This window comes from Camelus bactrianus, chromosome 17, assembly GCF_048773025.1.
Source record: "Camelus bactrianus isolate YW-2024 breed Bactrian camel chromosome 17, ASM4877302v1, whole genome shotgun sequence".
Classification (NCBI taxonomy): domain Eukaryota; kingdom Metazoa; phylum Chordata; class Mammalia; order Artiodactyla; family Camelidae; genus Camelus; species Camelus bactrianus.
Window position 1 is genome coordinate 10,636,457 of NC_133555.1, and position 72,089 is coordinate 10,708,545.

A 72,089-nucleotide genomic window follows, 5' to 3' on the forward strand; every position below is an offset into this window, starting at 1 on the left:
GGTTTGTTGAGATGGAAGGAATTACAGTACATTCGAATGCGGACAAGGGTAATTCAGTAGGGAGGGAAATTTTAATTATGCATGAAAGAGAGGAAACATTTGCTAGGGCAATATCCTAAAGTAGTCAAGAGGGGATGGGACCTAGTGAACAATGGGGAGGGGCCTGAATTTAGGTAGGAGCAAAGATAGTTACTCCAGGAAGCAAACAGGAGTAACAGCAGGGATGGAAGAGTGTATGGACCCAGATACAGATGGGTGTGTAGATGTGGAGGTGAGAACATATGAAATTTCTCTCAAGTTGTGTCTATTTCCTCCGCGAAATAGGGAGCAAGGTCATTAGCTGAGAGTGAGAGAGTAGAAGGAGTTGAGGGGTTGGAGATAGAAGGCATGAAGTAATTCTCTTAGGAGAGAGGGAGAAGGAATGATTGGGAAATGCTGCAGGATTCCTCTGTACCACTGAGGTCCTTTTGAGGTTAGTGGCCGTAAGCTTAAAGGCAGAGCATTTCCAGTGGTTGTAGGTTTTTCCCCCCAGCCATGTTCACTACACAAGTGTAAATTCAAGGTTGTACAGAGTTGGAGTTAGCTAGAGTAGGGTTTGGTTAGAGGGTATGAACACAAGAAGAAGGCGTAGGGGAGAGACGATTTTATGTACATCAAGGAAAGTAACGGTATACCAGGAATACAAGCTGAGTAAGAAGGAAGTGAGGACACATGAAGGCGTAAGGGACAGGAAACTGGCATTAGGACTAAAGCGTTGCTCACCATATTTGGGTACAAAGAATGAACGAAGTAAGCTGGGATGATAGGAGGTGGTGGGTGGAGAATGGAATGTTCGAAAAGAGAGTATGGAGGGTTGTTGGGACTGACAAAGTTCAGAGTGTGGCAGTAGGGGTGAGTGGCTGAGGTCACATGGGGGACAAGCTGATTGGAAGAGAGGAAGGACATTAAGGGATTAAGATGTCAGCCAGTTGGAAGGGTTGTCTACAGCAAAATTAAAGTCATCAGAAATTGTGACAAGAGTAGTATTGGAGATAGTGACAGTGAGTTGGGGCCCAAAATCTCCAAGGATAACTGGGAGTCACCTGAGGGTACGTAGCAGCCTGTAACAAGGAGGAGTCGTGAGTGTTATTGCCAGAGAGTGGGGTGTTTTAAGGAGGAGGGGAGGAGAATGCTCATTAGTAGAATGAATTACAGGATGCTTCAGAACCCTGGTCTTGCCCTAAATGCCGGTACCTTCACCTAACTCCCATAAATAGGGGGTCCTTCTAGGCAAGGGGAAAGGGCTGGGCTCTGCTCCCCACAAGAGAGAGTTGGCATTGCCCGTGAGTTTTGTCAGTTGAGAACAACTGTATATTCCTGGGTCTCAAGGCTGAAGATCAGATACTTGATTGTAGGAGATGCTGGAGGGAACACACCCACTGGTGGAAGGTTTCAGCTCCAGAATCAGAGAATGCTCTATTCAAATGCCCTTTTCCACGCTTACTAACTGGGTGCCCTTGGGCAAGTCGCTCAGCCTGTTTTTGGCCACCGTGTCCTCAACTCTGTGGTTGATGTCTGAGGTCACAGTAGTGTCTACTTCATCAGATCATGGTGAGGACGAAAGGCTAATCTAAGTCAAGGGCCTTGAGTGTACTATGTATTTGATAAGTTTTACTATTGTTAATATTCAGATTGTGATGTTTATCTTTACTTAGCAAGATTTACTTTGTGAAATACAAAGATTCCTTAAACTGGGATTTGGTTCATTCCTTTCAAGAACTGTACTTGTGATTCAGGTAGGTGCCACCAGGGGGAGTGAGGGCCTTTAGATTTCCCAGATAGACTTCCTCCCAAGGCTGGCCCAGCTGGTTAAGTGTCGCTGCTCAAAATTTGAGAGGAAAATTTACCTGTGACCTTGAGCAAACCGTTTAATCTGCATCTTCATTTCTGTATCTGTAAATTGAGATAACAGCACTTCTTTTACCTAATTCAGGATTAAACGAAGAGTCAAATGACAAGTGTGAATTATAAGCCATATTATGTATGTAAATTTAGTAAGAGTTTTGTATTATTAGTATTACTAACACTAGCCTTATAGTCATTTCTTAATGATTTTCCCCCTCAAACATCTGTCTAAACTTATATTTTTATAATTTGGGTTCATGAAATTTTGTCATTCTCCTCATATGTAACTTTTATATAGATAGATCTCAAACAGAAAAAAATCTCTAGGATGGCAACATTGTAACTAATAGTTCACTAGAAAGTAAGTCCAGAGGACAGAGGCTGTCTGTATTGTTCCCCATTCTTAGTGATCAGCATAACTGACACATAGTAAGTGCTCAATAATTATTGTTGAATCAATCAATTGATCCATCAATCATTGAATCTGTTAGTTAATTGGCCGCTACTTGGAGGAAGCATAGCTTTCCAACCTTCCTCATTTCTAACTGCTCTGAATCTTGAAATCCATACTCAACTCGTACCAGAATATTTGTATTTCTAGAATAAGCCATTTACTTGTGCACCTCTGTACTTTGCCTGTGTTGTTCTGTCAACTGGAATTCTACCCCTGCTTTTCCAAATGACAAAATCCTACTTTTCTTCAAGGATCAACCATAAAATAACCTCCTTTTCTGAAACCATCTCCATTGTCCTTATTAAAAGTTGTTCACTCCCTGCGTTCTGTGTCCAAGGCATTCTGCATATGCTGTTGTGTTTGTATTGACTATCATGTCATATTATAGCGGAGGGGTATAAGAGTTTTCGTTGTTACATAATGGGTTCCTTATGGGCAAAGATGAGTTTTACTTATAGTTATATTCCCAGTGGTTAGTGCAGGACCTCAAAAGTAGTACACGTCTGAGAGATGCTGGCCGTGTTTCCAAGTTGCAAGCAGGCTGTGTGCTATTTCATACGTGTTATCTTTTAAATTTTTATAGTAGTATACTAGGAGGTAATTACTGTCATTATCTTCATTTTACTAATAAGTTAAAAGACTAGAGGTGAAGTCCTTGTCCAAGGTCACAGTCAGTAAGTGGCAGAGCCTGTGTTTGACTCTGGACAGTTTGCCTCCAGTGCCTGTCCTCCTGAAAACTTTGCAATTAAAATGAGAGCTTTAAATGCAGGGCTTTTGTTTTGAGCATCTCTAGTTCATGTTTCAAGATGCCAACTTTGCAGATCATTTTGGTAACAAACAGGATTTGATGAAACTGTGCAGTGAAGAAGTCTGCTGTCTTTTCTTACATTGTAGTTACTGCTGCCTCTCAACCTTCTTGAGGCAAAATAAAGCCACTTTTTAAAATCTCTTCTTGAAAACTTAATTTTCAACTTCCAGAGGTGCTATGTTTCTAAAGAGAGAGGGGGAGAGGAGCAGAGCACGAAAGAGTAATTGGAAGAATAGGGTAATCGGAGTAATGTGCGGACGGGCCTATTTCTATAAACATAGTTCGGTACAAAGCAGATCCGAGCAGGTCTCGGAAGAGGCTTGTTGATGTTTTCTTTGCCTTTCTGTGAAATTTTCACATCCATTCTCTCCTCCTCTGAACTCCTGATATAGAAATCTCGATTACACAATTTAATATTTGCCTTTGTTTTGTCTAGATGTTTCTCAGCTGTGAGAGTTCCTAAAATTCTAAGATTTGGGGAAGTTAGAGCTAAAAGACACATTGAACACCATTTATCCAAGTCCCTCATTTTCAAATGTGGAAATTGAGGCCTGGCCAATGTGAATGACTTGCCTGAGTTTGCCCAGAAAGTGAAGGACAGGGCCAGAATTGTCAGACAGGTCCGCTTCCTCTCAGACTAGGGGTTTGGACACTAGGTTGTACTGCCTCTTACCTTCTAAGTTAGATTCGTTAAAAAAAAAAACTCATCAAATATCCATTCTTGCGTTCAGCTGCCAGACATTTACAGAATGCCTCCTATGTGTCACACATGCATTAGGAACTGAGAAACAAGGAATAAACTATGATCCGACCTCAAGCAGCTCAGATGCAGAGACCAAACATTTCCTTGAAAACACATCGTTGCAGGTGGTGAGCATTAACACAGGTGTATATACAGTGCTCCCAGGGCCTCTCTGTGTGTCCAGGTAATTCCCTGAGCAGGAGTTTCCCAGACAAGGTAGGAGGAAAAGAGCAGCCTTGCAGAGGGATGGGTTTTTGCAGTGGAGGAGGGTGGTGTGACATATGAGGTGGGGAGGGGTGAGGATGCAGTGGGACACCTGGAGGGAGGGGGGCTCTTGGGGAGTGAAGGGCAAAGAGGCTGAAGACTACAGAAGAGGGTGTAAGATGGTGTACTAGAAAGACAGACTTTATCATAGAGGGGATGGGAAATTACTTAGCAGGTTTTAAGCAGGAGACTAATAGGATCAGATAATACTCCCTCTACTCTAAAATAACTACCTAGAATCAGGCAGGTACTGGGCAGATAATAACATGAACCTAATTGACTTAGAAACAGAAACAAGATCAATGGAAAGTTTCCAATCACATGTGCACTTTCTTCTTCAGGAATTTCTGAAAAATAGTATGCTTTATTTATTAAAATTTAGCAGCATTTTTGGAAGCAACTACAATGCTTTATATTTATAGTGGTTGCTGTAAAATTTACTGTCTTTTAAATAAAGGAGTAGCTCGCTTATTGTCTCTTATTTTTATATGTTTTGATTGAGATATAATTCATATTTACCATAAAATTTACCTTTGAAAAGTATACACTTTGGGGGATTTTATTTTAGCATATTCACAAAGTTGTGCAACCATCACTACTAATTTCAGAACATTTTCTTTACCCCACAAGAAATCCTGTACCCATTAGCATTCACTCCTAGTCTCTCCTCCCTCCTCCAGCTCCTGACAACCACTAATCTACTTTCTATAGATTTTTTTTCCCAAAGGATTGGCCTATTCTGGACTTTTCATATAAATAGAATCATATAATAGGTAGTCCTTTGTGAGTGAATTCTTTCACTTAGTTTTAATGTTTTCAAGGTTTAGTCATGTACCAGCATGGATCAGTACTTCATTCCTTTTCATGGCAGAATGATACTCCATTACAAATACATGCTGCATTTTGTTTATCCATTCATCAATGGATGGACATTTGGGTTGTTTCCACTTTTTGGCTATTATGAATAATGTCATTGTGGATATTCGTGTATAAGTTCTTGTGTGAACATATGTTTTCAGTTCTTTGGTGTATATGCCTAGGAGTGGAATTGCTAGGTCATATGGTAATTCTATGTTTAGCCTTTTGAGGACTTGCCAGACTATTTTCCCCATTTTACATTCCCACCAACAGTGCCCCATTTTACATTCCCACCAACAATATACAAGGACTTTACTTTCTCCATATCCTCCCCAACACTTGTTACTGTTTATCTTCTCTTCGTAAAGAGTGGTTCTCCAATTTGGCATTAGCACCAGAATCTCACTATAATGCTGTCCTATAGGATTGCATGTGGATAAAGAAATATAGAAGAAGGCAGCATGGATTAGTGGAAGATGCTCAGAAAGAACTTCAGGGATCCATACTGAGCACTTAGTTTAATAGTGGGTACTTTAAACCCACCTTAACCTTCATTTCTCTTTGGTTTGTTTCATTATATACTGCTTATAATCTGTATTTCCTTCCATGAATGGTGTCAAATAGTAACATTATCCAATTAAAAAAAATTTTTTTACAGTCTTCTTTTGTGATTCTAGAATAAATTGAGATCCTTCACTTTTTCTGGGGTTGCTCTGTAGATACTTGTAAATTGACTTTTTGTGTTATTTGTGATACTTGGATATTAAACCTTGCAGAAGATGTTGTGAAGCTAAATTTTATCAATGACACCAATAAATTACAAGTCCCTGTCCTTATCTGGGACCTTTTTCAGTGATAATAGACAAGGCCATTTATCTCAAATTGCCAAGAACCCATAGTAAGAAAGTAACATTCCAGGATAAAAGCCACAGAGAGACATGGCAAAGTGTTCTCCTTTTGCCTCTTTTAGTAATATTCTCCATTGCTTATTTAATGATTGAATTGTTGTGGTGGAAGGAGGGTGTTTGCTGCTTTGGGAGGGAATTTGGAAATAGGCTGAAATTTGGTGATATAGTAGAGGGAGGGGGTGTTCCGCCCTTATCACGCCATTGGACGTACACCAACCCGAGGGGTAGATGCCTCCACCTGCATCTCGTTGCCTGAAGGCTTTTTCTGATCACCTTAGTACACTCATCTGCTTGCAGGCTGGATGTACTGGGGAATTACCACTCTGGGAGCAGCCCCAAACCAACAACTGATTAAGAGATGATACATGTATGAGTTTCCTCTTGCTGCTGTAACAAATTAGCACAAACTCAGTGGCTTAAAACAACACAAATTTATTGTCTTACAGTTCTGGAAGTTAGAAGTCCAACATAAGTCCCATGGGGCTATGTACTGTCAGGGTGTCAGCAGGGCTGTGTTCCTTCTGGAAGATCTAGGGAAGACTGTCTCCTCACTTTTTCCAGCTTCTAGAAGTCTTTGGCATGTGGTCCTATATTACTTTGACCTCTGCTTACATGGTTACGTTTCCTTCTCTGGCTTTGACTCTCCTGCCTCCCTCTTATAAGGACCCTTGTGATAACATTGGACCTGCCTGGATAATCCAGAATAATCTCTCTCTCTCAATATCCTTAATTTAATCATACTAGCAAAGTCCCATTTGTAAGGTAACATATTTACAGGTTCTGGGCATTAGAACAAGGGCATCTTGGGGGTCATTATACTGCCTACCTCAGCATATAAATACCCTAGCTCCTTCACTCCTTGAATGAGATAGCTCTGAGCATATGTTCTGCACAGTTCCCAGAGTCTCCCAGCAGGACTTCTCTCTGGCTATCCACACTGGTTACTTGCTCAATAATATACCCTTTCCTGGTTTCCTTCCTTTTCCTATTTCACTACCCACTATTTCTCAGAATAACCTCTCAGATTTAAATATAGATGGTCCCCAACTAATGGTAGTTCTACTTACAATTTTTCAACTTTATAATGGTGTGAAAGTTATACGCATTCAATAGAAATTGTACTTTGGATTTTTGATTTTGATCTTTCCCAGGCTAGCAAAATGAGGAACCCTCTCATGATGCCAGGCAGCATCAGTGAGCTGCAGCCCCCAGTCAGCCACATGATCACAAGGGTAAACAACCAGTGCACTTACAACCGTTCTGTACCATATTACCATCCTGTTTTTCACTTTCAGTACAGTATTCAATATATTACAGGAGGTATCCACATTTTATTACAAAATAGGCTTTGTGGTAGATGATTTTGCCCAACTGTAGGCTAATGTTAGTGTTCTGAACACGTGTAAGGTGGGCTAGGCTAAGCTATGGTGTTTGGTAGATTAGGTGTATTAACTGCACTTTCAACTTATGATATTTTCAACTTTTGATGGGTTTATCAGGATGTAACCCCACTGCAAGTCAAAGAAGATCTGTACTTGCATTCAAATCTTAGAGTCAGCTTCTTACAGCTCGGTTGCTTACTGTCTGTAAACCCTTAGAAGAGAGAATTTCTTCAGGTACTTAAAAAAATGATAGAAATAAGTCAAAAGGACATAGGAACCAGCTGGAAAGAACTTCCACTAACCAAATCTAGGACAGTAAATAATGATCATAAAACATTACCACCTATTGAATAAAGTAAGAATCCATGAGTTCACTGATAAACAACAAGCAAATAAATAAGAAGGGAAAGTTCCTCCTTACATTCAAATCCAGCTAATAAATGAAGAAGGGAGGATGGAATCATAAAATCATTATTTGGCAAACATCATAATAATAACTGATTCAAGCAAGAAAATTCAGTGAATGCTAAAATCAGGGGGTAAAAGTTTGGGAATAAGAGGAATTTACACAGTCTCAAAGTATTTCCCTACAAGATCATCAGAAAGGGTAAAAGAGTGACTTGACAATGGAGAAATCTGGTAGACATCACCTTAACCAAATGTTCTAACTGGTTAATGGGACATATTCACATGCCTTCCAATATGATGCACTGAGAGGATCTCAGCATCATTTCTATAGTGTTCCTGCCCAAAGTGCATAACTTGAATCTAATCATGAAAAAAAGTGACAGAACCAAATTGAGGGACATTTCATAAAATAACTGGCCTGTCTTCTTAAAAAAAAAATCAATGTCATGAAATACAAAGAAAGATGCAAGAACTATTCCAGAATAATGGAGACTGAAAATACATGAAAACTAGATGAAATACATGATCTTGGTTTTGTTTTTTTTTTTTTTTTTTGCTATATTAATTGTCTTGATTCTATAAATTGTACTGTGATCATGTACAAGAATATTGCATGAGTTCCCAACTTACACTGAAGGAAGGATAGAATGAAAGGTCTAGTGGAAACAGCTAGTAGCGGGGGCTTGAGCTCAGCTACTGCCACAACTCTGCAGCTGTTGACTCCTTGGTGTTTGGCTAGGGGTAGTTCTCTAGTCATTGCCTTCCTCTTTTTTTTTTAAATCGAGGTAATGAGGCTTGAACCTCTCTCTTGCCTCTCAGAAGTGCTGCAGTGATGAATGGAAATGCCATTTTCAAACTGCTGTGGGACCTTAGTGAGGGAAATAGTTAAGTAACAAAGCATCCTCATCAGAGTACAGCCAGCTCTCCCTACAGTACCAGGACCCAAGGTATGGAGTCTTCGCATGTTAGCGTGATCTACAGTGTACTGCAGACGGCCACGTGGGGGAGAGGAATAGACTGCCTTCTTTCTCTCACACCAGTTACCCTGATCTCAGTGCTTTTATTTTCTTCATAGCACTTACCATAAGCTGCAATTAATTAAGTATTTGACTTATTTCTCTCTGGTTTCCCCTCAAGAACATAAGCTCAAAGAGGGCAGGAACCAAGTCTGCTTTGTTCTTGTGTCCAGTGCCCAGCACAGTGCCTGACAAATAGTAGTGGCTCAATAAAGATGTATTTAGTGATGAATGAATGACTTATATAACCCATGACATAATCTTCCTATTCCCTTATGACCGGATTTGACCACATTTGCAAGAAGCTTAATAACTGCCCATCAGCTTTCAAATTTCAATAAACAAATAGACAATTTCCCGTGAATGTGGTTTTAAAGATACCAATCACGGATAACAAATAAATAAGTTGACATGTTGATACCAAACATGTGGGTATCTCCTGTATCAATGAGAACTTCTTAAGGAGCTTCAGCCTACAAATCTGGTAGCTGCGAAATGGATGATTCAGAATGTGGATTCTTTTTAAGTTTGAAAAGTAATCTGTTTATCTATTTTTCTGGTAAAGAAATTCTCACATTTCGTTATGTTAAGTTGCTATAAAATGTGCGTCCGTTTTGTGTCAGTTTTGAAAAGCTAAACTGCTCATACCACTGACGACAGAAAGGAGGTGAGGGGCGGTAGGGACACACATTGGGATTAACCATTTGTCCTGGATAATCTCCAACCTGTATACAGCTTCTAGAGGTGTTTGTTTTTGTTTCTATACAGTTTTAAAAGATGGAGCAATTTGTGTTTTAAACCTGTATCACAGCAGCCGCTTGTGAGGATTTGAGCCACCTGTCCCTCTAGCCTCCTTTGTCCTGGTGCCCAGGGTCTGACAACCTGGCGTGGCACCTGATGTGAGCGGGGCAGGGCGGACGGAGACTCTTATTAACTACATCAATTCCTTGATGGTGGTTGAGGCTGGGAAAGAACCTTTGTTCTTGCAAGCTGTGCTTCTGTTTTTTGCTTTCTGTATAGATTTTAGGAAGTCTTTTTTGTGTGTGTGCATATTTTGGATGCCTGGTCTGTGATCGTAAACTCCTTTGCCTTCTAAAGAATGACTTTGATTTTGTCATGCTTATTTTTCAAACCTCCTTCACCCGCTCCCTAACACTTGTGGAATAAAGTCTCCAGCCTTCACTCTGCATATACTTTTCTTGCAATCGAATTCTAGAATGGTGGTGTGGTGACAAGCACAGATTCTGTGATTAAATGTCTGCTTCTGCCTCTTGGATGACCTTGGGCCAATTGCTTAACCTTTCTAAACCTCCTGTTTCCTCATGGAGAGCACAGTGGAACCTACTGCATTGGGTTGTTTTGAAGATTAATTGAAATTATGCATAGAAGGCATTCATTCATGCTTATGCCTAGAAGTTTGTAAAGGCTCAGTAAAAGGTTGTTATTTTTACCACCTCTCTCCCCTGATCCAGAAAACTGAGCTAATTACTGTTTCAGGCACTACTGCAATTACCCCATAATTTGCATTTGCTTTCAGACTTCTTTTGCCTCATGCTTTTTCTCACTCCTTCCCCTCTTCCCCAAGTTCAAATGCCCTTCACTGTCTGATGCCCTGTCACAGTGTTGCCTCCTATCTAACCGCTTCTACAAAAGTAATGCCTCCTTTCCTACTCCCCACACTTCTAAGTGACCTCTTCTTTCCTTAAATCTCCTTGACGTGATTTTCGGAGGTGAAAGTGGCAGCTACTTGAATCGAGGATGTTCTAGACCCCACGTAGGTGTCTCTTCCTTTCCCCTGCATCTCGGAGGTAAGGCCAGTCCTCCCTAGCGTGCTGCTTGGCCGTAACTGGTAAACACAACTGCCTTGTGATCAGGTCCAGCACACAGCCGACGCTCAATAAATATTTATCCAGGGAAAGGATCTGTGTGGAGTGAAAGGAACGCTCTGTGGCTACCAGATGTATCATTCCATCAGAAGACCTGGTTTCATCTTAAGTTGAAATTCCTCAGGGAGTGTGTGTGGTGAGATTCGAAGAGCCTTTGAGCTTCAAGCCTGGGAGGATTTGGTGACATGTCAGATATATTTTATGGCTCATGGATTTAAGTTGGCTTTGGGGATTCTCCGTGTGAGGGCTGAATCTTCCCAGATTCATGGTCCTGTTCTCTCTGACAGCTATCATTTTCACTCATGGCCCAGCTTAAAAATGGTTGCATGAGTGCTTCATTATTTGAACAGATTATGATGGATTATTTCTGTCCTGCCATCTTTCTCTTTGTGAGATGATGGAGCAAAAGACGAAGCCCCTATATTTTTGAAAAAATGTTTCTTTTCAAGAATAGAATTGGCCTTAAGGTGGGCGGGGGCGTGCTGTCTCTGATTTTGTTCAGCACAGTTGATATGGGCAAGGCATTGAGGTGAAAACAGAAAGGAATTTCCCACATATATTATAGGAGCTAAAAGCAAGACATTCATAACCAGAACTCTGTACAATTGCAGATAATTCCTCCTTGACGGACTAAAGTAAATAAACCTGAGGCAATTATTTTTGATGCAAGGTAGGAGAACTGGTGGCGGGGGGGGGGGGGACTTAAATTGCCTATTTCTGAAATTCAGGAGACCTTGTTCTAGTTTCAGTCTCTCCGCTCACCAGTTGGGAGATTTGGCCAAATTGACATCTTTCCCTGGGTCTTACAATTTAAAAGACAACTTAAAGACTAGGACCTGCCTCGATTCTTTGAGGTCCAATTAGAACTTCTCTCTTCTCCCCAGGAGAAAACTCAAATTGAGAGAGGGGTTAGGAGTAATCGTAGAAATGTCTGGCACCTTTGCCTGGAGAAAATGGGGGTGTCGGGTAGGAGACTGATTCACAAATGATCCATTTAAAAGGCTCTTTTTTTCAGCAAACATCCTTTCTCTGCTCCTACCATGGTGGGTAGTACAGAGCTTTTAGGGAGGGAGGGAGCTGTCTGTCTGCACTGTGCCCCTAAGCAGTTTTCTGTCCACCCTGTCCTCCTTGTTTGGCACTTCTACAGCAGCGGCACGGCGTCTTTCCATTTCTCCCCTAGTGGCATGCCTCATCCCCACACTCTGCCCAGCCTGGCTGTTCGTAGTTATAAAACATGAAAGAGACTGAATATGAATTCCTGCTTGTCTTCAAAGTGCAAAAAGCACTGGGGTTTTTTGTTTGTTTGTTTTGTTTTTTGGGGGTTTTTTGGTGGGGAAAAAACAAAGACAAAAGGATGACTGTCCTATTTTGAATGGGGCTTCCGGAGTTTGGGAATTGGGACGGTGTACTCCACTGAACTATAAAGAATATGTACTCCTCTGCCTGGGGAGTATGTGAGGATACCAAATGCACTGACGGTTGCTATAATCCCAGACAATGTAAGCTGTTGTATGGTGTGTTTAGGAAATCCCCCAAATCCTGGGTCACCACAGGTGGCTCAGCCTAAGCAGACACCTTGCGTTGCACGATTTCCACAAACTTGGACTGAAGTTAAGGCAAAATTTCCCAGGCCTCAACACAAAAGAAAAAAAAGAAAGAAAATACAAGAAATGCAATCTGCTTCCCAAATGAACCAAATGTCAGTCTGTTCCCTGCAGCAGTCCAGAAATCTATTACCAGACAAAACAAAATCTCACTAGGAAGATGAATCTGCTTCTAGCAAAAACTTATTATTCACTCCAAAGTCGAAGTTGTGAATGAACTTGTTCATTCAACAAACCTCTATTGACTTTTGGATTGCCCAGTGTTTTTCATTGCTACAAAGCTGCTTGTCTCAATCTGTGTACCTAATGGAAAGCTAACTATAACTTACATTGTCTGTGTGGGGAGATGGATTGGAATGAAGATACCAGTGGAATGGTTATTTGACTCTCTCTGCAGAGAGAGACCAATAATTCAGAGGGTGGGTTGATGGAATGGGAAAACAGGCTCGGACAAATCTCCCACTGATAAACCACCACTAAGTATTAGGTCCATTGATACACTTCCCAAGACCAGAATTAGGAAACAGAAAGTTTCCACCAGTCTCTTCTAGCTGTCATGAATTTCTGTTCCTGAGAACTAATCAAATTAAGAAGCCAAAGGAAATTCCGTATTTATGGATTCTAGATTCAGAAGTATTTGGATTAGGTTACACCACAATGTCTTTGACCTGTTTTACTTTGGGGAACAAAGAGGGGCACAAAGTGTGCATGTGGGGGTAGACGTGTCAAAGTGTGGTTTGTTCTTTATTGCTGTTCCCAGCCTGAGGCCTAGTTTGTTACATTAAAAAAAAACAGATTTTTTTTCCTAAACAAGTGAACCAGGAATATTTGTGTTTAGCAAGCAAGAAGCAAACTGAACAGGGAAATTCTGTGCTTTAAAACCCCACATAACTGATTTCCACTTTCTGAACACGTACTTCCTATTTCCTTGATACCACAGTCACCAGAGGGAACCGGAACTAGCTGCAGGCCACAGACTGGGGTACACGTAAGCAGTCAGGGCAGTCTCTCATCTGTTGAATGCTTGGGTTGCATGCATTTCCACAGTTGAGATTCCACACTGAGGCCCCGGGGCTTGGGAGGCTTATCAAGTTGCTCCTGCAAGCTTCTCTTATCTCACTTCCCCACGGATTGTGAGGAATGGCTAAATGAAGTCAGACTGGGAGCCTCCTGGCGTGACTCAGCCTCACCTTCTCATTTTGGCACAAGAACTTGCTGTAACTTTTCCCCTACCTCAGCTTCCTACTTACTCACTGTGTATTTTTAGTAGCCCCTTTGCCCTCAGCAGAATGTCTCTAGAATCCCCAGCTCCTAGAAGAAGGCTTCTTCCATGTCGACCCTCACTCTGTGATCGGGGGATTTGCTCCCCTTGCCGAGGATGCCCGCCCCCTGAATGCTGGCTCATTGAATGCTCACCCCATCTTTTAGTTCTGACCTTAAGTAGTGAGATTTGAAGTTTGTGTTCCCCAACTACCGGGGTTCTTTCTCCTGTGCTTTCATGCCACCATGGCATCCTCTTGGTGGTAGCTCTCATACTGGGTGGTCATTTATGTGGACATTCACCTTCCTTTGCACCTGTGCCCTGGAGAGCAAGGGCACGGGAGGGTCTATTTTATGCCCCTAGTGTTTGATGCAGAAACGGTAAAACACTCCCCAAAGAAGGAATTGCTCAGTTACTGGATATCCATATGATTATACAGACTTTAACAACATGCTTTACAGAAGAATTTAATGATATGAGAAGATGCTTACTTTTTGCATGAAGAAAAAAAAGCAGTGTACAAACCCATATGTACCAGGATTCTAATTCTATATTCATAAAGATGTATATTTTAATAATTATATGTATATATGCATATATAAATATACACAAAGAGGGAAAAAAGGACTAGAAGAAAGTATGCCAAAATCTCACTTGGTAATTTTGAAACTGTGGAATTAAACACTATTTGTTCTTAATATTTTACTCTAGCTTCTTTATAGTAAACATATATTACTGTTATAATCAACAACAAAAAAATACCATTTAAAAATGAATGGCAGATGGGAACTGTCTCATAATGGCGGGGGCACACCTAAGCCAGTTAGGATAAAATCTGATGAAATCAAGCATTGTTGTGTGTGATATTCTAACAGGAGGGAAAATAATATGGGAGCATATACTTTAGTTAATATTCATAGTGGCCTTTTTATGGCTTTGTAAGCAGCTTTTGGCAAGAACGAGCTTTTTGCAGGAAAGCACTCTCTGCAGGAGGCCGCTTCTGTCTTGTCACTAACCTTAAACCAGGTGCCCCCATGCTCTGCTCATCTCTGGTCATCTCGGGCCCTAGCACACCTTTCAGATCTTTTGATCACACAATACCTTGCCTAACCTATTGATTCTTTCCACAGACCAAAGAAGTAGAAATGAAGAATGAGTAATTAATGTCCTATAATGGAAGAGAATATGTATATCTGTATATGATTGAATCACCATGCTGTACACCAGAAATTAACACAACACTGTAAATCAACTATACTTCAATTTTTAAAAAGTAATTAACAGATGACCAGATCTCTTCCCTAGCTTCCCCTTCAGAAATCTCGCGAGCAAACTGAACAAAATAGCATCCGAGGAAGGATCAAGTCACAAGCCTGTGTGCAGAGGGGGGATGGCTATGACTCTGACCCTCTATCTCAATGATTAACTGAGATTACTTCCCTTTTTCCGTTCAAAAAACTTTCATGGCTGACAGAATCTTCAGAGATGGTTTTTGGGGGGACACTGAGCCCACCATCTCCCCAGATTGCCAACATTCTGGTTAAAAGCAACCTTCCTTTCTACCAGCAGTTGCCTCTCTCACTGGTATTGATTTTCGAGCTTTGAGCAGCTGGACCTGAGTTCAGTAACAGTTTCATTGGTAGAACAGGAGGTATTTAAACCAGTTTGCTTCTTAGAAGATAGAAAGTAATATATTTTGAAATTAAGGGCTATTGAGATCACAAAGATATGTGATTAGACATAAAACTTTTCACTTAATGGTTCTTCAGGGAGTTTAATCCTCCCTTGCATCCCGTTTCCCCTGGAATGATTTACAGGAAAGTCAAGATTAGATTACACATGGCATCAGAACAAGTCATTGCCTTGGATGATGGGGTATAGCTTTAAAAAACAGATCAGAGAAGTAACTAAAATGTGAGACTAACCTTAATGGTTACAAAGGAAAGGAGTGAGACAGCATCATTCTTCCTGCCAAAGCCTGTGCATTAATCTCTCGTGTTAACACACTTTTGTGGGAAGGTCCTTGAAAGATCCTCACAAGGTCATGAAACCTATCCTTTTTCCTGCGCCCCACTCTCAAGGAAGAACTAAATCAATTAAGCAAATGAGATGGCCAGCCCAGTCCTCTGGGTGCTTCTTTAGCTACAGAACAGTTTAGTGGTCAGTCTTGGTCCTTGGAGTCTGACAGCCAGGGTTGAAATCTTGGCTTCAAGTGTTGACTTCAGATTATGACTGATGGACTGAGGCTCAGTTTCTCCATGTGAAAAATGAGGCTATACCTATTTCATAAAAATAATTACTTCATAAAGTTATTGAAGATTACATGAGATAATACAGGTAGAGTGCTCAGTACATTTGGAGCATGCCACATGCCCAAAATATGGCAAAGTATGGTATCTGCTCCTACTCCCTAACTGTCTCTCTTTTTTAAGCTGTTTTTTCTTCTGCAGCTTTGGGTATCGTGCATTTGCTTGTATAGAGTTGCTGACACAAACTTTGAATAGTTGTCCTTTACTTTTTCCTCTCTTTGGCTTACTGTTATTTCTGTGTATCGATCTTAGGTTTGCGTCCTAAATTAGGCCCCTGTACTCTGAGGTCTTACTGCTGGGCAGTGCCTCCCTTTGCTCGGTTTTTCCTTCTGTCTCAAGTGCCCAAATTGGCTTTTAGCTTGCAGACCATTTTATAACAGAAAAACAACAAGTTTTAGTCATATAGACCCTGAGTTTAAGTTCTGCCTCTTACCAGCTATGTGATGTTAGGAAAGTTGCTTGCATCTCTGAGGCTAAGTATTCATTTTCCTCCTCTCTAATAAAACAATGGTACCTGCCCCACACCCACCTCCTGGGGCGGGGCTGGGGGGGTTGGGATTAAAAGGATTAAATGTAACTCATCTATGTGAAGCTCCTAGCAGAGAGCTATATACACAGAAAACATTTCTCCCTCCTTATTCCTTCATAAATCACCACTGTAAATTTGTTTTTCTTGCTTCCAGGACCACCCTATGTTGTTTATACCAGTGAGACACGCTAAGGTGCAGGCTGATGCATTAAAATACAACTTAGTTCAGGAAAGCCCCCCTATTGGGAATTCATGACCATTCTGTCAGGGCTCAGGCTGAAATTCACTTTGTCAGTTTAATCTCGTGGGAGAGGGAGGGAGGGAGGCCAAGATGGGAAGAAGGCAGCATGGTCTGGCCCACTTTGCACTCAGAGCTTCTTTCATGAAGTTCGTGAAGCTGGTTTTGCTTCATACTGAGTAGTATAAAACTGACAAAATGGAGAATGTCAGGAGGGCTATCACATTTATTAAAAAAAAAAAAAAAATAGACATCATTTCAGTGTCTTCTGCTCCAGATGGACTTTTCTCAGGGGAACAGGGAGATTCCTGAATATAAATATCACACCAACTCCACAAACTTGGTGATTGTACAAAAGCCATTTGTTTCCAACTGTGTCGGATACACCCTTGCAACTGCCCAGTTGTATGAATTTCACATTTTCCCCCTTTAAGCTTTGGAGCTGCACATTGAGCCTGTCACTCATTTTACATAAGCCTTCCATGGTTACTGCTAGGAAAGAATGAACTTGGAATCTCCTCCACTAAATCTTTAAAGTTTAAAATTTTCTCAGCAGAGGAGAGTATACGGAGAATTGAAAGTTAGAATTAAAATTTAGCCTGATGTGAACATAGCTTTGATGGGTATCTCCCAGATTCCCAGTGCACAAAAGCTTTTAAGGGGGAAGAGAGAAAAGCGTTGACAGAAAGCTCAGTGTCATCTCCCATGAGTTCTCCTGTATTTACTCTGCCTTCCCCATGTGCCCTGTGACCTCCAAACTCTACCCTTTGACAGAAGCCCCATCTCCACTTTAGAATGGTGCTGGATGGGTGGAGAGGAACCTGGAAATAAAGGGTCCCATCGTGGTCACCCACTTACAGAACTGTACGGGGTCAGGCAAATGATTACTCCTGGGGCCTTGGTTGTCTCATCTATAAATTGGGAAGAATAATACTCAATTTATCAGGATGGCTTTGGAGATTAAGTTAAATCCTCAGTTTCTCAGGATCTGTAGTACAGAATAGTAGCCTGAAACACACCACGGTCAAATGGCTGTGGGATATGCTCTGTACTTTTTATTAGTACCGTCAAGTCTGAGGAATTCTACAATACAAGAAACCCATTTAGTTCTGTTAACCTGTGCTAGGCAATGCTGAACCAGCGGGTACAAAAGTGATGAGTTTCTCACCATCTCCTTATTCTTAACCCTATACCCTAAGTTCCTGACTTGGAGGAACAGAGAGAAGGAGCTGGTACCACTGCAAGTAGGGGAAGAGGGAGAGCAGAGGAGTCCTGCCCACACTAGATGAGATCAAGTCCTGCAGGGGTTCTAGGCCAAAATCATTCCAGAGCTCTGGACAGTGATTCTCTAACTCATCTTTTAAGAAACATTTCTCTTCCAGCTAATCCCTTATGAATAATAACCAAAAAACACCTCTATTTGCAACAGGATGAGAGTGAAAGAATTGAGGTGAAGAAAGCATTTTCAGTTGCTGTTAAAATGCATCAGAAGCAGTGAAATTCCCCTTTTCAGTGAGTAGAAAGGCTGGAAGTGTGCTTTTCCCAGCAAAGTGTTAGGGATGTGAAATGATTTTTCCTATCGGTAAAAGCAGTCATGAAGAAAAGAAAATGCCCTCAGAGATGCATACAGAGGTAGAAAGCAAACACCAAGTAAAGGAATGATTGTGGTGTCCTTACAAATGAATGAATGAAAAAACAGAGAACTACTTGAGAGAAAATAATGGACTTTGGGATTGTTTGTGAAAGAATGGAGGTGATTCTTCTTTGTCAGTCACGCAGCCAAATTAGAAAAAAATGATAAACATGGGATTTGTTTTTATATTCACGACATCAGTTCAATTTATCATTAACTGAGTGGGCAAATTTGGGAATGCCTGTTTTAAGAAACTGCTCCAAAAATAACCTTGTAAAATCAGGTTAGAGACACACTATATGCCCTGAGGGCGGCAGGGAGCAAAAGGGAAAATATGAAATTAGAAAGTGACCTATAACAGTCACTTCATTGGTAAAGGTGATAGAACCTCCATTGTCAATCAGGACCTAGTTCGATGTCTAATTTCACTGGCTGTCTAACTTATCAAATTAAATTAAGTACAAATGAGGAAATACCTGGCTAGGAAGAAAATACCATGCCATTTTGCATTCTATCAACTGAAAACCATACCAAGTGGCACAGACAAGGAAGAATAAACTCAAATATTTTATTGGAGGAATAAAAGTTAAAAGGGATTTTTTCCCCCCAAACTGGCCTGACAAAAGGTAGTTGACAACACTTGGATTCCTTGGTGCTTGCTATATGTCCGGAATAGAAAAACGTTTGTTTTCTTTCATTTATTCCACTAATATGAGTGCTGATTATATGCCAGGTTCAAGTCAGTGCTTTATGGGATAAATGATGCCTCCCCCTGCCTCTGGGCTGAATGCTTTAGTGTCATTCCCCTTTCGCTGCAGAATTAACAGGAGCGTTTGCTGGATAGTTCTCTCTCCATAGACAACTGAAGACAAGAGTCCCCCCAGTAGGAACCCCGCCCCCCGCCCCAAGTTGCATCCAAAGCATCTCTCATTCTCAGCACTTCCCACATGTACTTGGCAGTGCCAACAATGTAGAAGCCTTCCTGACCCTTTGGTTAGCCCTTGTGCTAAAATTTGTCCTGAGTAAGTGGGAGCTTGAGGATACAGTGCGTTTTTGAAGCAAAGGCACCAGAGGTTAAGGAAAGATGAAAAAGATGAGCTCTGCCTGGGAATCTAGAAGGCTGCGGGACCCAGAGCAATGGAAGGAGGGCAGAGTTCTCAGTGAGCAAGAGAGTCTGACCAGGGCAAGGTACAGATCTTCCCTGGATCTAGGTCTTCCTGCCAACAAATGAAGGCTGTGGGAAGAGACGCTTCTAGCTCAGGTGCTCGTTGTGTTTCTGTGCAGCTCACTTGCTTCAGCACTTCAAATTTTCTCCACCTTGGAAATGGGAAGGAAGGTGATGACTTTTTTCTAAGTGATTCATGAAACAAGGAATTTTACAGACAGAAACCCTTCAGCCTTCCTCACCTGTGCTTTCTTCCTCCCTTTTCTGTGCTTTATCAATCTGCATTTTCAAATGGGTCTCTTCCCCTCTACCTGTACAGTAACCCCCCACCCCCACCCCACTTTGTGGAACTAGCCTCCTACCTAAATCTGCTCCTTCTGTTTCAAAATTTCACACCACACACATTCCCCGAGAAACACTTAATTCTGCTTCTACATATTATTCGGATGAAAAATGCCAACTGTAGATAAGTTGTTCTGTTTCCTATTCATCATTTACTTTCCTCAACGGATCTCTCCCCACTGATACGTGGACTAATATGGGTCTAGGCATAAAGACAGCTGTTAAAGGAGGAATCACATGGAATACATTTTGGACACTACATAGCTGTGTGTTTTAGACTTTCATGGGGAATGTGGATACTACTTAAAAAAAATCAAATTTTAACAAACCCTTATAGAAAAGGAATGTGACAAATCTGACATATCTGTCCCTTTCATTGTGGGATACAGTCATATACCTTTATCCTTCATAGGAACTTTCCCTTCCATTAGGTCTGGTCAGTAATATTTAAAATATAGAAATCCTGTTCATTAAAATAGCTTCATTAAAATATTTATTTCTTCCTTTAGAAAAAAAAATCTAAAACTTTTTAGGGCCCAGTTTTAAAAAGCAACATGCTGTAGCTGATTTATTTTGGTGGTTGTTTTTAGGGATGTGAAAAATATCACCACTGCAACTAGCAAGAACTATAAATGATACGTTATTGCAAATGTTCTAAAAAATCAGAACAAAACTAATTTATTATAATTCTGTCTTCATTATACACCACATGTTGGTGAGTTAAACACAACAAAATTATTGTCTTTTCTTTTAAAAGTGTCTACTAAAGATAAAAAGAATAAGGTAACAATTAACATGTAGTTTGTTACATTAAAAAATCTGATATACATATTTCTATTGCCTGTTAGCTTGTTCTAAGCCTTTTAACTATTACAAAAAAAGAAAAAAAAAAAGAAAAGTCATTATTCAAAAGCAAACATTCACTTCCGTTGATACAACATTACAGTACAGTCAACTAACATCATTCAACAAAGGTAACAAGTCTAACCTTAGCTTCTTGAGTTAAAAGTCTGTAGACCAGATTGCTACAAAAGGTTCAATGCTGCTTCACAATTGTGTTAGCTTTTTGGAGGACATGGTACTGTCTGCTGATGGCTTCAGAAGAAGGGGTCATGCTACTGGTAAAAGCACAGGGGAACCCCAACCTGTCATTAATCATTTTATTGAGCATTGTAGTTAGAACAGCATTATTGAGTTTAGCACAACAACTAAAAATAATAATAATAATATAATAATAATCATAATCATAATAATGATAAGAATAAAAACCAAACACAAACTGGAAGCCTGGAGATGCTGCCAGCTGTGTCAAACCCTTGCGATACGCTATACTAAAAAAATCTGAAATATCCACCCGTCCTCTCCACTCTGCCACAAACTAGCAAAGTCAAAAATACAAAAGTCTTCAACTTGTTACTTTTGCAGAATAAAGCAAAAACGTCTTTGTGCTCCTTACTACCAGAAGCAAAATATCCACTGAGTTACCACATGTAATAGCTTCTGGATGTGTCAACTTGGTTTGGCTTGGTGTCTGCAGAACCATCTTTGTCTTTCTCGCTGTCACCTTCCCAGAGGTTAATGAGTGGTGGGTACAGCTCATTTAGTGGGATTGAAGAGGTTTTTTGCATATACTTTTTTAATGAATGGTGGTAGTTTTTTCTCTTAAATCTTTTGGCAATGTACACAGCAATGGACGCAAGGCTGATGACGGCAAACATGGACCCCATCACTGCAGCAAGGGCTGTGCTGGTTTCTTGATCAGAAATGTCCAGTGCGAAGGCGGCGTTTTTGGTTGTGACATTAACACATGACCTTTGAGTCTGCTGATGAATATTAGACACTGTGAGACACACTTCATAATCTGTGGAAGGCTGAAGATGTGTCAGGTTGTATTCGTGAACGTCTACTGGGACCCTGGCGGTGTATGTTATGTGGGGGTTGTCAATCTTCATGGTGGCAGATGACCATCTTAAATTTGATGTCATGACATTGGAATTAACTTTCCAGGACACTAAAATGGAATGAGATTCTGTCTGCTTGACGTATATTTTCAGCACTTGAGCACCATCCAGAAGGGTTCCGTTAACCTTAATTGTCACCACTCGAGTGTCTGCCCCTTCAACATTCTGGGCAACACAGGTGTATCTGCCTGAGTCTTCAATTTGTATGTTAGCTATTTCCAAGGTGCCTTCGCTGCTTAGCTTGTATTTATCTGAAAGGGTTTCCACAGTTATCTTATTTCCAAGGGGAGTGACCCAGTAAATTTCAGGTTCTGGCTCGGCCATGGCCCGACAGTCTAGGAAAACTGCTGCGCCAATATCCATGTTTAAATGATTTGGGAAGGTGTCGTGAGATATCATTGGGAGGCACTGTTCACTTGAATCCTGGATTAAAACTTCCTTCACCTGCTGCCCTCTGAATTCGGGCGGCATGGCACAGAACATGGATAAGGGCTCCATGAAGCGGATGTTTGTCTTGTTGGAGTTAATCCAGTGAATGACACAGTCACACCTTAGGGGATTGCTGTGGATGCTGATCTCACGCAGATTGGGAAGGGATTCTACTGTCTTTTGGTAAACGGCATTCAAGGCATTGTTGTTCAGCATCAAGCTTTCCAGGGCGGGGACACTTCGAAAAGCCAAGCGGTGGATGTAAGATAATTTGGGGTTATTGGTGGCTTCTAACTTTGTGAGTTCAGGCAAGTTATCCAGGGCGTAGCGGTCCACAGAGACGAGTTCCCCCATATTGTTGATTCCCAGTTCTTTTAACCGGAGCATATTCTTGAAGTCCCCTTCCTGGATTTTGTGTATGGGGTTTTTGTTGAGGTCTAAGAATTTCAAATTTGGAACTTTTTGCAGGGCAAGTTGAGGGACTTTGACTAGTTTGTTATCATAAAAAGACAGGCTCTCGAGGCTGTCCAAGCCCACCAGGGCATTTCCAGGAATATCAGTGAGATACATTCCAGCCAAAACTAAGCTTCTCAAATTTGAGAGGGGTTTGAAGTTCATATCCAGAATTCCAATCACAGGATTTTCCCCAATCATGAGAATTTCCAGGTTGGGTGTTGAATCAAACCAGCGGCTATCAATAATTTTCAATTTGTTGGAGTTCAGGTGAAGCCTTAGAAGATTTTTTAAGCCTGAAAAAGCATTAGCAGAAATAGTGCTAATCTGGTTATGGTTGATGTAGAGTTCTTGAAGGTTGCTTAGGTCTTGCAGACAATAATCATTCATTTCTGTAATCTGATTTTCCTCCAAATGCAGAGTGGTGAGCTGGGTCAGGTTTGCCAGACCTACCTCCTTAATATTTGTAAAGTTGTTTTGGGAGAAATCTAGCTCAGTCAAGTTGAAAAGCTGCTGAAGTTCATCCACAGTCTTTGCAATGTTGTTGCTCTGTAGGAGAAGAACTTGTGTGTCACTCGAGAGGTTACTGGGAATCCTTGTTAAGCGGAGATCGTTGCAATCAACGGTGGTGGCTTCTCTATAAGTTGATTGTGGGGTAAACCAGGGCCTGATTTCACATACGCAAAGTTGTGGACACTCACTGTTTTGTAGGGAAGACCCAGTTAATGAAGTCATTAGCAAGCCCAGCACCAACTGGCAAGCTGCTAAAACAAAGCTCATTCTAGCCATGCTGGCTTGCTGAGCAAGCTCAACCCCTCACACTTGTTAAGTTTTAACAAAAGGTGAACACTATACAGTGGTATGAAAGACAGCACGCAGAAAAAGTAAACATTCAAGCAAAGTCTCTGCTGAGATGTGTAGAATTCCAGAGTCTGAAGGGACAGTTTTCTGGAGTTTTCAAAAGGCAGGAAGCAATTTGGAGCCTTCTAACCGTGTCTCTCAATTCCAGGCATGCGCACAGCTCTGTGGCATAAGTTACTTCAGCCAAATCAAAGTCTGGAGATGTGCCTGAAAATTAGATTAGGACAGATGTTACGTTTATTCCATACGCTTTCTACGTTATAGCTTTTCTTTTGTCTACTAAAAAGGCATAATCACTTAGAAATCTAATAACAGAATGTTCAAATTAACTAAACAAGCTTTTAAATTGTAGAATACTTTTAATATATTATTACACTTACTACACTAAAGTAATTTTAGAGTTCCTTCACTTTTACAATTGAATTGGGACTACTTGTATTACTGGGTAAAATCATTAAATACACATGCACCCAAGTTTAACAGAAACACTCAGAAAAGCACATAGATGTCATTTCTTTAAAAACAAAGGTATCTGTCTTTCACTTTCTAGCTTACTTCATTTAGTATGATAATCTCTAGGTCCATCCACGTTGCTGCAAAGGGCGTTATTTCATTCTTTTTTATGTCTGAGTAGTATTCCATTGTATATATACACTACATCTTTATCCATTCATCTGCCGATGGACATTTAGGTTGCTTCCATGTCTTGGTTATTGTAAATAGTGCTGCTATGAACATTGGGGTGCATCTATCTTTTTGAATTAAGGTTCCCTCTGGATTTATGCTCAGAGTGAGGTTGATGGATCATATATTGAGTATATTTTGTTTTTTAAATGAAGTAAGCCAGAAGTAGAAAGACAAATACCATATGATGTCATTTATATTTGGAATCTTAAAAAATGACACAAATGAACTTATTTGCAAAACAGAAACAAACTCACAGGCATAGAAAACAAATTTATGGTTTCCCAGGTGGGATGGGGAGGGATAAATTGGGAGTTCAGGATTTGCACATACTAACTACTATATAAGATAGATAAACAATGAGATCCTACTGTATAGCACAGGGAACTATATGCAATATCTTGTAATAAACCTATAATGAAAAAATATGAAAAGGAATATATATGTATATGTGTACCTGAATAACTATACTGTATACCAGAAACTAACACAACATGGCAAATTGACTATACTTCAATTAAAAAAAAGTGGTGGCTTTAGAAACCACATATATTTATGGTTCCCCAAAATCAAAAGGTCATTCCTCATAAAAGCAAAATGTGAAAGCCAGCTTATTAAAAACTCAAAGTTCACTTTTAGTTATTTATACTTTAATTAAAATTTGTTTTCAGGAATTTGTTTTCAGGAATTCTTTCTTTTCCACATGCTACATTCTGTAGACATATTCACAGATGATCTAGCTCAATTATTCTTATGTAAAAAATTAATTTAACACAATAACAAAAGTAAAGTATCAGTTTTTCTTGTATTCTAACAGCCACATCTGATCTGGTCAATAAAATTGTAAAAGGATCTATTCCACCACACTACTGGCCTTCATTAAAAACACAAATATACACATATATATATCTCACATGTGTGATTTCATCAATCTCATGGGAATGTCATGGCCACTTAATACCTATAAACCATGGATATGTTATTTAACCTCCTAAAGCCTCAGCTTCAACCTAATGTAGGATTGGTTGTAAAAGTATCTCTGTCATAGGATTATTGAGAGAAAAGGGAATCTCTGTAAAGCTCTTAGTGTAGTGCCTGGCAGATATTAAATGCTTATAAAGGTTAATTATATTTATTATCACCTTATTATATCTCTCATCTATTTGATTTTAGCTAAATAGTGTTTATTAGAGGATAAGTAGAAGTAGAAAAGCTGGAAATACTTGATTTTATTTAGCCATCATCTATTGATTTTGATAAGGTTTTCTGAGGTCAAATATCTATTGCTTACCTGCTTATGAAGATAGTATTAGTAGTTAATGACACTAGTTTTCTGGATTCCAATTGAGTGTAAAAAGCTATTATAGATTCAGTGTCTGTCTTGCTTTCCCAAGCCTAGCCTAGTCACTTGCTAAGATATTAAAAGTAGATATTTCCTTACATTTGTCTTGTTATAATGCACTTCAGCTTTGAGTACTGAAGGAACTTCATGACTAGTGTTTTCTTCATCTTCTGTAAAGTAATCTCTATAAGATTATTGTAATGATTCAATAAAATAGAGCATATAATGTGATTGAAGCCTAGTGTTCAACACATAAGCTCTCAATTCATTTTAGCTTCTATTATTACCTTTGTACTTTGCAAAACACAGTTATCCTTGTGATGGACCAATAAATATAATAGAAGAGCCAGTCCTAAAATTCTGAATTTGTTATATTTTCATAGAAAGAATGAAAAGTTCTACATTTTTTGGTTTGTTTTACAAAATACACAAACCAAGTTACTGCTCTAGTAAGAAATTTTAGACACCATCCAGTCCTGACCTGGCCAAGTCAGAAGTGAGAGAAGGAAGTGAATGTGTTGCATATGCTGGATGCTTGCTGGATGCTCCACAGGAAGAAAACAGTGCCATTCTCCTTCCCCCAATCTGGTTACTTTACCAGACATCATGGACATGGACACGCAAAACTTTTCAATATTTAACACTACCTGATTCTGACTTTTATCAAGAAAGCCCATAAAATACAAACAGACCTCTAGAACAACATTTTTCAAATATTATTAACTCCACAAATGTATTCCACTCTATTATTTCCATTTAAAGCAATCCTAAAAAGAGGCAGCAGTCACAATAAATGTTCAGTGAAGAAAATTTTTTGCCACAGGTTATTGTTTGATTTTAATTCAAAATAGAAAACCAAGAAAATAAATCTACCTTTCATAACTCTGAGATGGAATTTCAACTAATTATTGTTTTGATTGGATTGAAGGAAACATAGCAGGAAGCAAAGGATGTATTAAAATTGTGTTAGACTCCCAAAACAATCTGTTACCCTGGAAGATATCTTTTATGTGGCTATACTTTGAATATTAGTAATATTCAAATTTATGGAATAATGCCTCCATTTTAGTTTAAATTAAATGATTTGAGATTATTATACTGAAATACTCAAAATCTTCTTTGACATATACACATACCTCTTTAAACAAACAAATACAATGCACAAGCTCAGAATGTCAGCTATCATACCAAACACAGAGGGAAGACATTTTCCTTTCCCACATTTGCATTTGGCTCCTTTGGGAGCAGAGAGTGAACCTTCCTTAACACAAAAGAAGGTGCTTAAGATGCTTCTATTTGTATACCACTGTGAATTCTCTTTAGCATATTTTCCCAGCCTAATTTTTGAACATGAAATTATACATAGAACAAAGCTTCACAGACTCTGTATACCATTTTTATATATTTAAAACCTAGGTCATGTCTCAGGAGCTAATCATGAACAGTGTTTAAAAGTAAATCCATCATTCCAACAAGAGAAGGAAACTAAAGACCAATATCTGATGAATACTGATGCAAAAATCCTGAACAAAATACAAGCAAACTGAATTCAACAGCACATTAAAAGAATTATATACCATGACTAAGTTGGACTTAAACCTAGAATGCAAAGATGATTCAATATATGAAAATCAATCAGTATAAAACCCCATATTAACGGAATGAATGACAAAACCCACATGATTATCTCAGTTGATGCAGAAAAAGCATGTGACAAAATTCAGCATGCTTTCATGATAAAAACAATCAACCCACAAGGAACAAAAGAAAAAGACCTCTACACCAGAAATTAATACAACATTGTAAACTGACTATACTTAAAAAAAAGAAAGAAAGAAAGAAACAGAAAAAACCTCAACATAATAAAAACCCTATGTGAAAAGCCCATACCTAAAATCAGACTCAATGGTGAAAGAGTGTAAGCTTTTCCTCTAAAAGCAGGAACAATGCAAGGATGCCTACTCCTATTTAATTTAGTACTAGAAGTCCTAGCCAGAGCAATTAGACAAGGGAAAGAAATAAAAGGCATCCAAACTGGAAAGGAAGATGTAAAACTATCCCTGTTTGCAGATAATATGTTCTTTAGAAAGCCCTAAAGATGCCATACAAAGAGAGCCCAAATTGTTAAAACTAATAAACAATTTAAGCAAAGTTGCAGTACACAAAATCAGTTGGGTTTGTATACACTAACCAAGACTCATTAAAAAAGGAAATTAAGGAAAGCATCCCACTTACAATAGCATCAAAAAAACCCACAAAAACTTAGGATTAAACTCAACTAAGAAGGTAAAGACTTGTACACTGAAAACTACAAAACATTGCTAAAAGAAATAAAAGATACAAATAAATGGAAAAACATTCCATGTTCATGGATTGGAAAAGTTAATATTGTTCAAATGTCTGTCTACCCAAGGTGTTCTGCAAATTTGGTGCAATCCCTATTAAATGGCAGTATTTGCAGAAATAGAAAAAGAAGTCTTAAAATTCATATGGAATCTCAAGGAACCCTGAGTAACCAAAACAATCTTGAAAATGAAGAACACAGATGGAGGCCTCACACTTCCTGATTTCAAAACATTCTAAAAACAAGAAGAACCAAAAATGGACATATAGACCAATGAAACAGAGAACCCAGAAATAAACTCTTCCATATATGATCAGATGATCTTTGACAAGAGTGCCCAGACTACACAATGGGGAAAGGATAGTCTCTTCAACAAATGGTGTTGGATACCCACATGCCAAAGAATGAAGTTGGGCCCCAAGAGGATAGCCACTGTCAAAAGAACAGAAAATAACAAACTTTTGGTAAGAATGTGGAGAAATTAAAACTCTTGTGCACTACTGGTTGGAATGGAAAAAGAGTTCCTCAAAAAACTAGAAACAGAATTACCATATGATCCAGTAATCCCTCTTCTGTGTATGTATCCCAAAGAATTTAAACCAGGATCTCAAAGAGATATGTGTACACCAGTAAATTGCAGTATCATTCACAATGGCAAGAGGTGGAAGTAACGCACATGTCCATTGACAGATGAATGGAAAAAGAAAAGATGGCATATACATGAAGTGGGATAATATGCAGCCTTAAAAAAGAAGAAAATCCTGTCATATTTATAGTATGAATAAACACTGAGGACATTACACTAGACCTTAGCAAGCCAGACACAAAAAGACAAATATTGTATGATTCCACTCATACAAAGTATTTAAAATAGTCAAAATCATAGAAACATAAAGCAAAGAGGTGGTCGCTAAGGACCGTAGGGAGGGAAAAGAGAGGATTACTGCTCAATGGGTGGAGTATGAGTTTTGCAAGATGAAAAAGTTTGAAAGGTCTATTGTACAACAGTGTGAATATATTTAACACTACTGAGTTGTGCACTTAAAAGTGGAAGATGGTAAATCTAATGTTACAGCTTTTTATTATAATAAAATAAATTAATTATAACACAGGCCAACTTTTATCACCCATGTACAAATTAATGATATTAAATTCTACAACAAATAAAAAATGAATGTCATAATTTTTTTTTTAAAGTAAAATTGCTTTGTTCTAGGGCTGACTGGACTAAGTCGGTCAAATTTGAGAAGAAAATATCTTCCACAAGTTAGTCTGGCAGTTTAAAGGAACGATCTCTTAAGTAACAAACCATGACTTTAAAGGCCCAAAATTGGCAAGGGGTGCCTCTCAAAGAGGCCCACAATCAATTATATAATTACATTTGATGCTTCTTTTTCCAATAATGCATGTTTAGAACACTCTGCTCTGAATATAAAATTCGAAGGAAATGGACTGTGTGGTCATCACCAGTGAAACTGGCACTCTCCCCCATCTCTTCCACGGAACGTCAGACGGGATGTTAGTTTAATAAAATCACAATAGTTGGTAGGACTTTGAGCTAGGATCCTTCTGCATTAGGTCCTTATGGAGTTGGGTGAAAGAAATAACCAAGCACAGTGAACATGATGGTTATGTGAATTCTAGTTATATTAAACCCAGATAGCTCTTAACTCACAGAAAAGATTCTGTCCTGAGGGAATCAAGTGATCTGTATTTACATCTGATTTCACTTATGAGAAGTGTTACCTTGTATGAACTACATACATTCTCTGTGTCTCAGTTTCCATAGCTAACATTAAGGCCAATTACACATACTTCATATATGAAAATTATGAAATCTAAATAAAATAATCTATGTGAAAGTACTCACCCCAGAATCTGGGAAAAAGTCCAACACAGAGTGAGCCCTCAAATCTTTATTTGAATCTCTGGAACCTCATCAAGTTTGCCATTAAATCTCATTCTCAGCCTGCAGGGCTTTTGGGAAGTAATGAATAAGCAAATCTCTTTTAAGACTTTTGGGTATGACACATATTTAGAAAAAAAAGGGGTTTTTTCTAATTATTTCTAATTATTTTGAAGGTATTCTTGTTTACCATTTCCATTGTATTTTTCACCAATGTTAGTGGAATTAATATTGTTAGAAATCCAGAGACCAAATATTGTACTAGGGCTAAATTACAGCCCAATGTAGGCAAGCAAATTATGAAACACAAACACCCACCCTGGAAATTAACATCATCTCATAGACATTGTTAATCTTAACAATGAAGAACTAAAATCTTGATCCCCTAAAATATGAAGAAAGAAAATGCCTTCATAGGACATGTACTTTTACGCAAAGTTTCTGTGGTGGCCAAATTCACACCATGTACGGAATGTTCAGAAACATCATTCTTTTAGCTCTGTGGGTTCCCAAATAGATCCAGGGCTCATGCAGGATCCAGATTTATTTATTTTCTTTTGGGGATGGCTTCAATAATGGAGAAACGGGATTTTTGTTCCTTCCTTCTGGCAATGTAGAGCGAAACTCCACGCTATGGACTGACCTCCCAGGGGGATTCCCCCTGTGTCTGAGGCTGCCTTGACTTCTGCTGCAGGTGTAAGTGGCTGATTGTTAGACACATAAGGATATTAAGCTTTCTCAAACAGAAGCTTAGCACAGAGTTGGGAGTGTGGCTTCTGGAGAAACAGACCTGGTTTCAGATTTAGCTCTGTGACCTTGGGCAAGTTATTGAAGCTTTCAATGTCTGATTCCTTTCTTTTAGAGAATAAATATCATAGAACCTACTTTTCCAAGGGTGGCGAGAGGATTAGGATGAGATGTTAAATGTGTAGCTTTTGGCAGAGGGCTTGGCATAGCAAGTGCTCAAGAGAGGTTAGCCATTATTATTTACAGGCTTGATGTTTGACTCTGGGTCTCTTTATGGGCCTTGAGGATGAAAGCAAGGAATGAGTAGTGGAAATCAGCAGTGGGTGCCTCTTGTGGTATTAACAACTACAAGTTCTGAAAAGGATCTGGCCAGAGGTTTCTAATGATGTAGATGACCAGTGGAGGTAGACCCAGAGAGAGAGATTACCACAAACTCCTTATGGAAGGTGTATTTTATTTCCCCTGGGAAGGAAAGAAGGTCTTGCAAATGCATTCTGAACGCTGAATCTGCATGGACTATTTTAAAAGACATTAGTTTCTTAGACTTTCTTTTGGCCCCTGACCCTTTCTGACTTTTAGATTTCTTTCTCCAACCATTTTCCAAAATTATGTTCCTTGTTCACACATTATCCAAAGCAAAGCACCCTGTAGTGTGTGTTAGTGATCGCAGATGGAGGGTGCGTGCGGGAGGAAGAGTTATAATAGTCTCCATAATGCATTAAGGAAGCAATAAGGTGCATCCCCTTGCAAGGACATAATGGAGCTTGCTGAGGCTCTTTTGCATAAGGAACTGTTCCTGAGAGCCCACATTATTCATCAGCAAGCAGTGCAGCATGGTGTGTGAGTGGGCCGAGCAACAGAATGAGGACACCCGGGAAAGGATCCTTAAATTTGGCTTTACCACAAACTTTCTAGGTGACCTTGAGCAAGTCCAGTGACTTTGTGTCCTATTTTTTTTATCTTACAGTAAGTGGGTTGAGAGGAAAGATAGTCAGAGCTTCCTAGGTCAAAATGAACCTCAGGAAGTCATCTTACCAGCCCCTTCTCCAGTGTCATGAAAACCACACTTCCCACCATTTTCCTCCTGCCCTCCCTTCTTCCTCTGACCTCCCTATCCCCTTTCCCTCCCTTCTTTCTTTTCTTTCCCTTTTTTGGTTATTAAATTGTTATGGAGGCATGTAGTTTGATTATGCCAAGATCTCAAACTGCAGTTTCTTCAGGGGCTAGGAACATAAAGTCAGTTGAGTGGTGCACAGAAGGAAGTAGCGGTCATGTAAAAAGCTGGAGAGTGTGTGCCCTCCATAAGTCATCCATGGATGTTTATAACTGTACAAAGGGAAAAAAACTCGTCTGCTTTCTGAGGCCTTTAAGGGCATGTGGCCAGTTTGTAATCTCTGAATTATTGAAATATAAAAACAGTTATAACCAATAATGCTTAGCTAATGGGAGTATTTGATAAGCAGATATTAATTTTCAAATATTATTGGCAAATACTCCGCATGTGAAAATATATGATTAGAAATTCAGTGTATTATGGTGTGAATCTTTGTTCTGAAGAAAACTTTTTTACCGCTTTTTAAAAAAGCATTACATTTACCAAAATTCACTTTACACTCCTCTCTTTTGGGAAGACCTACTTTTAAAGCATGGCAGAACCTCAGAGACCCCTAGGTGATCCAAGATGACGCAGTTAATTGACAGAGGAACAAAATAATAACCAAGTGCCTTGATCCCTAATTCAGCATTTCCTGACCTGACCACTTGAAAATTCTGTTTTGGTTTTTCTGGTTCCCAGAGAAAAAAATTGATTGTCCTTTCCCTCGTTTTATTTTGTTCTTGTGTATTTGTTATTCTTAATTAATAAGGACTCAACAATTCTCTGGTTTGCTTGGGCGGTACAAATGCACTAGTGTGTAAAGCTGAGGTTGGACACAAGTGATCTTTTGATTTCCCCTCCTTTTCCTTCCTCTTTTGGGCCGGGGTGAATCCGTCACACTACAGGTGCAGTATCAGCCAGCACCTCTGGGCGAAGCTCAAAGGTGCAGCTGGTCTCCAAGCTGAAGCTATAAGCTGAGGCCACAATTCATGCAGCTCTTGAGGGGAAACTGGGCACGGCCAGCACATTAGCCCTTGGAGGAGGGTTGGCCAGGCACAGTAAACAGGACAGGCTGGGACTACACGGACTGAAGAATTACAAAAGAAGTTTTAAAAAAGCAAAAGAAAAGTGAAAGCCAAAAGCCCAGACAGAGCCAGATGGCATGAATCCAGATCTAAGTAGGTGGCTTGGCATGGTGGGGAAGGTGCTTGTGGAAGAGCGCAGGGGAATGACATCTACTTCAGATTCTGATTTGGCTTCAACTGATCTAAAGCAAGCAGGCTAGCCTCCCTGTGAAATGAGAGAAACACAAACTGTGAAAGCTGGCTAAAGGCCCTGGAGATCACCTGGCACATCTAAAACAACCTCTCATTTCACGGAGAATACCTCAGAGAGGTAAGGTCACGTATTTGGAGGCCAAGCTTGACTGCATTTCTATTCTCCAAATACAGGATCCTTTACAGAACTCTGCACCGCTTCACTTAGTCTAAGGTTAGTTGAAATTCATATTCTGGCAGGGTCTGAATGGGTAGGGTCCAAGACCCTTTGAAGAATGTTGGCCTCTAGCACTCCATTAATCAGTTACCATTTATTAGAAGCATAGGAAAACATCATTCAATTTGGGAAGAGTGCAGTGGCATGTTTAGTAACCTCCATCTTGACCTTTGCTTAGGTAGGTAGGTGGGTAGGGTGGACAGCTCAATCAATCATGCTGATGGCCAACTTATTCCAAAAAATTAAGTCAGGTCAGCTTACCAATGTTCATTGATTTTTTTTAAACATGGCAGTGAATTTATTATAATGGTTGATCTGTTCTACATAGGCACGGCCAAATCACAAGTTTAATTTGTAAAATGCATATATTAAACTTCTTTTAATTTGATGATGGATTGTGTGTTGCCAGCTCTGTAAGGGCATAGATATATTCAAATGTAAGAAGTGTTAAAGTGGATTTGAAAAATGAGTAGGAGTTGGAAGTGGGCATTCAAGATAGGAGAGGCCTTGTGAACAGTACAATAATGATGTGAATATAGTTAACTTTATAAATAGATTTATTTCAATAAAAGGCTTCCTACGTACTAACCACTATAGTGAGTGACATATGTATCTGGTATAAAGTGTGATCATCCCTGTTTTTCTTGGAGAAGTCAAGGCACTTGTCCAAGATCTCAGACAAGACTGGGTAAAGGACGTAAGGTTCATGCCCCAATTCTATCTAATTCTGAACTGGAGGTAGCTCAAAAATCAGAGGGTACAGAGATCGGAGCACTGGACTGACAGTTAGGAGACCCGAGTTCTTAGCTCTGGTTTTGCCTCCAGCTCTGATCACGTTGGCCATCTTTCTTGCCTGCAAGTGCTGAAATTGGGCCAAACCTAGATGATGTTTAGGGCTCTGTCAGCTCCAGGATTTTAGGCATTTAACACCTCTTTTCTGGGTTTCTACTCTTAACGGCACCCACGTAAGCAGCACTCCTTATGACTAAAAGCAAAATGCTTGATTCTGGCTTTTTATGAGAAAGTGTGTTTCACTTTTTTTTTTTTTTTTTTTTTTAAAGAAATGATCTAAAGAGGCAGACAGAGCTAGGGCCGTATACTGGCACTACCTACGTTGCCTTGGGCAAATTAGTCCAACTCTCTGGGCCTTGGTTTCCTCATCTGTTGGAAGGGGATAGGGTTGTGGGTGTTGTGAGGATTAAATAAAGAACATGTCTTGAGCAGTGCCTGGTACATAGTAGAATCTCAATAATCATACATTTCCTTTGGAGTTCTCAACTTAGGAAATTAGAGTCATGTGCTGAAAACCTAAGTTAATATCTATTCTTCCAACAAGGAAATTAATACATTTTTGAGAATTATCTGGGATAGCTTTCTTTTTCTTTTCTTGTCTCTCTCTCTCTCTCTCTTAAACTCAGCCCTTATTTGGTGCTTATTTTTCCCTCACAACATCCTTGGGAGATAGGAACTATGATTGTCCCTTTTCCAACTAAAGAAACCAATGCATAGAGATATTAAGTAACTTGCTCAGGACATACAACTAGAAAGTGATGGAGCAGAATTGAAACTGAGACAGCCTAGCTCCAAAGCCCATGCCTTAAACACTACCTCCCACATGTCACATGATCATCCCAAAGAACCCCTGACTTTGAATGGGACTGTCGATGAAGTATCTAGAGTATAGCATTTATAACTCCTAAAGGCAATACAGATTCTTCCCAAATGGCTGGAGCTCGATAGATCACAGTGAGCAACTAGGGATGGTTCATCTCTTTGACAAAGAGCTTGGGTACCAGTGAGACATCTATCCCTCAGTTAAGGACAGAACAGATTTCTAGAATACTAGAAAGGCTTTAGAGCAAAGGCACAGGAGTAGTTTTACAGTTTGGTTTGCATTGAATCTTACAGGAGAATTTGGTCGGTCCCACAATTTTTACTTTATTTTATTTTATTATGAACTACAGGTGTATAAGCAGGTTCCTTTCCCCTCAGACTAAACAATGGGCAGGACTCAGAAAAGGCTCAACCTGCAAACTCCCCAATTATCACATGACTGCCTTCAAAGTTCAATTCTCCCTCTTTCCCAGCTTATTTACAAGATTGTATCTTCAAAAGCAATGTCATTTTTGGAATTAAAAAAAGGTCACACATTTATTTTAATGAGATAATGCTAATTAAATCTTTGCATGCTAGTTACTTAGGATTTTGGTTTTGCTGTTTAATGGTAAATCTCTTTGAAGAATTCTCCTTTGCAAGCACTATATTAAAAAGTGCATATACCTCTCTACACTCAGAGAGACTGAATGACAACCAAACCATTTCCTTTTCTCATTGTCTTGGAAATAAGTGTCCCAAATGAGTTCAATCCTTCACCAAACAAACAAACAAAAGAATAAAGCAAAGGATGGGCATTTAGCAACACATCTATATATTGATCTTAGTTACTCTGAGTGCAAAGATGTAAAGAATAAGCAAAGTGAGTTAGATTGTTAGCCCAAGAAAGATAGGAAGCATCTTTTCCAAATAATGAAATATTTTCTAGCCTTGAATAGACGCTTCCCATTTTTACATCTGATGCTTGTTGTGGGGTCGCTTTGGCTGAGCAGTCAGTACTTACTCATAGCAGTGAGCTCTTCCAGTGCAACACGCACTGCTGTAAGCACTTTACATAAATTATTTTATTTAATGCTCACAAGCCTATGGTGTGGGAACCATTAATTTTTCTATTTTTATGGATGATGAAATGGCGACTCAGAAAAATGAAACAAGCTGGCCAAGATCTTGAAGCCAGCAAAGTGGTGCAGGTTCTGTGTGAATCCAGGCATCTGAGTCCAGGGCCCAAATCTGGCTCCTCTACTGTCTCAGCTTGTCTGGGTAGGAGGGTCCTTGCCAATATTTCAATCTGCCAGGACGAAAGTGAGTTTCACGGGGTAGAGACCCTGTTTCTGTCTTGTTCACAATGATACTGGCCTGGCATCTACATAGTAGGCACTCAGTAGATAAATTAAATAACTGACTGAATCAATTAAAATGTGCTTTTCGGATCCCCAAGTATGACAATTTGAAGCTTGCAAATGTTCACAGTCCTATTAGGTCTCTCCTACATTTGGGCTGATATGAACCCTATGCTTTTAGTAGTCATACTTTTATTTAAAAAAAGAAGAAAAGAAGCTTGCAATTTAGCACATATCTGCTCCCTATCCACCCTAATGCTTGTGATTTAGGAAAATCCTGCTCTGATTCATCTTTTTTTCCAGCGTCTAAGGAAATCAGGATTCAGTCTAAAAGCAGAAGAGGTCTAATAAACTGGTATCTAATTTAATTTGCTAAATTTAATTAAATTAAACAAATACACATTGGGTGTTTACTGTGTCACAGGGCCAGAAAGACCAGACCCTGCCCTTTAAGAATTCATAATCCTATAGGGAGAGTGTAAGACAGATACACAAGTGACTGCAAAATAAGATCGATGTCAGAAGGAAGGGGTGAGTAGATATATGGATACTTGGGAAGGCGGGTTCCAGTGGCCAACCTGTGGCAGCTCCACTGGCGCTGTGCAACACAACGAACCTTCTGATGACTGGAGTGTTCTGTATTGGTACTTCTGGATAGGGTAGCTATTGAGCAGCTACAGCGTACATGAAATGTGGCAGGTATGAATGAGAATTGCAATTTAAAATTTCTATTTCACCTTTTCAATTACATGGAAACAGCTGGATGTGGCCAACAGCTACCATTATCAGGCAGCAGAGCCCTAGATCTACAAACTTTGCTGTTCATTAGACGAGGGATCTGTTGAAGAATGCAGATTTTCATGCCTTGTGGAGATTTTGATGAAGTAGGTCTGGGATAGGGTCTGGGTGTATGAAGCTCCGCATAGGGCTCTGATGCAGACCAGGTTTAAATACTCCAGCCTTCGGCTATCCTGGCTCTGCTCTGCCCTCTTACCACCCAGAGGGTCCAGCAGGAATGTTGGCCTTGGCCTGATAACTGCAAAGACGTGGGTTGACTTGGATTTGGTGTAAGCCATTCTGTTTCCTTCCTCTACTCATTTATCCAAGTGTTCCTAGAGGTGACCCAGACTCCACGCTAGTATAGAATTCAGGTCCAAGGTTGTATACTATTCCTCTTGGTAGGCACTGTGCCTAACACAGCTCCTGGCCTGTGAGTGTTCAATAAATGTTGGCAGAAACAAACAAGATATATACACACAAAATACATTTCTGACAGTCTTCCACGTAGGGGGCCCAGCACTCCATAGAACTAAGTCCACCTGTTCAAACAAGTGTATGGATGATGGAGTACAAAAAGGAAACGCAGGAAAGCCAATGCACTCTTAACAAGGGTCATAATTTGATTCCAGAAGGAAATTCATAAAGAAAGAATTCTTTTGTCTAGAATCTCAAGATAAGGCTCTATTCATCAGACTAGAGCATCTATGTTCAAACCAAGTATCAGAGTGCACCATTGTTCTCCCTACCATCTTTGAAAGTAGTACTCCTCACAGAACATTTTGCATAGAAAAAAACTAACCAAAACTGTTTAACCCTGTAGCAAGTGCCATGATCCTCTGCATATTTCCTAAAGACAAGGTTGAATGTATGAAACTTTAGAAATTAAGAATTTTTTTTTGATGGTGTTTGCTACACAGTGCCTGGTGGAGTGCTACGTATTGAGTGAGCACTCAAAAAATGGCTGCTGAATGAACGAGTCTTTAGGTGATAATACCCTTATCTCTTCTGTGCTTTAGGCATTTTAGTTGCCTCCCATCAAAAAGATTTGTCTTTTCTGGATCATACCCTTGGGAGAGATAACTGCAGAAGATGTGAGATAAGAGTAATTGTAAAAACCAGCAAGGCAAATTCATATTATGGTGGGAAAGGTGGAAATGGTTTTTGAAAACTCAGGAAATTATCTATTTTCCACGAGAAGAAAAGGGATGGGAAAACACGTCAACTGAGACGGCAGCGCGTTGCCAGTGAAGGCAGAGATTGGGGTTAGGCAGCTACCAGGCAAGGAGCACTAGTTTGCCAGCCAACCCCCAAATTCCTTGCTAGGAAGGGGCAAGGGAGGGTTCCTGTGTAAGTTTCACAGGAAGCGAGACCCTGCTGATATCTTGATACCTCGATTTCAGACTTTTAGCCACCAGCACTGTGAAACAGTAAATTTCCTTTGTTTAAGCCACCTAGCTTTTGGTACTTTACCATAGCAGTCCTGAAAATACTACAGTGCTGCGTGTGTATAAGCTACTTTCCTAATTATGTTTATATAAATGCTTATTTTATTAGCCATTTAAGGTGCTGACTGTCCTCACCCTCCTCCCCACTGCATATGAAAAGAAGCTGTTTTCTACCATTGCCTGTACATCTTATGGAGAGGGAAATACCCATTCTTAATTTTAACAGCTGTGGTAAACTCGATGATCTTTACAGCTTCCTCTCCAGGACTTAGAAAGCAAGACTAATACTTACTCATGAACTATCTCAGCTCTATGCCAAAATCACTTTTCCCCTAATATTTTGAAAATCATACACCAGGTACAGTTTGAAGAATTCTTGACCCTACGGTCTTTCAAATCCCTTTTAAGTCTGAGATTCTAAGACAGGCAAAGGAAGATGGGGAAAAAATGTTTTTTTTCTGTTTATAACACTTGTAGGATCAAGGGTTTTTTTTTTTTCTTTCTTTCTTTGTAAAAAATGAGCTGTTTGCATAACTGGAATCATAAAGTAGCAATTTAACATTAGTGACTTGAGAAACTGACAGAAGGCTAAACAGAACAAAACAGGAACCAACAACTGGGCTATTTTTATTGCTCCTTTTTAGTACTAGCAAGTGCAGTGATATAAAAACTACCATGAAATCAATTAATTTTAGTCTTTTTACAAATTATTCTAATTCTCCTCTCGTACTATGTCTATGTGAAATAATTGCTTTGTAATTACTGACATGATTAAATGTTAAATAAATGTGAAATCTTTAGTTTGGCAGCCTTAATATGCCTAGAAGGCTCCGTTTCATTACTTCTTTTTAAGTACTTCACAGTATATTGCTTAGTATTTTCACTGCAAAGCTTTTACCATGCCATGTTAATAAATGCTGCATAAAGAGCCAGTTGCTACAATGGTTCTTGATTATACATTCAGAACTACAGAGAGACCAATGGAAAAACAGATCATCGTTGGTACTGAAAGTGCCAATATGTAGGCTGCTAACACCAACACTGTAGATTTCTGGATGCCAACCAAGTCAAGCAACTCTATTAGACTGTATCAGATTTTCTTTTGCTCCCAGATTGAATGAGAGTAGTTTGTAACAGTGGAAATAACTTCTCATCAAAAAGAACGGCAAACATTTTCGCATGCATTTCAGAATATTTCTTGCATTTTTCTTTGCTCAAACAGAGTTCTGTACTATCTTCTGTTATACTTATTTCCAGTAGTAATCTTTATTAGCTAACTGACATTTTCATAAAATTTTTATTTAAAAAATGAAAACATCCAATGTCCTTAAGATGGGAGCCTGTATTTTAGCTCTGATCTAGTGATATTTCTCTAAAGAATCTGACTGCTTACAGTTTGCCAATTAGAAGACTAAGTGCAGTTTGAACTTTAGACTGAGAAAACGTCAAGAACATATATCCCTTCCACATTAAAATGTTCCTTTAAAATTTGGAGACCAATATACAGAGTGTACATATCTATAGCATAAGAGTTCCTGCTGCTCAAGGTTAAAGACTGCAGACTGCAGTATTTGGGTGAGTGACAGGATCTGCCCTTCAACTTGATAGACCTTAAGCACATTGTGTTTCTACAGAATGCCATCTCTTTCAAAGAAGCAAAATAAAGCCATCTGTTCCTGAACTCTTAAAATAAACCTGGTTTCAAGTTCTTTTTCTCGACTATTTTTATATGACTGTTCTAATAAAGACTCAAAGAACTTGACTTTCTTCATCATTAGGAGAGGATGAATATAATGTAAAGTGTGCCTGCTTGTTCAGACCTTCCCTCTGAAGGCTTAGGGGCCACAGTGGCTCTCTAAGAACAGCGTCAAAATGGCCAAACGCCAGGGATGGGGAGCAGGATATAGAGCAAGGGGGACAGCATGGTGGAAAGTGCCTTACGTGCTGCATTGTCATAGCACCCAGTGGAGGCAGATGTGATTATTCTCATTTTATAAATGACCTTAGGGCTCAGAGATTAAGTGCCTCACCAGAATTCCCACAGCGATTTGGTGAAGAAGCTGGTATTAAACCCAAGACTGTTACATGCTGAAGTCAGAACTCTGTGTGGACCCACCTGCCTCAATGATCTCATTGGACCTCCAGTAAATATTGTCAGTGCACTGCAGCATTCTCACAGGTACATATAAGAAAACTAACTTGTCAAGTAGAACCTTGGTTTAACCAGAAGATTAGGCTCAGGGAATTTGCAAATTCAAAGGTTTCCTAGAAAGCTTTTAGATTTAATCTTTAATACCCACTTTCTTGCCTTTGATAAGAGTGGTTAAATTTTTGGTTTTTTAGAAGACATTTTTTTCTTCAAGACCCTGATAATGAACTTATATTGGAATTTTTTTTTTAAATCTAAAGACTTGGTTATTAACTTATTTTCTTCCAATTTCCCCTTTTCTCCTGTAAGTGGACTCCAGAGGAAAAAAATTCTAGTTAATTAGAATTTCTGGTAATCAGGTTTTTAAATTGTTTTGGTAAATTAAAATCAGATGAAAGCTACCTCCTTGAAATAGTTTCTTATTATAGATTCTCCTTGATGCCAATGTGTTTGCCTATGTTAATATGCTTTGAAACTAATGGTCCAATACTCAAAGTGCTCAGATCGTCCATGACCTGGATGCCATAAATCCACCAGTGCACATTAGTGGGATGGTCCTTAATTACACAGTTTAGGCTTTGTGTAATCAATGGTGCAAAACAACAGCTGAGAACATTAAAACGCCAGCAGGCATTGTAAATCATAATGCATTGTATAGTCTCTCTTCAATTCATGTGTCGTATTAAATTAAAAGTAAAAAGAATGGTTTTAGTTAAATATCTATATTGCCACTCATAACCATTAAAATATAAAATCATTCAGTGCCGTTATAAGATCACCTTTATTTCTTTGCCTCCTAGTTTTCTAATAAAAACTAGTTACTTTTTGAACTTTAAACATAGGAATCACATTTTTAATGAAGCAAAATTAAAGTTATCTCTTAGAAAGGTTGACTAAAATAAAAAGGTTATTTCTTAATAAAATGCATTTTAAAATAAATTGCAGTACTGTGTTATCTATCTAGGACTAATATGCACCTTAAAAGCTTTCTGTAGAGTTTTAGGTTTAAGAGTACACCACTTAAACTGTGAAATGTTCAAACGGTTATAATAGTGATGACATATAGTTTAATATTGGTTCATTTTTACTTCAAATTATATTTAAGTGAGGATAATGAAGACATAATTTGAACACAAGACCAAAGAAAAGAATTATTTTCTTGGAGAATTAGCAACTTTAAGGAGCAAGCTTTAGCAACTTGGGATAAAATATGAACAGGTAGCTTATGTTTGCTTCAGGACTTTTAAGTCTCAAAAACCTAACAAGCCCCTAACATTTCTCTTGTTAGCACTCATGAGAAAATTCAAGATTCAGAAGTATTACCATCAGCATGTGGCTGGCAATTAGGCTGTTTAACCCTTCAAAGGAATGATAGAATTGAACTAGCATAGCTGATTGAGGAACTCTTCTGTGTGAAGTGCTGTGGGTGTGGGGAGGGGGGACGGGGTGGGGGTGAAGCAGGGCATCCAAGGTGGAGAGGAAGTTGGATGCAAAGCAGTGGGATCCTAAGCCAATCATGAGCATTTCTTTCCAAATCCAAGTTTAGAGACATTACATTATTAGCTTAAAATTGTTCTAAGTGAATGTATTTACACCACAGAAATTGGCGAACACTGCAGATTTGGGCTTATCTTTTGGAGAGCTAGCTGTTAAACATTTACCAGCACACCACTGGTGTAAAGGCACCAAAGTAGCAGGGTCAGAATAAGTACACGAAATAGGAACTAGTTCATTCTGAATGGGATTTAAGGTCTACCGAGATAGGAATGAAAACCAAGACAGAAAGGAAGGAGGGTGCCTAGCTACGGAGGGCTTTTGATGCTTCACTGAGGAGTATTCGCTCAGTGTATTATTCTTGTCAGCGACCTAGCAGAAAACAGAAGGTACATTCAAAAGGGAGTATATAAAGAAAATTTTTAAAAGGGACCATTTATAAGGCATGGACAAGGTTAAGGTAAACTCAGAAACGATGGCCAAACACCCTTGAGCTAGCTATTGAAGGAAGCAGAAGCCAACAAGAAACCAGATGGCAGAGGACCCACTGAAATGGTCAAGTCTGATTCCCAGAGTAAAAAGCAAAATGGAGAAGAGTAGGGTGGATCTGGAGGGGTATGGAGAATATCCAGCAGTCTCAAAGTCAGTGGGGACCACTAAATGTCTTTGTACAGGGAACGATGGGATCATTTCTACAATTCAGAAAGACTGAGTCATCTCAGCTCTGTGTAAGAAAGGAGGAAACATGGGGAAAGCCATTAAGAAGCACTTACAATAAGCTAAATGAGAAGTAATGAGGACTGGAAGTGGGATTGCAGTTATAGCAACAGAGATGAAGGACCATATTTAGGAGACATTAGAGAAATGTAAGTAGAGAGGTATCTATCAGATATTATAGTTGACTAGTAGACTGGAGAAAGGGGAGGGAAGAGTTAAAAATAATACCAAGGTATTGAGCCTTGGATGACTCTGAGATTGTGGTTGCTAAAGCAAGATAGGGCCTGCAGGAGCTTATTCTGAAAGTGGGATGAGTTTCCATTTGTGTGATTAGAAGAGGGAGAAGTTGGGGTACTTCTGGTTCCCTCCCTGCTGGACCAGTGTGTAGTGACTTTATTTCTCTGTAGACTGCTATGGTATCCTCTTGTACAGCCACAGCTCATTCTGGATCCAAATCATTGCCTCTTCTTGACCCTTCCATGATGTTGTGATTTTGGGGATGAAAATATCCAGCAGGCATTTGAAAAGACAGGACTGGAGTTTGGGAGTGAGATTATGGCCAGAGATAATGTTTTTCTCACAAAGGTCTAGCATGGAAGACTTAAGATTGCAAGAGCCATGCAGAGAAAAGAAAAAAATGTTATGTTAAGGGTTCAGGGGAGCCAGAGATGTATTGCTATAAAGCACAGTATGAGTACGAAGGATGACTGCATTTTGCTGAAAAGTAAGCGACTATCTCTACCAGATACTCTGATAACTAACTGATGATAGTGTCTGAATTAAGTTGTATGTCAATACAAAGATGGAGCTAATACAAATTATTACAGGGGCAGCAGGCTAACCCAGTGTTGATCTCTGTATTATGAACCATAATAATTGAGATCAGGCAGAAAAGTAGATCTCTCCACGGAGGACAGATCAATAACAACTAGGTTTTATGGTCATTAGCACCCTAATGAAGTTATTCACCATCTGAATCTCTTGGAGGATCTTGCATACTCAACATCACTCACCTCTTTCATGTTAACACCGGCCAGATGTGGCTAAATGCAATTTACATAACGGAGATTTTGAACAAGAATGATATTCCACACATGAAGGAAGCATTTGCATGCCAAGCAAGAGGTTTTTTTTTTGTTTTTTTGTTTTTTTTGTTTTTAAAGATAGCCCTAAACTAGTATTTAAAAATTTCCATCTGTGGGCAACACAGTTGATGTGTTGTCTGTTAGCCAGTGTTTTAATCAGGGGTTCATCTACAATAAAAGGAAATGTGTTGCGGGGGCAGGGGGGAAGGCAGTGGAAAGCAGAAAATAAAAGAAGATATATGAGCTTACAAGATATTAACTATATACCACTTTCACATCCATGTATCTTTAACCAAGGGGGGAAGTCAAACAACATGCCCAAGACCACAGAGAAATGAAGGCAAGACTCCCTCCTTGCAGTGCCCTTTAGCTCTTAGATCTTGGCATGCCAGTCCAAATTATGCCAGGCACAGGGATGCCACTCAACCAGCCCGGGCCCCTGAACACAGCAAGAGCTTTCCCACACATCCTCACAGCAACCTTGTGGGTTCATATCCTCCATCCTACAGATGAGAGACCTTGAGAGTCAAATAAATTAAGTCTTTTAACCAAGATCACCCAGCTAGTATGTGACAAAGTTGAAATCCCAGACCCATCTCATCTGAGCCCCTCTTTTTGGTTTTTTTCCATTGTTGTGGAATTTTCACAGACGATCACTTAATTATTATGTCTTGTCTCTATTCACTCTATCTCCCCAATGAGTTTTGAAGCTTATTTGGGATGGAAATAACACCTTGTACATTTTTTTCACCCCCCCCAACATGACCCCGCTAATAGCACTTGATATTCTACATGCATTTAATGAATACTTTTTGATTAATAACATTTCCTTGGCATTAATAACATAAAGGCATCCCCAAATGAGTTCAGCGTTCTATCATAACCTCTCTAAAATAGTAATGCACTAACATCTCTGTGTATAATACAGGTTTAAGAGCTAATATCTACCCAACTATTTAGGGAATAAATTTTTTTTAATTATTTAGAAGAAACAGTATGGCAAAATGAAATAGACATGACATTTGGTGGAAATCCCTTTCCTCTTTCATTCACTCAATATTTTTAAGTGTATCTTCCATGTGCCGAGTACTCTTCTAGGTGCTAGGGTCCCAAGGCTGAGTAAGCCATAGTCTCATCGCTCAAGGTGCTGTTTGGTGGAGGGGGCTGGTATTACAGTGATGTAAAAAAATAATCGTAAATTAAGATAACATGCTATGCTTGAAGGGAGGACCCGGAGATGTGGGAAAGTCAAGGACAGTGTGGCAAACTTAGCCTGGAGGAACACCAGAATTAAGAGTGCCTGGTCCTACACACTAACTTGTTGTGAGATATTGGGCCAATTGTTTGCCTCAGGTTTTTTTCCTTATCTTGAAATACTTACCTCCCAGAGTTGCTATGCCCTCCTCTCAGCACACTTAGAAAATGCTGATTATTAGCGAGAGTAGCCAGAGGTGACTAGCTGGGCTGGGTGGGTCTGGCTGTCCCCAAGGGCAAAGAGTATCAGTATCTCCAATTACCTGTAAATGCACCCACCTACCAACTGGGAAGCGCAGATGAGGAGGATTAAATAAGACAATGAATATAAAGTTCTTTATAAATAATTATTAGTTCCAGCTCTCAAATAATTCAAAGAAAATGAGGCACCTAATAGTATTCTAATCCTCTTCATCGTGAGTAAACGAGAATCTAATAGCTAAAACAAGGTAGAGGCTATCGAGGCTTAATCGTAGAAGCATCTTCCTGTGTCCATCCACCATGGGTCTCCTTAAAAGCACCAGATTTGGCTTGGTTGGTACTTCCTCTTGCTTTGTGAATGACCCTGCTCCCAAAAGGACTCTTAGTTACACTGCACTGGGTTCTAGTCTGGCCCCAACCAGAAGCTTTGTAGTTTGGTCAAGAAGCAAGATGATAAATGTTATGAAGATGGCGTTACTAAGGATCAACAATAACGGTGGTAGCAGCATGATTTATTGAGCATGTTCAAGATGCTGGTCACTGTTCTAAGAGTTTGACATGCCCCAACAACTGTATTACCTAACAGTGGATCCCAGAGGGCTGAAGTTTGGGGGTCTGTTAGCTCTAACAATGTCTTGAATTGGGCTCCTCACTGGAGAATGATAGCTCTGAACTGAACCTGTTCTCTCAGGTTAGAAAATCTGATTCCACGAATCACAACTCAGGGGCATTATGGTCTTGTCAGAGAGAGTGGATACAGAGCAGGATCTAGAAACAAAAACGGCTCTAATGTATTCATCTGTTCTTCCAAAGCACATCGGCTGACTCAAGATTTCTTGCATGTCTGGACAAATATGAAGCTCTCTTGGGGTCCACAAAAGGTGATAACCATGTGAATTACCAAATTCACAAATACCTAGTCTGAATCTTGTCTCTTAAAATATCTCCACTTGCCTCCAAATGAGCATCCAGACACTCTGGCAGTCAGAAACACCAGATTTCCACATAATAATAATACCACTGCTATCCGTTGCTACTGTTTACTAAGTACTCCCCTTGGTCCAGGAACTGTGCAAAGAGCTTTAGACGCACGATCTCACCGAGCAAGTGCAGTGATTCTGTCAGGCGGGTTCTATTATTACCTCCACTTCACAGATGACGATACTGAGGCTCACTGAAATCACTCCAGGCCATAGCGCTAAGATGCACATCTGGAGCCAGCTCTTCCCAACTCTAAGACCTGCCTCGTCTCCAAGCTTTTTGTCCTGCCTTGGGCTGTACATCCTGTAACACGATGGCAAGGACTCACATTGTTCGGATGCATCACTTGCATTCCAGAAGGATCTCTTAAAGCAAAATAGTCTTTAGAAGCAAATCTCGAGTAGTTTCTAATATTATTAGACAGCTTTAAGCTCTTGTAAAAATCATCCAGTACCTTTTAGAAGGATCAGCAAGCTACTTATTTCTGCAAGTGTCAAAGTAACTTTATTCACAATTAATATTTTCACTTCTTTTTTCTGTGCAACAGAAAAATGCTTTTCAACTTTTAGAAACCTTCTAAATTTAGAGAATGATATAACTCAGTATGCCGTGTGATGGTAACGGTTAGGCGAATGCAATCTTTAAGTATGCATTTTCGTCCATTTAAAATTGCTTATTCTAAATACAAATTTTAAAATATGATGCTAATAATTTCAATATAATTTTAGAGGATAATTCAGTGATGATTGGTTAAATAAGAATACCAAGCTAGATTTCAAAATTTAAAGTAATAAAAAAATCATCTTACATAAACCTTACTTTAATAATGGAATTACAGAATTTTTAGAGCCAGATGGGCTATGAAAGCTAGTCTAGTCCAATCCTTTTGTTTTATAGCTGCAATTAAAGAGAAATAAACATAGCAAGTACTTTAACAGTACAAGTTCAGAGTCAGACCCAAGTTCACATCCCTGCTCTGCCACTTACAAACTCTGAGACTTCATCTGTCATCCACAGCCACAGAGCCAGCTCTTCAAAGTGCCCTGCTGAGAAGGCAGGACTGCTGTAAAATGAGAATTCCAGTAAAGGACTCCCCTCTAAAACAGGTGTATATTCATTCATTCATTCATTCATTCATTCATGTGACAAATATTTACTGAGTACACACTAGTTTTGTGGCCTTGAGCAAGTTACTTAATTGCTTTGTGCCTTAGTTTCCTGAGCTGTAAAGCAGTTATCTACATTTAGAGTTGTTGCAAGGATTAAACAAGTGAATGCAGATAGGATGTATGGGATGGTTCCTGGCACACTGGAAAGGCGCAATAATGTTGAATATCACTATCTTTCTCCTACTGCTACTACATTCTATATTATTAATTTGGGACCTATATAATATTTTTCTCCTAAATACTAAAGCATCTCATTTGTATAGAGCTAATCTCACTCTATTGCTCAATCCTGAGGGTGAAGCCATTTGGAAACTTCCTCAGCAGGATTCTATTTTGACAGTGTTACCATTCACGCACAAACAGAAAACTGTCCCAACAGCATTTGCCCACATACTTTGTGTTTTTCCTTCAGATAGCTTTGAAGAGACCCAGGTTTTCACCTGGCCTCCCAGGTGAGAAATGATGAGTTTGTGAGTATGTGCAGAAGTTGGCTGGGATTCCAGAGACAAGACTATCCCCATAGGACAGAGCAAAGCTAACTGGTCCTTCAGGGGGTTAAACCTGACGTGTAGTTCTCCTTGGAAAGAACCATAATCAGCTGAAGCATAAGAGGAGAAATCCAATTAATTGCCACTCCAGCGTCTTTCAGTGGTTCTATCATGGTTGGATGAGTTAATATAGATTCCATCAGTGTCTTGGAAACTCTCAGGTCATGGCTGAAGTCCTATATTATTCTCGCTCATGATCTTGGAAATCACAGAATTATGAAGATGAAAAGAACCTTGAGCAGTCAGGCAGCTTCTCAGTCTTCCTTCTCACAAGAAAACATTATACCATCCCAGAGAAGTGAGAAGTAGTTACCTCTTTAAGATCTTGAGTGAAGGCTCTCCCCCAAACCCATTTTTAATGTGCCAATCTTATTATTAAAAGCAAAAACATAAACTTCTCAATATGGAATCTGCCTTCCCTGTGGTGTGTGTGTGTGTGTGTGTGTGTGTGTGTGTGTGTGTGTGTGCGCGCGCGCGTCTATGTATGTTATGTGTGTATGTATATATTGGTCATCATTCTCTGGGAGGAAATTTAAAATATCCCCGCCAAAGAAAAAAGCAAAAAGCAAACAAAACCAAAAACCATGCTACTACTGCATCTCTTTCCTAAGCAGAACATCCTCAATTCTGTCCACATGTTCTGGGTTTTCATTTTCTTACCCTAGCATCATTCTCCTATGAACTTTTCTTCCCAGCTTGTCACAAGTATTTTTTTAAGCTTCTAAAGTCAGCTTAAAATAAAATATTAGAGGGAAAGTGTGATTAGTCCTTAGGTGTCTGGGAAACCCAGTTTAAGTTTCTCTGCATGACACATTTTAATTGATGCATCCCAGATCCTTGCTCTCTCTGGTAACCCAAGAGCTAGAATGCTGAGTCACTGTCGTATTATTACCTGATCTGACTCCATGGCTCAGGAAGCAGCCCTGGTGTGAACGGGAAAGGCAATGGGTCTGAGAGAGGCAGGGAGGCTAGTCTTATCCCAGGTCCGGTGTTTCCCTAAAGGTGTGACCTTAGGCAAATTGAAATTGGGCTAGGAAGAGGAGCCCTGAAACCTCTCTTTTATAGCTAAACCTTAGAGAATTATTAAGTGACTTGTCCAAGGTCACACTGAATTTCTCCATGGCTCTGATCCCTTAGTCACTGAAAAAAGGGAGAAGGAATGATAATGTTGTCTCAGAATGCTGCCGGTCAAATGAGATACATATTTAAGGACTCTGCAAAATTTGAAGTTCTAAAACATGAGGCATTACTCGCTTTGTCAGCTCAGCCACATCTTCTCTTGATGCAGCTTGTACAGTCCTATGTTTCTTGCCACCGACATTCCTTCTGTTTCCAGCCTCCTCTCCTGATAAGTCAAGACATTCTGAATTCTTACGGAGTCCTACAAAGAATGAACAACTCCATCCCCAGTGTAGAGTTCTTGATAGAGTTAAGGTGTCTACCCTCTCTCAACCAACCATCCAACTCACTGGTGTTCAATGAGATTAGATCTAAAATTATCTCCTGCCAAGCATGGGTGTTCCTGGTGATAGCCTGTTTTGGGAATTAACCAGAATGTTTCATAAAGCCTTTGCAGGCAGCCAAAATCTAAATGAAGTCTCCTTCTTCTGTACTTCCGTAGCTCACACTTTCACCACCACCACATGCTTTATTGCACTTGGCCAGTCTCCTCTCCATGACCTTCACTGGACTTAAACTCACTAAGGGTAGAGCTGTGTCCGCCAGAACAGGGTTCCTCAACCTTGGCATGACTGACTCGTGGAGCAGATGCTTCTGTTGTCAGGGGACTGTCTGCGCATTTTAGGATGTTTAACATCATGCCTGGCTTCTAGCCAGTAGCATCCTCCACCCCCAGCTGTGACAATAACTGACGAAAAATGTCTCCAAATACTGTCAGATGCCTGGGGGGCAAAATCACCCCCACTTGAAAACCTCTGTGCTAGACCTAGCCGAGTGCCTTTCTGTGCTGGGCACTCAATAAACACTTGTAGATGATTACATGACTGATGGTGACAGAATGCTTATGACAGAGTTAGTGTATAAGCTGCAGAAAAATCAAGCTGATTTCTTTTGATTTTGGTACCTCCTATAAAGCTTGGCACATGGGTGGTGCCCAGTATATATTTACCAGGTGAACGAGTGTTCTATGATCATAAGCAGCTTCCTGTATCCCAGGTAGAATTCTTTCCCTCAGGCGAGTCCAGGTGAGGTGGTGGGGAATTGTCATAATAGGGGGAGAACCTTTTTAAAAGAGCAAAACTGTTCTTAGCTGTAGGATTAGGAACCAGAAGAATCACCTTGCTGTGTCTGCCAGACCTTTAGCTTCCCATTCAATCACGGCATATAGAGCAAAAATCAAATTCTTTGCAGGGGTAATACTAGAAGCATCTTCCAGTGTCCTTGGGTCCTTGGATAGGAACGCACAGTGCCGGGAGGGCTGCAGGACACCCAGAAGGTCACACATTCAGTCATTAGTGTCAGATCTGGGAAATGAGCCTGCGCCTTCCTGACTCCCTGTACAGTACTTGATTACAGTGATTATTATGGATGCAAATTAAGCTTTATTACTATTGTGAAATAACAATGCAGGTTAATGATATTCTTTATTGCTATGCTAACATTTTTTCTAGAGGGGAAAATTATAGGCATGAAACCAATTAAGCAACCTTTCTTTCTTTGTAAAGCTTTTTTAGTTTTCCTAAATGAAGATTCTCTCTTTGTGCTCACTGCTTCATAGTGCAAACTGATTTTTTGTCTCCTAGGTCTCACTGAGATGGATGCTACTACTGGTGTGGTCCTTTTCCCTGTATGAACCAAAAATGACTGTGCTGATCCATAACTGCACAAAGGGCAGTCATGAATAAAAGGAGCAAATATTTTGAAATGAAAACTTAATGGACATTGTCCTGTAGAGGTAAGGCATTGTTGTAAATGCTTCCCTTGGAAATCTTTGTTAGTCAAAGGCTTGCGTTCGCCTATTCCTGGACCGCACTGTAGGATGGCTCTCCTCCCGTGACTGAAATGGTGGCTCCAAAAAATGATAACAGATTAACTCACTTATTCCTCAAACTTTACATAGTTGTCCTTTACTCCCAGGTCTCCATAATATTTGCCCCAAAAACCTTTCAAGTGGAAGGATGTAATGTCACACGTATATTGTTAATGTAACTATGGTAACCAGAAAATGCCACCAGTGTGCCTGTTTCATACACAAATGAGGGGACAGCTGTGGAGTCCACATGTCTGCCAGTGGCATAATAGATGTGAGCCAGGATGGCCTGGGTCAGAAAATTACAACTCATTTATATTAATCAGAGCTTTCAAGTAACATTTCAACCTCTGAGCTATGAAGAGTGTACACGGAAGGCAACAAGCCACCGTAAAAGCAGTTTTTACTCCACAGTTTTTAGAACTAAATGTTGTAAGTAAAGGCAGCGGCATCCTTGGAGGATGCCAAGTCAGAGTTGACGGACTGCCAGTGTGTGTCACTGCAAGTTTAAGCCGAGTTTCTTTGCCTCTTGGGGATGATTTGCAGTGTGTTAAGTACAATGGTTCCATTCAAGTTCAGTGTTTATGTTAGTTATGGTATTGGAGGCAAAGCTTCCACAAACCTTTTAGCAGTCTCACTGATTATGGTCATCAGTCCTTCTAGCCCTACGCCCCCAACCAGGTCCTGATACAGATGAGGAAACTGAGGGTTGACGGGATTAAGAAACTGACCTAGGATCACCTGAGTATGACTAGATAGCTTACTTAACAACCTAGTAACTGATAAAACTGCTAATATCCTACCTTTGTTAGACCTTTTGAAAACATTCAAAAACTAAAAAAATAATATGTAAGCTTGCATATTGTTTCTTTAAAAAAACACTATCACATAAAATGGCATATATTTTAATTATTAAATAGTATGCTTAACACGTCTATAGGGTGTCCATGAAGTCTGGAAATATATACTATATTATCTTCTCATGTATTGTAATTGTAATGTCAGTAAACCACTTATTATACATTTTGCTATGTTTTGAGACATGGATGCTACCTACATCCACTGGTGTATCCATAAAGTAGGTGAATGGTACTATACTAAAACCAGGAAATTTAAAAAGCAAACTTCATTTAAGAAGACTTGTGGAACGAATGGTTTCCTCAGTCACTCAAGTATTGAATATTACTTACAAGGTTTAACTTTTGACTCTATTCTGCACTTTAAGCCAAGAGAGAATACATGTTTTCCTTACTTCATCTATATAATTATAATTTCATCTTGAATAAAATATTAATCAAAGCTCTATTCATGAGTTAAAGATACTTCCATTGTTCCCAGAAACCAAAATACGATTACAATTCTAAAACAGAATTTGCTTTATCTCCAGATTGCCTTAACCCAAAATAGATGTTCAGCATAATAATTTTTTAAAACTAAATACAAAATTTGAGCAACCTTACATTAGTGCACAAGTGAATCATTCAAAGAACTATTATTTTGTAACCTAAAAATAAATTATAAGAAAGCATTATGAAAGTCTAGTAAAAAATGACACCCAAGTCCTATAATTTACCATATTTTATTCATGGCTTATGGCTTATTTATGGTGGCATAAAAGGCCCACCATTCTGTTTATTTATCATCATACCCAACTGGCTTGGGAAGTAGCAATATAATTCTGTAGAGGCAGGTTCTCTTTAGTACCTGCTGGGTTTGTCCCCATGAGTCTCACTGCTTTAGAATATGTGCTAATTGTTCTAACAGTTCAGGTCAAGAAGCTCGCCTTAGCTGGGTCTAACCAGAGAGAGTCAATGGTTGACTTTTCCCTTGCTTTTCGGGAATTTCAGACACTGCCCAGAACTACCTATGTTATTGTTCAGAACCAGAGTCCACAGTTGGATCTGGTCTAAGATTTTATTTTGCAGCATGATCCTTTTCTAATAACAAGTACTTTATTAATTTTATTTACCAAGGAAGGGGCCCTATCTTCCCTTTCATTAGACTTGCAGAATAAAGAGTTCACACAGGCAGGATAATAGCCAGAGATAAATTCTCAATGTGAGGCTTTGGTCATTTTAAAGTTACCATGTTGTTTCAAAAATAGCTAGACGATAACTTCACAATAAAATGGCTTATTGCCTAGTTTTAAAATGTCAACTGCATTTTATAGTTAGCCCTCAAGTCCATAATAAAGACAGAATCCCAGGCTTAAGTCATGTAAGAGTTTATTATAATGATTTGTTACTTTCTGACTTCTGGATAGCTCTAAGACAGAAAATGTAATCTTGGCTATACCATTTTCTTACTTAAATTTGACTCAATACCTTTTTCCCCTCCTGGGAAAATACTGCCTTATGTGTAAAAAGCCACTGAACCAGCAAAAATAACTTAGGAAACATGTAAAATAGCAGGCTAACATCTGTTACCCATCCCCCAACCCCCCCACACTGAGCCTCAAAACAATGTTGTCTTTTTTTTTGGTTGTATTTTAATGTCCCTTTCAGTGAATATATAGAATACAGGGGCAAACACTGTTCAGTGAATAGGCTCTTTTTCCCTTCGACAGTGTTTGGGGCTGACAAAAGAAGAGGCCACTGGGCTGGCTTGTCAGTAGGTATAATCCCAGGGGCTCACGTGCGGCCCACACTGCCTGCCTTTTGTTCAGCGGTTGCACAAGGCCAGGAGGTGAGCAGTGCAGTGGTGTATTAGCTACTATTAGACAAGGCAGAAAGTTCCCTATTAGGGTGTCCATGGCAAGACTGCCTCCCCATCCACTGTTCTGTCCTGTGACCCGAAAACCCCTCAGGTGACTAGGAATGTGATGGTTTCATCACCTGCAGTTCTGCAAGTTTGGGGCCTGTTACTAAAACAATTTTGATTGGGCTATTTACTTGCTAGTGAGATCTTCCTGTAGTCAACTACAAGTATCTTCTCTAGTGTGTATCTCTGAGGATGGAGAGCAAATGTAAGCAGGAGATGAGATTCCATAAAAAAAAAAAAAAAGGAGAGAGAGAGAAGAAACTCTAAAAGTTGAGGGGTCAATTCAGCAATTACTTCAAACAACCAAAAGTGGAATTAAGTTACTGTCTGCTTCGTATAACCATTCTCACTAGCTCAGAACATCCGGCTTGAATATTGCACGAAGACACACAGCCAGGTAAAGAGCAAGCAGTACTTGGCGCTTTCAGTACAAAAGCACTCAGAGAATTTGACTCTTGAATAAAGGTGTCAGCAAGACTTGGAATTTCCAAACAGAAAAACTCACACTGCGCCTTTATTCCATTTTCTTAAGGTCTATTGTTAACTAAAGACTCCTTGTCTTTTCAAATTCCTTCATGTGAATGGATGAGGCCAGACATCTGCCAGGATTTGCTCACATTTGCATGCAAATCAGAGTCTTTCGGACACACGTGGCCCTGGAGCCAACAACACCACTTTCACTCTAGGACGTAACACTGATCAAAGTACCTTCCTGAACTTTCCACTCCTCTAGTCCTAGCTCTTAAAAATGAAGTAACGAGCATATTCCAGTAATACTGATCCTTCAGACCATCGTGGCAAAGCAAATTGCAAAAAAAAAAAAAAAAAAAAAAGTCTTAAAAAAAAAATCCTACAAGCAAAAGCCCAAGTCAGCAGTACCTGTTCCCTCACTGAATTCCACTTTTCCCCTATTATCTAGGTCTGGGAATGAAAATGTTAGTGCTCAAAGTGGCATGAGATTTAGAGAAAGGTCATTTTCCTGGACTCTCGGCCTTTACCTGTGTGGTTCGAAAGCCTCAAAACTATTCACACCGGGTCATTCATTCATGCATTCATTGCCTGTGGCTGGGGCGGTGAACCCAGCAGGCAAGGTCCCCCTCTCCCCAGAGCAGGTACCACCTCCCGAACCTCCCACTGCAAGTATCATGCCGGGTCCCTCACATCGGTCCTGGGACGGGTTTTCCCACCAGTCCCGGGTGCTCAGCGCCCCTCCAGCTACTTGATCTTTTCACCCTACCTGGGTCTACCAGACAGAGACTCCCCTCCATGGTGGCAGTCGCGGCAGCGCCCTGGGAAGTGCGGAGTCGGCGGCTGCCCACACCCCTCTCCACGCAGCACAAAGGACACTCGCTGGCAAACTTTCCTCGTTATCGACCCCGGCCGCGCGGGGAACCCAGCACCGGCTCCACCATGCCTGGGGCGGACCGAGGCTTCCCTGACGTTCCAGCATCCCTGGCTGAAAGCCTCCTGGGCTGCCACCGCTTCTGGGCTCAAAACGTGAAGGGTGAGGTCTTTCCCCTACTTAGACCACGCGACGGTTGAGTAGATTCTTCCGAATGCTCGGACTTCAATACACTCAGTGCTTTGTGAATTACACCCCTGGCCCCCTTCTTTACTGACAAGGCCACCTCCAAGACATCCTTCCTCTTTTCTCTTCCCACAGCTTGCTACCTTCTTTCCCCCTCTCCCAGTCCTCTTTCCAACTTCTCAGGCCCCTTTCCGCGCTGTTCTCCGACTCGGGCTCACATCCCAGCAACCCTCTTTCCTCCGGATCCCCCGGCATCACCCTCCCCCGCGTCGGTCCCTTCAGTCTAGCAGGCTCGCCTCCAGCCATTGCCTTTTGCCCATTTCTGTCCGGCCTTCCTTCCAAACTATCGTTCTCCCCGACCCCTGTGATTTTTTTTTTCCCGTAAGGTTACTAGATTCCGGTTTCCCCGACTTCGTCATTTTCCCCAGCTCCATGAGCCGCGCCCCCTCGTACCTCAGAGGCCCGCGATCTTGTCCCACGGTTCCCCAGACCCTTCTTGGGCCCGCCGCGCCGCCAAGTTTGCCTCGACTTCCTCTCGCCGCTGCCCACACCCCCCGCCGCCGCCCCGCTGGGCGAGCGCACTTACCCCGGGGCCCGGCTGGCGGGAGTGTCGGGGTGCGCACGGACCAGGCACCGGCGGTGGCAGCAGGAGGAAGAGGAGGAGGAGGAGGACCGGCTGAGCGGCGCCTCCTTCCCAACACACTGGCACTGGCTCCTTGGGGGGCTCCCGGCAGAGCACCAAGACGGGAAGCGAGGCAGCGACACGAGCAACAGCTGCTGAGCGGGCCTGGGCTCAATCCGGCTGTCGGAGGCAGGACTGGAAAAAAGGGTAGAAGTGGGGTGCAGAGGGCGGGGCAGCGAGCTTCCAGGTCCGGAGGAAGGCGCCCGGGGCGCCTAGGGATGTTACGGCGCGGATGCCGCCGTCCGCGCTGACGCCGCCGGCTCCGCTCCCCGCCCGGAGGGCGCTGCAGGCGCGGGCGCGCGGGCCTCGCCTAGCTCCCCGGCTGGCTGCCGGCGCTCTCGGTGCGCCCCGCTTTGTGCTCCCCGCAGCCAGCGTGCACCTGGTGTAAGCAAAAGCGGTCAGCTGATGGGCTGCCAGCCGATTGGCTGCTCCGCGGTCTCCTCCCCTCCCGCCCGACCCCCTTCCCGGCCTCCCACTCTCGTCCTCCCGCCCCCCACACCCGCCCCCGGCTCAGCCCCGTGCTGGGGCACCATCTGTAGCCGGCCCAACAAAGGCGTAGCGCCGCGGGTCTCGGGTAGGTCGGCCGCCCTGCGTCGCCGCCGCAGCCGCTGCAGGGAGCATTGGGCCGCCGCTTTTTGTCTGGGGGACGACAGGCTGCGGCTGGGTTAGGGAGGCAAAGCACATTGCCTTTTCTTAGCAAAAGACATACAAAAAAAAAAAAAAAAAAAAAAAAAGCCCATGCTAGAAGGCCAGCTAGGCACAATGGGGCCAGATCTCTGCGCAGCGTAGAACTTGGACTTAGGGACTGAGAAGCAGACAAAATGCACTCTGGGAGAGAGCCGAGACTCAGTATGAAATCTGACCCTTCGTCTTAAATTGAATGGTGATTCCTTGGGCTGGGTATACATGCCTAGGTGTACATGCCTGGGTGTGCACACACACGCGTGGCTGTGGAATTGGTCTGTGCCCTTGCAGCGGGAAGAAAGTGTTCAGACACTTGAATGGCAAAGCAGCTTCCGGTTTAGGGAGGCTTTCAGAAAAGGTTTCTGAAACTTTGTAATTACAGTTTTGTGATGTGTTAGGTGTGAAAGTTGTGCTCAAAGAAGCAGAAGATTGAGAATGCAGCCTTTTTGAAATGGGGAAGTGTCAGAGAGCAAGGTGGAAATGGGCTTTTGGAAACTGCACATGAACCTGAGTTTCAGCTTCTAAGCGGCTAGTTTAGAGCCAGGCTCCAGAGAAGCTCTTTGTAATTGTTGGGGGATTTGCATTAAGCTAGAGCATTATTAACCTCAGTGCCGAGCAACTTCAGGCAAAGGTATGTGGTGACATTTCCTTATGATGTCCAAGCTTCGAACTTCTGGGGAATTTGGAAAGATACATTAATACAGAATCGTCTTTTGAATTCTTATAAGGACATAGTATAAATTTAACAACAGTCTTATGTCTTGATTTCTATAGCATTCCTGGTGTATTTCATAAATGTCTGATAAATACTTGATGCTTTCATATGTCCATTTATTTTGTGTTATCCTGAAACTGTCATACAGATACCAGTGAGACATGGTGTGCCTTAGAAGGCTCTGGGGAAAGAAGATACTATGATTCAGGGAAGAGGGCAGGTGAAGAGTAGAAGAACAGCTACACAAAAAGGCCCAATACAATAGGGTGGGAGGGAGCTACCTATAAAGATTTTAAAACTTTCAAAGCAAGTTGAATCTAGAACCTTTCCCAAGAGTCATGCTTTTGTCTCTTTCCCACTTTCTCATGATGATTATATGTAGCTTGGATCTCTGGTGGAAAACACAGAACTTGAGCGATCAAGAAAGGTAGAAGACAGGTTTCTTTAGGTTTTGGGGACTGTCCCTCTTGGGGTGGAAAGGAGATGACGTTTAACCCGCACGGTGAGGCTTTACAGAAGTAGGTCCTTGGGGGCAGTTGAAGCAATTAAAGGTGATGGGGAGTTACTCTTTCTTGGAGTCAAGGTCTCTAATAGCCTCCAGGTTTTGGAATAGACTTCACGAGAATGGTGTGAAGCCCAGCTAAGAAAAAACAAGTCAGGCATTAGTGCGTGAGCTTTGAAACCAGGCTGACACTGCTTTAAATTCCAGCACTGCAATTTATGAGCTGTGTCCCTTTGGGGCAAGTCAGTTTACTTCTTTAAGCCTTAGTTTCCTTGGCTATAAAATGAAGTTAATAACAGTTCCTATCCCAAAGGGTTATGCTGGTTAAGTAAGCCTGCAGAAGGCTTGATGCAATTCTTGGTATATAGTAAGCATTCAACACATGGAAGCACTCAGTATTATTAGCCAGGTAGTGAAGACTAAAGCAACACATCACGTCAGACAGGTGGGATGATTGTGTTGCAGAACTGACACAGGTCACAGAATATCTTAAAAGCACTAACAGACTCTGTCTCCCCCCTGTTCATTTCTTTTTAAATCACCATATCATTTATTTAAACTAAGTTCCCTCTTCCCCAAGGCAAGAATGAGAAAGGAAGCTCTGCCTGTTTCCACTTGACCACTGCATATATGTGGCTCCTGACAGAAGGAGCATTATCATGAGGAAGAAATGTATATGCGAGAGTTAGGGAGGCGGCCTGGGAGGGGGCTGGGGGGAGGATGAGGATTGCGACGTGTTGGGAAGATTGCTGCAGGACAGAATAGGACAAATGGAGGCAGAGCATTTACAAAGGAATCTGAATTTTGATTCTGCTACTGGAAATTTGATGAACTGCCTACATGGCTAATGGGTCCAAATTTCAGAAACTGCCAATTTGTAACTCTGCAAAGGGGTTTCAGGATTATTTTATCAACCGACACTTAAAAGCCCCTTGTCGTTGGGGTGAATGAAGAGGAAACACTCAGTCACTCCTAGTGAGCTCACACAGTCCTGGGGTCCTAAGTGTATTAGTAAATATTTATTTATTTCATACATTGGGGACCTTGGAAGCTTTAGTGGAGAATGGAAGTAAGTGGATAGAAAGCCCCTAGGGTTCCCAGGAGAGCCAGGTCTTACTGTTGATGTAGGGAGGAGTTCTTGCCCCTGGAGCCGGCCGTGTTGAGACACTGCAAATCCCTCTGGGTTCCCCCACCATCCCTCTGAGGTTCTTCAACTTCAGTTTGAAGAAACATTTTAATTGGTATTAGCCTAATTGTACTGGTCTATGTGGTAAATGAGGGGATTAAAAAAAAGGATGAAACTTTAGAGGGTGATCATATTAGAATAATCTTTAAAAGGACATCTATATTTTGAGAACAAAATTATAATATGCCATTCTAAGCCACAATTCCTTAAAGTTGAAAATATCTCTCTCTAATTGAAATATTAATAGAGTGCTGGTAGCCAGTGTTCTTTCCAGCCTCTGAATTAACACTGTAGCTTTAACATAATCATCACCAAGCTCCTAGAGGATGATGACTGTGCAGCTCACACTTTGGTGATTGTTGTGATCATCGTTAACTTTCATACCAAATGTGTCGTTTCTCTAAAAATTTTTAACAATTGAGTGGTTTTACTGTATATACATAGTTCCTGTTCTTTCAGTTTTGTTCTGCATATGAAATCATTACAACACAAAAAAGTATTAATAAATTATTAATAATCATTAATTAAATTATTTTAGCATTTAAATTGATAATTTGACATGGAACTAAGGTGACCAACTGTCTTGATCTGCCTAGAATTCTCCAGGATTGAGTCCTGAAAGTTTCACATTTTCAGGAAGACCCTCAGTCTGGGTCAAACCAAGATGGTTCATGGTTCTAAATAACTCACATTAAGAAGTTTATGGTACTATTGCAATTTTCATTGGGTTATAACCTTGTAGATACACCAGTAATGCCCTTATGCTGGGCTAGATCAAGAATCCTGCTTCCACTCATAGAACTTGATTGCTGCATAGCCCTTGGCGTCATCTAATCCAACCTCCTTATTTTATACAGAAGAAAACTAAGCCCTGGAAATTGTGGCAGTCTGTGGACAAAGCCTACACTAAAAAGCTAGACTATATACTGTTTGAAGGCAGAGACCAGATGGCCAGCTCCTAGCCCCGCACCCAGCATGCTATAGGTACTGAGTAAACAGCTTTTGAACAAATGAATTGAATCAATTAATAAAATAATGTCTTTTAAATAGAACACATTGTATCTTGAGCATTTTCTTTATATCATTAAAAATTGTTTGAAATTATAATGCTTTATGGCTACCAATCTTCTGTTGCTGAGAAATAAGGCCTTTATCAATTATTCACTAAAATGTATGTTACAGTAAACATACTTATTAGAAATGGCCATTTTGGTTATTGAACTATAGATGCATAAACTATAGCTTGGATTATCAATTTAACATATTCCATTTTTTTTTCTATTTTCATTAGTACTTATTTTTAGACCGCCAGGCCTTACTGAAAAATAAAGGTTTACTTTATATGTTATTTGCTTTTTTACTGTAAAGATTTTAGTTGATAAGTTTGTTTTCAATTATTTGCTCTCCATTCTGATTTCTCTTTTGCCTGTATGATAATAGCTAGCATAAATTAACATAAATTATTTACTCTGTGCCAGGTAATACACTTGGTAATGTTTCTCATATTGAAAGAGGCCGTATACTATAATAGTTACAAGCTAGAGTTCCTTATTTGTGTTACCAAAGTTTCTATTCCAGCTCAGTGTAGCTGTGTGAATGTGTCTGTAATTGCATCTGTATTGTGGGGTTTCTGAGGATTAAAGAGATATGTATGTGCCTAACATATAGCAAGCATTCACTAAATATTAGTGTATTAGTTAATATACTGCTAGCTGCTGGGACAAATAAACCAAAGAACCCTAGGGGCTTAAATAGGGCAGGTTTATTTCACACTCATGTAAGAGTGTGTTTCTGGCTGGGTGGCTTCCACTTGGTCATTCACGGCCCAGGCTGCTTCCATCTTTTGATTCTTCTTCCTCTGTTTCTGCAGATTCCTTTCCATTCACAAAGAGGATGGGGAAAGAAACACAAAAGAAAGGACCATGTGGGGAAACTTTATGGGCCAACCTAAGAAATCGCTCACATCACCTCCACCTCTGTTCTTTTGGCAAGAACTCAGATACATAGCAACACCGAACAGTAGGGGAAACCAGCGAAGGTAGACAAGGTAAGTGTCTAACAGTAGAGAAAATGTTACAATGTGCTGCATTACAAATAGAGCAACATGTATTAGAAGCATAGCAATCTCTCCTACTGTTGGCTTTCATCTTGCTTAGTCCACGTAACAAGTCTGATAAGGGAGGAGGGAGGACTTGACTCTATCCTGACTGACGTCACCACATTGCCTTCCTCAAGGTCCCAGAGACAAAGCAGGGAGAGGAAACTTGTCAGCTGCCCCAACAGCAGCTTGTACTGCTTCTTCTTTCAGTAACCATAGAACTTTAGGAAGTTCAGAACCTTTCCTTGTAAGAAAATGCTTAGAGACTACTGCACTGGAATTCAGTGCCTCTATTATCATAAATTTAATATCCACATTTACTTTTAGTCCTAAGGGCCTCCCAGGCTATAAAGGAAAGATTGGCAGGCAGCATAGACACCACTGGTTTATACACATCCTGCTCACAGAATTTCCCTCCATTTCACCCAACCTTCCTCTGTCAAGTGTGTCTGCATTCTGCCTGCACTTCACTTTATTTTTATAATAGAGATGCTCACACTCTAGCTCTGAGCACATTAACAGTCTCTTCTGAGTAAAACATTGCCCCCATTCCATTTTCATGAATAGTTAGGTCCTCACCTACTAGACTCATTATCTGCTGAAATCCTTATTCTCTGAAATTTGGTTCACTTTGTACCCTCAAGTCTGTATCCTGTCCAAACCTTGTACTGCACAACAACCGTGTTCCTGAAAGGGGACTTAGTTTTTGAGTTTTGTGACTTTGTGAGAAGAGAAGGCTGCAGAGAGATGTGCGATAAATAAATGGTGACTTAGACCGGTCACTGGAAGCGAGGCTATATTGCAGTTCAGTTCAGCAGTATCTCAGGATTTGAGGACTGAAAAGAACCTTAGAGATAATCTGGCTCAACCCTTTCATTTTACAGATGAGCAAATTCGAGTCTCAAGAACACCAAGGTTTCCATGTACTTCAGAGCGTCTGTGAAGTTTGGGTGGATTTAAATCCTTATCCAAGGTCATACTGCTGGTTAATAGGAGCACGAAGCTTAAAATCTAGTTCTTGGGATTTTTAGATCAGGAATCCTTCTCTAGTAGTGGTGTAACTATGACTGAGATCCTCAGGCCTCCCAGAATTTTGTGGATATGCTCTCAGGAGTCTGCTAGGTTGCTATAAGAAATTGATATTTGTTTAAGTTTCAATAATCTGAAAAATTAAGATAAGCATATTCTGAATCATTTGAATGACATCCTTATAACTGAGTGAAGAAAAATGCCATCGAGTGCCAGTGTCTGTGTTTGTGCTTATGATCATGTTGGTGCCAAGCAGTACCACTTTAAAGTATGTGGAACTAACAAGAGAAAAACAGGGCAGTTTTGATGTATAAACGATGTCTTCTCAGTGGCCAGGTGAAGGCCACATAGTATCTCAGCACATTCTAAGAAAGAAGGAGTGGGAGAAATTTCATGAGTTAAAAGTGAGAGGAGAGAAAAAGGATAAGAGAACTGAATCACCCACAACACGGGGTAGTCTAAACTCCAAAAGTGAAAGTGTGAGAGTGAGAGAGAGAGAGAGAGAGAGAGGGAGAGAGAGGGAGAGGGAGAGGGAGGTGGGGGTCAGGACCATATTCACTCTTGAGAGGTGACTTAGTTTTAGAAAAAAGGGAAGAAGTTCAACTCTTACATAAAGTTGATGATAAAATTGATGGTTGAATTTGAGTTGAACTGCTTTGGTAGTTTTTGTTTTTTTTTTTTATAAACAGTTTTATTTAGTTATAATTACTGCTATGAGTTGAATTGTGTCTCTACAAATTCGTATGTTGAAGTTCTAACCTCCAGGACCTCAGACTTTGGAATTTTCCCATTCATAGTTAAGATTTTGTTTTGATAAGAAGAAGAGGAAGAAACATATAGCAGCTAACTCTTATCAAGTATATATTATGTCCTATGCATGGTGCAATTTTTGCATGAAGTCCACGTAGTTCTAACAACAATCCTCTGAGATGGGTAGGTATGATTATCACTCACGTTTTTCTCAGATAAGGTAATTGAGATCCTAACGAGTGTAGATAGCAGGCCCCGGGTACCAGAGCGCATGCTCTTAACTATGGGAAGTCTGTAATCTCTGACTCCATGTATGCTGCAACTCTGTAGTCTGAAAGGCCTGCACCATTTTGGTCATATAGACATAGATATACCTTTGGGGAAAAATTTTTGTAATTAAAAAAGCAAAACAAGTTGATGTAGTGTTCTAGAAACTGTCTCCAAATATCTTAATACTTTCAGAAAGGAGGAGTCTGAGCAATACTACCCACATTTTATTAGAATAATGGAGACATTCACAAAGTAATAAGACCTGAAAGTCCACAACAGGATAGTTGAAAACTTTTGAAATGTAAAAGGAAACAAAATTTTAATTTGTAAAACTGGAGCTTTTTAATAGATGTGCACAAAGGGCCAGCCAAAGGCCACCTAGGTGATTCTTAAGGACTGAGCAATTGAATGGCATGTAGTTTGCCAGGGACAAGTCTTGGTCACTCTCTGGAACATTATTTGGTGAGCCTTTCATGAGAATGGGATTCTAAACTCAGATTTACCACTAATAGCTTCACTTCTCTGAACCCCAAGTTCTTTATGTATAAAATGAGGTCACTGATATAAGCTGTGGTTTTCATTTTTTCTTCCTCCCAGAATTCCTTGGTTAAATTAAATCATAAGGAAACACTATATCAAGATAAAAAAGCAAATCTGGGTTTTTGGTTACGACAACCAAATCTACTTGGCTTAGGTAGGAAGAGCTTTGCTAAAAGGCACTAGTTAGCCTACCGGGTCTCTGGCAGGGCTGGGCAGCTGGGCGTGGGTATTGCCTGCCCGGGAACAAAGCGGCTGGAGAACATGCCCCTGTTCTGCTATAAGTGACATTGTTGCTCGCTTATCCCTTGATCCCTACCCCACTATGGATGGAAACCCAGAAGCTCTACACAGCTCTGCCTAATGATGCTGCCACTATCCCTGCTGGAAGATATGGCTGCCTTTTCATGTTGCTGCCTTGTACCTGTGTGTTGCTTGACTGAACCCAGGCCCTGTGCAGGACAGAAAACCAGGCAGAAAAGGGTGGGACTGGGTGTTGGGTGGGCCAGCTCACAGTATATGCCATCAATGTGCATTGAGGGTGGCCAGAGTGCGAGTCCCTATTTGACCTTTACCTGTCACTGTCCTTTGATGTTGGTGGGACCCTGTTGGCCAGTGACTCACTGAACAGGCCCCCAGGCCTCTGCAGATCAAAGCTAGAAAACCACCAAAGTAGATTATTTTTAAAGTTCTGTCTAGTGTTAAAATTCCTTGATTCTATGCATTTCCAAGGTTAAATTAGAGGAGTTTAAAGAATTATTCTCCTGGAGGACTCAGCTAATTCCAATATATTCTCTATAATTATCAGTAGTTAAGGATATTATACCCAAGGAGTAGGGCTTTATCTACATTTACATTTTGGTTGATTCCCTCAATTAGCTATGTCAGTACAAGAATATTCCATTCACACATGGGGAAAGGAAAGGGAGGGCAAGGGAAGGATAGGGGGAACATTTGACAAAGATATTGTATGCAGTTTTTTTTTTCCAGAAGGGCACATTTTGGGCCTTTCAATGGAATCATTTTTAAGTTGCAAGTACTCGCAGATGCAGGTATAGGAAAACTGCTTACAGTTTTGGGCACAAGTTCGGATCTGCAAACTCTAAGCTCAAAGTTCCAAAATCAGAAGAAAGAACAGGCAAACTTAAGGTACCCTAAATTATACAAAGGTCTGTTTACATAATCTTTTCCTCCCTAATACCTCTCAATTACCAAAAGATAACTATTCTGGTTATTACCAAGACACCTCAAAGACAACAGAGATGAATGAGGTACCATATTGTTAGGCATGGTGTGTCCATCAACTGTATGGTATCGTGGGATATACTGTGTCCTTTAACCTAAAAGCTTGGTCTCTGGATTCAGTCCCTTTAGAATTTATCCATAAGTCAACTTAGCCACAAGATGGAAGTAATAATAGTAAGTGTGTCATGTTACTGCAAGTATTAATTGTGCTCATTATTAGCACATTGCCTGGGACATAAGAATGTTGTCCAGTACAGTCATTGGGTCACCTGCCTTGACCTTTGCTCCTTTGGAAACCCAGTTGGCATTGGCAGTTGAGCAACAATTTGGGGAGGCTGCTGCCCAGGAGAGGGAAAGGAAAAGGCAGATCACTCCCTTCCTTGGAACATTTTTATCTCTTTAAGACTGCCCTTACTGTTGATTATGGGCTGATTTCATCTATACGTGATTCAGTAAACCTTGATGAACATCGACTAACGGCAAAGCATCATGGCCCATGACCTGGGAGACTGGATAAACAGGGGCATTGATTCAACAGATATTTGTTGAGATTCTATTGCATTTAGAGGCTGTTTTTGACTCTGAGCTTTAGCTAGGCCCTAGTGGATCAGATGTAGGCTGCGGTGGGGACATGGGAAAGTGACGTTAAAGAAGCAGATACTAGGGTTGACTCTGCCCCTGTATCCGCCCCTGTATATGTGGGAAAACCACAGGTAGGGTGACCAACTGTCCTAGTTTCCCTAAGACTGGGAGGTTTACTGCTGCACAAAATTTTCTTTTTTAAGCCAGGACTGAGTGATTTCCCAGGATGCAGTGTTTTGGTGCCTAAAACCAGGAAGGTCCTGGCTAGACCAGAATGAGCTGGTTATACTAACAGATTTTATATCCTTGATGAGACAGGTTCTCTACCATTGAGGAGTTTAATTCCCTGCATTTAAAATGAGAAACTCTGCACTGGGATGTAGCTGTGATGTGGTCCAGAGTGGTCTGGAGTGGGATTTAAGAGAGCAGCTGAGACCCTGAGACCCTGGCCATAGCTCTTGGTATCGTGATGACCCTTGACAAATTAATAACCTCTCCAAACCTTAGCTCCTTCATCTAGAGAAGCAGGTATCATTTGGACACTTAATCACTGTGTGTTTGAGTAAGTTAAATGAAATAGTACGTGTATAAGTGCCTAGCACAGAAAGGAAGTATAATATTTTTAAAATTTCCTATCTTCAAATGAGAAAACATATTACACTGGCTTAAAGATAAGAAGTTTCATATACATGTGCTTGTCTGCATTAACCTTCCATTATTTGTGCTTCATGTATTACTGTGGAAATTTTCTTTTAATGTTTCTATTGGTTGAATTTCTAGTTACTAACAAAATTGTAACCCCCTCAAGTGCATGTGTGATCTTTTTATGTCTTGGATATCTCCTAAAAGCTTCTAGAACTTAGCAGGGTCAAATTTTGGGAACACAAAGTGCTGAGGTTAGTTTGCAATGACCTGAGGATAAAATATGCAGCAAATATTTTGTTTATTTTTTATCTGCTTTTTCAACTGCAAGTCTATCATGATAAATGTTATTTTTATATAGATCAAAGGAGCCAGCTCAGATCATATCTTTTTGAAGCCTCCCCCTTACCTAAGTTATTGCATTTTAATCCCTTTATCTGTGTGATTTCCTTGCAATGTGCAAATTTAATGGAAAGGAAAGGTGGCAGAGACAGGACAGATACACACATTTTGCCATACTAAGTAGGTAGAAATCGTTCTGTGCCTGTGAGCCTGAGAAAACACAGTTGAAATATCAAGCTGTTAAAAAAGAAGAAGAAGAAGAAAAGAAACAACAGTCTCAAAATGGAGTTACTTGTGCTAAGTCTCATTCCAGCAAACCAAGACTTCCTACCTAACCTAATTTCAGTTTCAGTGTCTCCCAGGAATGTGACCTTTAACCAGTCAATGGAATTACCTGGTTAGTATTAATGTGGTAATCTGCCTGAAAGCCCCTTGCCTTTCCCCAGAGAAAGGTGACCTTGCCTGAAACAATCCATTCTTTGCTAGATTAGCTTCATTGCCCCGTTACCTTCTGCCTATAAAAGTTTTCTGTTTTGTATAGCCACTCAGAGCTCCTTTCTATCTGCTGAGATGGGGTGCTGCCTAATTCGTGAATCATTAAATTAAGCAATTTACATCTTCAAATTTACTGAGTTGAAATTTTTTTTTTTAACAGATTTGGTGGCAGCGGTGGAATCTAAGGAGACTTTGATGGCTTTGGGGACAATGAGAAATACTGGTGTAGTACCCACAAACTCTTCTGAGTTCTCTTTCTCGCCATTTCTGAGGGCTATGGGTAAGTTCCTCTCGGTTCTGAGCTCCATTCTCTTTGTGTAAAGCTCCTAACCAAATTGACTTTTCAGTCCAGGGCAGGTCAGCATGAGCTAGCACATGGTTCCATCCAGAACTCAAGTCCCTAGCCTTTGGTTCAGCCTGCAATTCCCCATTTGGTTGGTAAAATTCCAGCTGTTGGTTCTGCCCCCACATTGGGACATTAGCATTCCACATTGGGAGCTATTGGCAGTTTAGCCAGCAGTTCCTCATTTATTTGGAATCAGTCTGCAGTCCCCACTCTTTGGGATCTTCTGGTTTAGCCCCTTCCTCAATTCCTCCCTAGTTCTGTGGGAATTGCTGTTTGTGTATATTGTGGGACACAATGCAGTGGCTGGTGACATGGTGATGCATGGGTTGGTAAAAGAATTTACCAGAGATAAAGTATGAGAACAGAAAAGGAGTTCGTTAGGTGCACTGACATAGACAGCAGCTGGCCACACAGATGAGAGATGCCTGTGTGAGCACCGAGGGTCAGTTGTTGGGGTCTTTTATAAGGTAGGGTCACATGGTGCCAGATTGGCTTGTGTACAAGTCTCTGAATGGTTGTGGATGAGGTAAGAAGTTTAGGGTCTATGGAGGGCGATGGGGTTTGTGACTCTGGTAATGTGGGCTGCAACAAGCCAGCCTGAGCTATTGTGAGATTAGGCATTACCTGGGGCTATTAGTTTTTTAGGGGAAACACCCCCAGTAAAGAAAGTACTTTATCTGTTGAGGGGTCACAGGCAGACATCTGAGAGCCCAGAAATGGGGGTCGTTGGACTTTTAAGGATGTCAGTTGTCCCAACAGTGTACACAGAACCTTCCATTGGCCAGTCCACAGTAACATCTCATTGGTAATGCTGGTTCTTTAATATGCACATGAGATAGAGGCTATTGCTAATGGGGATCTCAGAAGCCAAAAAACCGCAAACATGTACATGAATCGGGCATTTAAAAGCTGTCAGAGTGCTCACTGCCTAATACACCCATGTTTGTTAGGATGAATTGGTCATGGAATGGGTTAGATTGATACTAACCCACCAATCTCAAGCAAACCTCTGTGTAATGAGTTACGCTGTAAAACATCACACATTCCTAACGCAGAGGCACCCCCGTTTAGTGCTAGTTTGGCTCCAAAAGACCCAAAAGCTTAGCCAAAGCAAATATATGAACTAATAAAAATAAAGCAGGATCCTTAAATTTCAAAGAGTCGAGCATGCCACCTCTGGCATACCTGCTTATTTTTTGTCTAAGAACTATGGTCCTAGAATCTATAAATATCTACAAAAATGGCTAAATCTTATTAAAGACAATCTGGAATTATAATGGCCATTATGGGGAATGTTTCGATTAGACAAGATGTCCATTTAAGAAGTGGAGCATGAGTGCAAGGGTTCCTGAATTAAACAAATAGAATGGGAAACTTATTTTAATTGGTATGCAGAAGCACCCAAAATACTTCAAGATTCCAAAATAGCCTCACCAAAAAATTAGTAGCAAAAGACTAATGGAAATTTGAAGACCAAGAGGTACCTAAAACAAAGGACAGTGAAACTGACATGACGCCTACTGTTCTCCTTTATCCTTTCTCGGATACTCACATTCTACTAACTGTCTACCTTTCAAATATGGAGAGAATATTGGACAGTTACCTTTTAAAATAACACCACCTGAAGTTGTGTATTTTGGTAGGACCTGATGAAGCCAAAAAATGGATGTGGGAAGCAGAATGACATAACCCTGAGGATGAGATCCTCAGTGTTCAACATGATTTCCTCATGGACCAAAAAAAAAAAAAAAAAAAGCTCATGAAATAGCAACCAATCTTTTAAAAGCCATTCCTAAAGTCTTCCCTGCCCACATTGATTGGTCTGTTATTCAAACATGCAAACAAAAGAAAGTGACTTTGTTGCAGATTTTAAAGCCTGTCTGGAAGCTCTTTTCCTAAAGCCTTCCAGGTTTCATTCAGTAAATGAGTTCATGCCACCTGCTCTAGCTGCCCTGTTTGTAAATGGATTATCTCCTGAGATATATGGACTAATAAAAAGGCAGAAAATAGGATGGGAGGCTACTGGTTTGACTGAATTCACTTTGAAAGTACTTTGTGTTGTGGGACACAACGCTGCGGAGGTGGTCAGGCCAATGACGTGGGTTGGTAAAAGAATTTACCAGAGACCAAGGAAAGTTTAAGAACAAGGAAAAGTTTAATAACTGTTTTACTCTGCCATAGACAACAGTGGGCCACACAGAAGAGAGGTGCCTGTGGGAGCCCCAAGGGTCAGTTGTTGGGGTCTTTTATAAGGTAGGGTCACAAGGTGCCTGATCGGCTTGTGCACAAGTCTGATTGATTGTAGGTGAGATAAGTTTAGAGTCTGTGAAGGATGGTAGTGTTTATGACTGATAATGTGGGCTGAAACAAGCCAGCATGAGCTATTGTGAGAGTAGGCATTACCTAATGCTATTAGTTTGTTAGGGCAAACATGCCCAGTAAAGAATATACTTTATCTGTTGAGGGACCACAGGCAGACATCTGAGAGCCCAGGAATGGGGGTCATTGGACGTTAAAGGACACCAGGTGGCCCTATGCTTTGGAGCAAGATCACGAGCGAAAATCTGCTAAGCCATTGACCTTACACCTACAACAGCTCCAAGGTCTGGCACCTAAAATAACACCTGCACCTTCTATATCACACCCTCCTAAGCATCCATCATCAAAATGCTGGCCCAAGGATTTTTATCTTATTTGTAATCAGCCTGGGCACTGGGGGAAAAAAGTTGTCCTCAAAGGCTCTGTGGAAAATCTTCAACAGTAACTCAAATGCGCCCATATGTACCCCCAAAGTGGATCCCCCATGGGGTCCCTTCAAGAGCTGATGGGCTCTGGTAAATTGCTACCAGTGATACTTTTAAACAGCCAAGACAAAACTAAAATTAAAATTAATTAAAAAGATCTTACCAAGTTCTGGTAGATATTGTAGCTACACTCTCTACTTTAAACCCCACTTAGAGCCTGCAGTTGGGATCCTGAAAAAATTGATAAGAATTCTTACTCAGAGGCTGCTCTCCTGAATCTCTGCCTATAATACCAGGTAGAGAGAGGAAAATAGAATATCTTCTGCATCCTTTCGGGGGACTCTTCTTGAATCCAAGAAGGATTATTCAATATTATCAAAACTGTTTACTGTTGGTCCTGGCTGAAAAGTAACAAGATATCTGAAAGGATTTTTTTAAAGTAGTTCTGTTATCACAGGTTGGCAAATTCAAAGCTGATATTCAGAGCCTGATAGGGATTTTTTAAGGCCTTCTCCCCTAAGCTAAAATAAAACTATGTGCCCAAAGGGAAAGAAAAACCTTCTGAAGCTTTTGTGAAAGGATTTACTAAAAACATTCCAAAGACAAACAGCTTGTAGGTATTGTAAAATTTCTGGCCTTAGGGAACAAAGTTCTTCTTGGAGAAACTTGCATTCTTTCTCAGTGCTTTGAGATGTAAATGTTCCACCTGGTATTCTCCTAGAACTCTTATCTTCTTATCTAGGCCATCTCCTTAAAATGAAAACGTCAGGGAAGTAATTCTTACCAGAAGAAAAATCAAAGGGGGAAAGGTTATTTTGAAACTTTGGCAAATGGAAAATCTTAAGTGTCTTCCCCACTAATATTAATAAAAACTAGCCATTTGAGTAGGTAACCTTAAATTATTCCATCTGCCAGAAATGTAATTTAGAATCCAACCATTTTTATAATTAGTGAGTTTTGTGTTATTGTATCTGATTCATGGCTAAAATTTTTAAACAAAAGCTATAAAGTGCCTGTTTGTGTCTGAGTGTATGTTTATGTGTATCTATGTGTATGTGTTGTAGATGTATGGTATTTTCTACCTCTGGATGGTATTAACTATAATTGATTTGTAGAAGAGCTCTATGTGATTGGTTTGAAGAGAAGTAATTGCGAATATGAATTAAAGATTCCTAAAACTCTTGAAAATAGAAAACCTCAAATGTTTTTCAAGTTCACATGATACAGGATTAATCTTTAGTGAATAAAAGCTGAAGTTGTTGATTTAATTAAAACAGGCATATCTTTAAGAGTTATCAGCATTAAATATAATATTTCATTCTACCTGGGCTTACTAATTAAATAAGTTCATGTTATCTCTTTAAAATTTGTTTGCCAGAAAAATAACTTAGAATGATGATTATCTGTGTCTAATGAAGTTTTTGTAGGTAATCTAAACATGATTGTTAAGAACAAGTGGTTTAAATAGACGTAAATAAGCTAAGAGTTTCTAGGTGACCTTTTCATCAGAGGTTCCAAAATCTTTTGGTTACTTGTAACCATGAAGTTTTGCTAAGTTAATTTACATAATGAGTTAAGTAACATTTGTTAAACATCTAGGTTATCTCCAAATAAAATAAAATACTGAAATATTACTTAAAATAGGCTTACACATTTTTGGCTTCCTTTACAGAGGAACTAAAGATACTTGGATCTAAGGGTAAACACGCTTTGTGCCACACTGGAAAATGTACTATGAAGAAAACATACTTCTAGGAATTATGAAATTATTTACAAATTTGTCAGTTACAGACAATTCACAACTGTTTAATGCTTCTAGAAAGAAAAAGGGCAATATCTCTGTATGCATGGAAAGTAGGATTGTGTTTTGGTAAGAGAAGGAATGAAGAACAGAGATGCAGTTTGTTGAGGGTAAAAAAAGTAATTTTGTTCTAATGTGAGACTGGTTATTTCAGAATGGGAAAGAGGAAAAACAGAATCTGAATGTAAAAAGAAAAATTATAGAAGGGTTGTGGAAAAAAACTTTGGAAAGACATTTTAACATGTCGATAAGCTGGCTAAGATTGGAAAGGATCTAATTACATTTAAAAAACAAAACAAAACAAAAAACCAAATGCCTAGAAGGCTGGTGCATAATAGAACAATGCCTTTTAGGTTACCTAACTGTGTCCCTGATTC

At 40.3% G+C, this 72,089-nt stretch overlaps 1 protein-coding gene across 2 annotated transcripts; it reads right to left on the reverse strand.

Annotated features, from left to right (window-relative positions):
• Positions 1 to 20,343: 20,343 nt before the first annotated feature.
• On the reverse strand, positions 20,344 to 56,199 carry LRRN1 (leucine rich repeat neuronal 1). Of its 2 annotated transcripts, none has more exons than XM_074344437.1 (2): positions 55,649 to 56,199; positions 20,344 to 23,602 (listed from the first exon to the last, which is right to left on the reverse strand). In XM_074344437.1, exon 2 carries the CDS (start codon positions 23,321 to 23,323, stop codon positions 21,173 to 21,175), a length of 2,151 nt encoding a protein of 716 aa, XP_074200538.1. In that variant the 5' UTR covers positions 23,324 to 23,602; positions 55,649 to 56,199; the 3' UTR covers positions 20,344 to 21,172. The 2 variants fall into 2 exon arrangements, with proteins under 2 accessions (XP_074200538.1, XP_010960695.1); XM_010962393.3 differs by lacking the exon at positions 55,649 to 56,199 and adding an exon at positions 55,516 to 55,644.
• Between the last annotated feature and the right edge of the window lie 15,890 nt (positions 56,200 to 72,089).

Excerpts from the sequence above, each read along its gene's own strand:
- LRRN1 (XM_074344437.1), bottom strand. The coding sequence starts at position 23,323 with ATGGCTAGAATGAGCTTTGTTTTAGCAGCTTGCCAGTTGGTGCTGGGC.